General features: G+C 45.0%; 1 protein-coding gene across 1 annotated transcript; it reads left to right on the forward strand.

The window, feature by feature from the left end:
* Positions 1-20,716: 20,716 nt before the first annotated feature.
* Positions 20,717-51,685, forward strand: TMEM123 (transmembrane protein 123). The gene is made up of 5 exons (XM_044288511.1): positions 20,717-20,899; positions 30,659-30,901; positions 36,737-36,832; positions 39,993-40,140; positions 50,135-51,685. Exons 1-5 carry the CDS (start codon positions 20,812-20,814, stop codon positions 50,157-50,159), a joined length of 600 nt encoding a protein of 199 aa, XP_044144446.1. The 5' UTR covers positions 20,717-20,811; the 3' UTR covers positions 50,160-51,685.
* Positions 51,686-72,089: the final 20,404 nt, after the last annotated feature.

The raw sequence follows: 72,089 nt of genomic DNA on the forward strand, positions 1-72,089 counted from the left end.
ATTCACAGCCAAGTATTTCCTAATTGTGTGACACGCCTGATGGGTCAAAGTGCTCACTACACACCTTGAAATACTCCTTGAGGGGTCTAGTTTCCGGAATGGGGTCACTTTTTGGGGGTTTATACTGTAGCGGTACCTCAGGGTGTATTCAAATACAAAATGGTGCCTAAAAACCATTCTAGCAAAATCTGCCTCCAAAATCCATATGGCGTTGCTTTCCTTATGACCACTGGCACATGCCCATAGAGAATTTTACCGCCACATATGGGGTATTTCTGTAAACTGCAGAATCAGTGTAATGCATATTGAGGTTTATTTTGCTGTTAACCCTTGCTGTTTTGCAAGAAAAAATTGATTAACATAAAAAAATTACCAAAAACTTGAAATTTTTATATTTAACCTCCATTTTCACTTCATTCTTGTGGAACACACCATGGGTTAACAAAGTTTGTAACATCAGTTTTGAATAATTTGAGGGGTGTAGTTTCTAAAATGGGATCAATTATGGGAGGTTTCCATTACATAAGCCCCTCAAAATCACTTTATAACTGAATTGGTGCTTAAAAAAATAGTTTTGGAAATTTTGGTGAAAATTGGAAAAATTGCTTCTAAAATTTGAAGCCTTCTAACGTCCTAAAAAATAAAATGACATTTACAAAATGATGCCAACATAAAGTAGACATATGGGGAATGTTGATTGATAACTATTTTATAAGGTATTACTATCTGTCTTAAAAGTAGAGAATTTCAAATTTAGAATAATGTAAATTTCTGTAAAATATTGACTCAAATTTATGACTGTCATGAAGTACAATGTGTCACAAAAAAACAATCTCAGAACGGCTTGGATAAGTAAATGTGTACCAAAGTTATTAGCACATAAAGTGACACATGTCAGATTTGCAAAAATCGGCCTGGGATTTAAGGTGAAAAGTGGCTCGGTACTGAAAGGGTTAATAAGCCCATAAAAAGCTCTGGTGCAACCAATTACCTTTAGAAGTCCCATAATTTGTGAAATAATGTCCACCTGTGTGCAATCTAAGTGTCACATGATCTGTCATTACATATACACACTTTTTTTTAAAGGCCCCAGAGGCTGCAACACCTAAGCAAGAGGCATGACTAACCAAACACTGCCATGAAGACTAAGGAACTCTCCAAACAAGTAAGGGACAATGTTGTTAAGAAGTACAAGTCAGGGTTAGGTTATAAAAAATATATCCAAATCTTTGATGATCCCCAGGAGCACCATCAAATCTATCATAACCAAATGGAGAGAACATGGCACAACAGCAAACCTGCCAACAGACGGCCGCCCTCCAAAACCCACGCAAGGAGGGCATTAACCAGAGAGGCAGCACAGAGACCTACGGTAACCCTGGAGGAGCTGCAGAGTTCCACAGCAGAGACTGGAGTATCTGTACATAGGACGACAATAAGCCGTACGCTCCATAGAGTTGGGCTTTATGTCAGAGTGGCCAGAAGAAAGACATTACTTTCAGATAAAAACAAAAAGACACATTGTGAGTTTGCGAAAAGGCATGTGGGAGACTCCCAAAATGTATGGTCTGATGAGACTAAAATTGAACTTTTCGGCCATCAAAGAAAACGCTATGTCTGGCGCAAACTCAACACATCACAACACCCAAAGAACACCATCCCCACAGTGAGACATGGTGGTGGCAGCATCATGCTGGGGGGATGGGACTGGGAAACTGGTCAGAGTTGAGAGAAAGATGGATGGTGCTAAATACAGGGATATTCTTGAGCAAAACCTGGCCGACTCTGTGCGTGATTCGAGGCTAGGACAGAGGTTCACCTTCCAGCAGGACAATGACCCTGAACACACTGCTAAAGCAACACTTGACTGGTTTAAGGGGAAACATGTAAATGTGTTGGAATGGCCTAGTCAAAGCAAAGATCTCAATCCAATAGAAAATCTGTGGTCAGACTTGAAGATTGCTGGTCACAAGCGCAAACCATCCAACTTGAAGGAGCTGGAGCAGTTTTGCAAAGAGGAATGGGCAAAAATCCCAGTGGTAACATGTGGCAAGCTCATAGACACTTATCCAAAGCGACTTGGAGCTGTGATTGCCGCAAAAGGTGGCTCTACAAAGTATTGACTTTAGGGGGGTGAATAGTTATGCACATTGACTTTTTCTGTTATTTTGTCCTATTTGTTGTTTGCTTCACAATAAAAAAAACTAAAACATCTTCAAAGTTGTGGGCATGTTCTGTACATGAAATGATGCAAATGTTTAAAGAAGAAGAAAAAGAACATCTGGAACAGCTGTAGTGATCTTTGGCTCATCTGCAGCTGTTTCAGATCCCCATTCCCTGTCCCTGTCCCCCTGACACTTTACATACACCAATAAAAATAAAAATGTCCAATTCATCCCAGAGAATGTACTCCGCTGAAGAGGCATACACCATCCTTGCCTCTGAAACAGAGTCTGCAAGTGAGGGAGAAGAGGATGCCACATTCCTCTACTCCTCAACTCCTTCATCATCATCGTCATCCGGTGTTGAGGGACCCTGAAGGAGACGCCCCAGGAGAGATGAAGTAGCCCCCCCCAGATTGACTGCACGGGCTTCACAGAAATAGATTTTTTCAAAATCTATTTATCTGACGATCTCATAAATTTGATCGTGACCCAAACAAATTTGTACACCCAGCAGTTTATTTCTCAAAACCCAACATCCTCATATGCTAGACCCCTAGGTTGGACCCCTGTAAATGCAGCAGCAGCAGACATTATGAAGTTTTGGGGGCTGTTGCTGCATATGGGCATTGTAAAAAAAAACTGAAATGAGACAATATTGGAGTTCAGATGTCTTGTACAACACTCTGATTTACAATATGACCATGTCCTGCTCAAGATTTGAATCCATTTTGAAATCCCTACATTACAATGATAATGCACAGTGCCCACCCCCAAAATGACCCAAATTTTGACCATCTATTCAAAATAAGACCCCTTCTGGAGCACCTCAACTCAAAATTTACAGAGGTGTCCACCCCAGCAAAAGAAATTAGCATAGACGAGTCCCCCAGAAAGGGATATATTTTGCCAGTAGCTGCCCAGCAAGCAGGCACGGTACGGAATAAAAATGTACAAGCTGTGCGAGAGTACCTCTGAGTACACCTACAGGTTCCGGGTTTATGAGGGGAAAGATACAAACCCCTGAATGCCCCCCCCCCCCGTCCTAGGAGTTACTGGCAAGATTGTGTGGGACTTACTGCACCCACTGCTGGATAATGGTTATCACCTCTATGTAGATAACTATTACATCCAGCATACCCCTATTCATGTCCCTAAAAGCCTGAGGTACTGTGGCCTGCGGCACAGTGCGAAAAAATCAGAGAGGCCTCCCTAGATTCCTGGTAGGGCAACTACTCCGAAAAGGTGACAGCTCCTCCATGAGAACATGCTGTCGGTTCAGTACAAGGACAAGAGGGATGTCCTGACGACTTCCGGTTCCGGCGCTGAGATGGCAGGCGAGGAGTGAGTGAGCTCCGTCCGTCCCTCACCCATAGCAAGCTCCGGACGCTATACAACGGCACTGTGTGAGTCGGGATTGTGTCCCCGATCTCTCAAGCTGCCCAGCAAGCGACTCATGGACAGATACCTGCTCCGGAGCGGTAAAAAGCTTGTACGGAGCGGCGCTGCACAGACCGACAACAAGATGACAGGCAAGATGGAGGATCAAGTTCCCGCGTCTCCGTCGAGTGCGGTTGAAAGTGTAATTGATGCCTTACCTGACTCGCCACTTGGTGACACATCGGAGGGGGCCAGAATTAACTACAAATCGCTGGCAATAGAAGTAGCCAGGCACCTGGCACCCGATATAAAGGAGACGCTTTCCAAAACGCTGGCGGCATCTCTACAGCAGCTGCATGAGACTGTGGGGCAGCACGAGGTGTGCCTAGTGGATCTAGGTCAGCGCTGTACAACAATGGAGGAGGAAAACTCTAAATCCAATATGGCTATCCAGGAGCTACAAAAACACAATATCATATTGCGAGACCGTCTTGAGGACTTAGAGAACCGTTCCAGACGGAACAATTTGCGGCTCCTAGGCCTACATGAGGGGGTGAAAACTCAAGCCCTTAAAGAAATTTGTGAACTTGACCTCCCGCGGGCCCTGGGGCTGGATGGAAAGCACAAAGTTGAACGTGCACACAGGATCGGAACGCCACCGGACCAGATCAGTTCACCTGGCCGGAGCAATACTAACTCGGTGCAGAGACCCCGTCCAGTGATAATGAGGTACCTGGACTATTGCGATAAGGAGGCGATCCTCAGGGCATATAGAGCCAGGAGAGGCCCCTTGAGGATTAGAGGGCAGGTAATACTGCTATTTGCAGACTATTCTGCGCAAGTTGCGAAACAACGGAGGGAGTTTAGTGGTTTATGCTCAGCTTTGTTCCGATGCCAGATCAAGTTTCAGCTGCAATACCCGGCGACGCTGAGAGTAGCCATGCCAGATGGAACTTCTGCTGTATTTAGTGACCCCTGTGTGGCAACGGAATCTCTGCAAGATCTACTGACAGCTGAAGATGCAAGGGACTTGGCTGATCGGGATAGGGGTAAATACAAGAGCTGGGAGAGATCGAGCAGTCCGGAGGAGAAACGTCTTCCCCAAAGGGACCGGGGTCGTAGAAGTGGAGAGCAACCTCCTGGAAGGAGCCGCGCGCAGCGTGTCAGTTAAGGACGCTAGATGCACCTGATGTAGCTAATTGCAAAGTAGTGTTAACATTGGGGCTAATGTGACATGGACGTTAATTTATCATGGGGTCGGATGATGAGATGTTTAGTTCAGTGGGTTTAAAAGTGCTCCGATAGCCCCAAGGTGATATTATCTCGTAGGAATGTGTAGGGCGCCAATGCTGCATGATAGAAAATGTTTTCAATTATAAGAATAGGCAGATGCACAGTTGGTGAGGGGTGGTTGTGCCTCGGCAGCTCAGAAAAAAGGAAGTCCTAATAACAGAAAGTTTATACGGTGGGAGGAGGGTTAGGTTTAGCTGTTGGTATTGACGGTTATAGTTCAACAATTTTTCTTGAAAGGGGAGGGGAGATCCGACTTTATTTGTTGAAGATTCGTTGTTCTATCTCTCAGGGAAGAGTAATCTGATTAAATAGGAGACAAGGATCTCAAGCCGGTTTAGCACCCAGGAGTTTAGGAATATGAAAGTCATATCCTGGAACGTGAAGGGCCTAAGATCACCCCACAAGAGATGGATGGTGTTGCGTTACCTGAAAAAGGCTGACCCAGACATAGTACTTCTTCAGGAAACGCACCTCGCAGCAGCAGATTTCATGAGGATAAATAAATTGTGGGTAGGGAAAGTATATGGATCGGCCTCGGTGGGGAAAAGAGCTGGGGTACTAATCCTAGTTAACAGGAATCTAAACTGCCAGGTCCGTGATTCCTTTTCGGATGAGGAGGGACGTCTTGTCCAAATTCAGGTTGAAGTTCAAGGAATACTTTATAGCATCTATAATGTGTATGGCCCCAACAAGAATAATGGGAAATTTTTCAAGGATCTAGAATCCAAGCTATTGACGGATCCCTGCGAGAATAAAATAGTCGGGGGGGATTTCAATTCAGTGGCGAGAGAGGTGGAAGATAGGCAACGCAGTACTCCATCAAAGTCAGTTATCAGTCACCATGACAGAGCATTGGGCAGATTGATGGAGGGGGTGGTGCTGGTTGATCCATGGCGTCAATTGCATCCTGATGAAAGATCCTATTCATTTTATTCTCACTCTCAGGAATCCTGGTCGCGTATTGACTATATACTGACCAGCTTTGATCTGATGAGAAGGGTGGAAAAGGCGGCAATTGGCGACCTGGTGATATCAGACCATTCCCCGATTTGGATACAAGTGAGAGATACTTGACTAGGGGACTTGACTACTTGTGGAGATTTCCTTCAAATCTGATAACTAATGAGGATTTTACTAATAAGTTGATTGCATGGTGGGAGGAATACATGGGAGACAACCAGGTGCATACAGATTCACCTGAGTTGCTGTGGAACGCCTCTAAAGCAGTTATGCGGGGGAAAATAATGAGCTATGTCTTTGGGCTTCGTAGACAATCCCAGGCCAAATTTGAGCAAACCAGCAGGTTAGTGAGGGATACTTACCAGGAATACAGTAGGAACCCCACAGTCCTCAATAGACAAAAGTGGATGGATGCTAGGGGAGCTTTTGAAATTAATGAAAAAAGCAGGGAAATACTAAATAATTCCAAATTGGAGGCAACTTTACACAAATTTGGAAATAAATCCGGGCGACTTATGGCTAATCTTGCTAAGGGCAGACGAGCCCATCAATTCATAGCTGGCCTCAAGGAGCAAAAGGGACGAGTGGTCACTGACCCCTCTAAGATAAATTCAATGCTAGGCGAATATTATGAGAAACTATACCAGGACGGCACTAAACCTGATCTGAAAGGTTCTCTATTGGAAAAGGTCAAACTACCATGCCTTAGTGCGGAACAATTACAATCCCTTAACAGAGAGATTAGTCTTGAAGAACTTCAATCTGTTATTCGTAAGTTAGGCAATGCTAAGGCACCTGGCCCGGATGGTTACCCCGGGGAATACTATAAAGCATTGTTAGGTCAGGTATCGCCGATTCTACTGAAATGGTATAATAAAGTACTGCAGGGTGAAGCATCTCCGGACCAGGAAAACATCTCCTATATCAAGTTGCTTCCTAAACCGGGTAAAGACCCTTTATCACCAGGGTCCTACAGGCCGATCTCATTAATCAATGTGGATACCAAAATCCTATCAAAGATTATTGCGGATCGTCTGGCGGCCTTATTACCTTCGCTTATCGGTAAAGAACAGGTGGGATTTGTACAGGGTCGTTCGGCGGTAACGAATCTTCGTACGGTATTAACGGTTCTAGATAGAGTTTGCCATCAACCGCGGCCTGGGGAAGCTCCAGCCATGCTCACCTTGGATGCTGAAAAGGCTTTTGACAATGTGAGATGGGCATGGCTGGAGGCAGTGCTAGATAAAATGGGGTTCTCGGGGACGTTCAGGGTCTTTCTCACGCAACTATACAGATTACCGAGAGCACGGGTATACACTCCGGGCTTTTTTATCCAAGCCCTTCTGTCTCCAGAAAGGGACACGCCAGGGGTGCCCCCTATCACCCCTCCTGTTCAACCTTTCCATTGAACCATTAGCTAGGTTCTTAACCCATTCAGATCTATACGAAGGAATAAGGATTGGAGAAAGGCAAATTAAGGTCGCATTATTTGCAGATGACGTAATGTTATTTATAGCTAACCCTAGAAAACACATGGACAACATTTTTCAGGCTCTGACTCATTTTGGTTCCTACTCGGGGTATAGACTGAATGCGTCAAAATGTGAGCTGTTGGCCCTATCTCAGAAGGATGTGGGGAGCTATCAGATACCAAAGCATTTGAGTATAGCGAAAGCGCAAGGGAGCATTAAGTATCTGGGCATTCATATTGGCAGAGACCCGCATTCATTGTATACCCTGAATTTTCCCCCTCTCATAGCAAAGATAGTGCGAGAATTGGATAGGTGGCAGGGGTTACCGCTAAATCTGGTGGGCCGATGCCATCTCATCAAAATGATGAGTATGTCTAAGCTTTTATATCCACTCCAGACCATCCCACTCCTCATTCGCCATGCGGATATCCAATTACTGGAAAGCAGATTCATCCGTTTCTTATGGCAGGGAAAAAGACCTAGAATCTCACTGGCCAAACTAAAGCTAAGAAAGGAGGAAGGGGGGCTGAATTTTCCCGATATCAGGGGCTATAACTTAACGTGCTTATGTAGGCACATCTTAGACTGGGTCAACGGGACGAGTTATTATTCAAATTTGGCCTTAGAGCGGGAGCTGGTGCGACCCTGGGACCTGGTGGCTTTGCTGCATGCAAAAAGGCCTAATTTACCGGATTACATTAAGCCCTCTCTTATTGTAAGGGACACGACAATAGCTTGGAAAGCCCTTAGAACCCATTTTCGACTCCCATATCAGGTATCCAAGCATATTCCTTTACGGGGGAACCCATTATTCCGACCAGGTAACGAAAATGTATTCTTCAAAGAATGGGCTCTTAAGGGGTTGCGCAAAATAGGGGATTTGTTCCACGAGTCGGAGGGAAGATGGGCAACCTTGCAGGAACTAAAAAGCAAACTGGCATTGGGGAGCTCCTCGTTCATGCAGTATTCTCAGGTTACAAATTATTGCAGGACTTTATCGAGGGATCTGTCACTGGAATGGAAACCCAATGATTTTGATGCGTTTATTAGTGTCAGGACGAAGAGGTCATTGTCAATGTTGCACCATGTGCTGAGGGATAGGTGGAGAACCAAAGATCCCAAAGGAATTTTTAAAAAATGGGCTAAAGAGTTAGGGGTGGCGGAGATTCATGAAACAATTTGGTCAGGGATATCAGCACTGCGCAAGGCCGTAACGAATGAAAAATGGAGGGAAACGCATGTAAAAATTTTGCACCATGCTATATACGGATTTGATATCCCTAGTTCCCCGACTAGTCCAGGGAGACTTATAGCTTGCCCTAAGTGCGGCACCCCCAAGTCAGATCTGTATCACGGGTTGTGGAAGTGTTCGAAGTTAGGTGGATATTGGGAGGAAATCGGCCAGATGTTGGGGAAAATTAGCAAGTTACGGGCAGTTGTTACACCATCGGCGGCAATATTGCATTGTGAACCTAATGCTCAGCCAGATGCCCAAATATTGGGCGACAAAGGAGATGATCTTTCTAAAATACCATTGGTGGGTCACAAACTGTTTATGGTGGCGAAAAGGTGTTTGCTTCAGCTATGGATATCAATTGAGATTCCCACTATTGCAATGGTTGGGGTACAAATGGGCAAACTGTTTCATTTGGAGTGGTTAGAGGCGTTAAATTGCAAGGAAGCGCTTGGAAAGAGTTGGTTCCGGACCTGGAAACTGTTTATCCTATCGTATGTCCCAGACACAGAGTTCATGAAAATTATGAGCCCATTCAAATTGACAGAATGGTATCTGAAGGAAGATCTAAAGGGAGGCCTAGGTCCATTGCGAGTAGTCAGTTAAGGCTCAGGAGCCATTGTGAGTCTCAGTGGAGGCCAGATATTTGGGTGCTCTAAAAGGATAGTGAGGAGAGGGCTCTATTGGGATATTTACAGAACAACGGATCTTCATCGGGAAGGTTGGGGGGGGGGGGGGGAGGAAGGGGGTTATACCGGTTTACTGGGGGGGGGGGGAGGGAGGGGGAGAAAATTAAAAATGAGATTCTGAGTGTACTGTTTGACTTGATTTTACTGTACATTGATTGGCGCATTGTAACGATGAAAGGAGGACGATGTTATGCCTTCGAAAATTGTATGACATATGTACTTTGCTTGCTATTGAATGGAATCTCTAAAACTTAATAAAAAGATATTTAAAAAAAAAAAAAAGAGGGATGTCCTTGTACAAACCACCATTCACACAAACACCAGTTCTCCTGCCCCAGTGCGAGGTACCACTACCCCTGTCAACAAGCCTGACTGCATCCTTGATTACAACAGGCACATGGGAGGGGTTGATCTGTCCGATCAAGTTCTGAAGCCCTACAGTGCCATGCGTGAAACTAAGGTGTGGTACAAAAAGCTTGCCGTATACATTGTACAGATGGCAATGTACAATGCATACATTTTACATAGAACTGCAGGCCAGACAGGAACTTTCCTTCAGTTCCAAGAGGCGGTAATCAAGGCCCTAATTTTCCAAAGTCAGGAAGGGGAGGGCCCGAGTACTTCAGGAGGTCATGGTGCCCGTGTTGTACCAGGACAACATTTTCCTGGTGAAGTCCCACAAACAGCAAAGAGGGGAAAGACCCAAAAAAGATGTCGGGTTTGTTACAAAAGGGGAATATGAAAGGACACCATTTATCAGAGCGACACCTGCCCTGATAAACCTGGCCTCTGCATGAAAGAATGCCTCCGAACCTACCACTCATCCATGGATTTTTTATTTTATCCTTTATGCTCCCTGTAATATTTCCATATCTCTGATTTAGTCCACCTCACTTGCATAGCCACTTTCCAACAACCACTACATAATTTTTTCTGCGAGACACCTGTTTTGCAAAAAGTACCCTTTCCACCACTTAAAATGTCCATATGGGGGTGCTCTTTCCAAAATGGGGTCACTTCTTGGGGTTTTTCATTTCTGGGGACTTCTGGACATTTTTTAAATGCGACATGGCAGCTAAAATCCATGTCTGCCAATTCAGGCCTGCAAATTGTACTTTGCCTGTAGCGGCCTGCTGTGCGCCAATACAGCAGGCTACGAGCACATATGGGGTGTTTGCAAAATGGGGAGAAAATGGGGAACATATACTGTTAAAGTTAAAAATTAGGGTCTGCTAGTAATTTTTACAAATGTGTGCTATGAAATTCTTGTCTCAAGTAATTCTGCCTTCTGTGAGATACCTGTTTGGCAAAAAGTACCCTTTCCACCACTTAAAATGTTCGAACAGGGGTGCTCTTTCCGAAATGGGGTCACTTTTTGGGATTTTTCATTTCTGGGGACCTCTGGAAATTTTTTAAATGTGACATGGCAGCTAAAATCCATGTCTGCCAATTCAGGTCTGCAAAATCCATATTTAGCTGTTTGACTCTAGAACCCTGCCATGCGTCCATACATCATATTTTGAGCACATATTGGGTGTTGGCGTATTCAGGGGGAAATAAGGAACAAAATGTGGGGTGCATTTTGTCCTGCTACCCCTTGTGAAAGTGAAAAAAGTGGGTGTAAAGCAACTTTTTATGGAAAAAATTGTCATTTTTTATTTTCACAGCCAAGCGTTTCCTAATTCTGTGAAACGCCCGATGGGTCAAAGTGCTCACTACACACCTTGAAATATTCCTTGAGGGGTGTCGTTTCGGCAATGGGGTCACTTTTTGGGGATTTACACTCTAGGGGTACCTCAGGGTGTCTTTATATGCGACATAGTTCCCAAAAGTCAATCCTGCTAAATCTGTCCTACAAAAGCCCTATGGCGCTACTTCCCTTTTGGACCCTGCCATGCACCCATACATCATTTTATGAGCACATATTGGGTGTTGGCATATTCGGGGGGAAATGGGGAACAAAATGTGGGGTGCATTTTGTCATGTTACCCCTTGTGAAATTGAAAAATGTGGGTGTAAAGCAACTTTTTTAGGAAGAAATTGTAATTTTTCATTTTCACAGCCAAGCGTTTCCTAATTCTGTGAAACGGTCGATGGGTCAAAGTGCTCACTACACACCTTGAAATACTCCTTGAGGGGTGTAGTTTCCAGAATGGGGTGACTTTTTGGGGGTTTCCACTGTAGGGCCACCTCAGAGTGTCTTCACATGCGACATAGCTCCCAATTACCATTCCAGCTTAATCCGCTCTCCAAAAGCCATATGATGCTCCTTCCACTATGAAGCCTGCTGTGCGCCCATACATCAGTTTTCGAGCACACATGGGGTGTTTCTGTAAACCCCAGATTCAGGGTAATAGATTTAGAGTTTTGTTTGGCTGTTAACCCTTGCTTTGCTACTGGAACAAATGGATTAAAATGAAAAAATCTGCCAAAAAAGTGAAATTCTGAAATTTAGTCTCCATTTGCCATTCACTCTTGTGGAACCCCTAAAGGGTTAACAAAGTTTGTCAAATCAGTTTTGAATACCTTGAGGGGTGTAGTTTCTAAAATGGGGTGATTTATGGGTGGTTTCTAATATGTAAGCCCCAGAAAGTGACTTCATAACTGAACTGATCCTGAAAAATTTTGGTTTTGGAAATATTGTTAAAAATGTTAAGATTTGCTTCTAAACTTCTAAGCCTTCTAACGTCCCAAAAATATAAAATGTCATTTTCAAAATGATCCAAACATGAAGTAGACATATGGGGAATGTAAAGTAATTACTATTTTTGGAGGTATTACTATCTATTATAAAAGTAGAGAAATAGAAATTTGCTAATTTTTCAAAATTTTTGGTAAATTTGGTATTTTTTTTATAAATAATAAATTTTTTTTTACTCTATTTCACCAGTGTCATGAAGTATGATATGTGACAAGAAAACAATCTCAGAACGGCCTGTATAAGTAAAAGCGTTTTAAAGTTATTACCACATAAAGTCACACAGGTGAAAACAGAACCGGGGTTGAAGGGGTTAAAACACAAGAAAAACTATACAAATGTGTCATCGCTGTAATTATTCTGACCCGGAGAATATTGGGCACGGGGTCAGTTTACCCAAACAGGAAACACTGTAAAAACAAAACCCATAAAGCTATGGTGGAATTGCATTTTGTTTTCCAAATTCCTCCTCGTTTGGAATATTACAGGGGAGCTGTCATCAGAAAATGACCTGCTGTTTAAATAATTCTTATGTTTAACACTTTTTTAAATAATTTTTGATGATGTTATTTTTTATTTTCCATGCCACGTTTTATATTTAAACTAAAACTAGAAATCCGGCAGTTTTCGCACTGACCACTAAGCCCAATAGGCGCCACTTCTTGGTCTGTACAGATCACTTTACTGCATATCTGCTTATGGCCTCATGCACACGAGCGTTCAATTTTTTGTGTTCCGCAAAATGTGGATCCGCAAAAAACGGAAGCCGCCCGTTTGCCTTCCGCAATTTGCAGAACGGGTGGCCCATTGTAGAAATGCCTATTCTTGTCCGCAAAACAGACAAGAATAGGACATGTTATATTTTTTTTGCAGGGCTACGGAACGGAGCAGCGGATGCGGACAGCACACGGAGTGCTGTCAGCATCTCTTGCGGCCCCATTGAAATGAATGGGTCCGCACCCGAGCCGCAAAAAACAGCGGTTCGGATACGGATCAAAACATAACGTGTGCATAAGGCCTATCTGTCATTCTTAGGCCTCTTTCACACGAACGTATTTTCTTTCCGTGTCTGTTCCGTATACGGAACCATTCATTTCAATGGGTCTGCAAAAAACGAAAGGTACTTCATGTGCATTCCGTTTCCGTATGTCCGTATTTCCGTTTCGCAAAAAAATAGAACGTGTCCTATTATTGTCCGCGTTACAGACAAGGAAAGGACTGTTCTATTAAGGGCCTGCTGTTCCGTTCCGCAAAATACAGAATGCACACGGATGTCATCTGTATATTTTGCGGATCCGTTTTTGCGTTTTAATACTGAAAAAAAATTGAAACCTTTTGAGGGAAAAAATTTATTTTTTCATAACCATATTTTGACCCCTATAGCTTTTTTGTAGCTACAGACGTGGACAAAATTGTTGGTACCCTTTGGTCAATGAAAGAAAAAGTCACAATGGTCACAGAAATAACTTTAATCTGACAAAAGTAATAATAAATTAAAATTCTATAAATGTTAACCAATGAAAGTCAGACATTGTTTTTCAACCATGCTTCAACAGAATTATGTAAAAAAATAAACTCATGAAACAGGCATGGACAAAAATGATGGTACCCCTAACTTAATATTTTGTTGCGCAACCTTTTGAGGCAATCACTGCAATCAAACGCTTCCTGTAACTGTCAATGAGACATCTGCACCTCTCAGCAGGTATTTTGGCCCACTCCTCATGAGCAAACTGCTCCAGTTGTGTCCGGTTTGAAGGGTGCCTTTTCCAGACTGCATGTTTCAGCTCCTTCCAAAGATGCTCAATAGGATTGAGGTCAGGGCTCATAGAAGGCCACTTTAGAATAGTCAAATTTTTTCCTCTTAGCCATTCTTGGGTGTTTTTAGCGGTGTGTTTTGGGTCATTGTCCTGTTGCAAGACCCATGACCTGCGACTGAGACCAAGCTTTCTGACACTGGCTAGTACATTTCTCTCTAGAATTCCTTGATAGTCTTGAGATTTCATTGTACCCTGCACAGATTCAAGACACCCTGTGCCAGACGCAGCAAAGCAGCCCCAGAACATAACAGAGCCTCCTCCATGTTTCACAGTAGGGACAGTGTTCTTTTCTTGATATGCTTCATTTTTTCGTCTGTGAACATACAGCTGATGTGCCTTGGCAAAAACTTCGATTTTTGTCTCATCTGTCCACAGGACATTCTCCCAGAAGCTTTGTGGCTTGTCAACATGTAGTTTGGCATATTCCAGTCTTGCTTTTTTATGATTCGTTTTCAACAATGGTGTCCTCCTTGGTCGTCTCCCATGTAGTCCACTTTGGCTCAAACAACGACGGATGGTGCGATCTGACACTGATGTTCCTTGAGCATGAAGTTCACCTTGAATCTCTTTAGAAGTCTTTCTAGGCTCTTTTGTTACCATTCGGATTATCCGTCTCTTAGATTTGTCATCAATTTTCCTCCTGCGGCCACGTCCAGGGAGGTTGGCTACAGTCCCATGGATCTTAAACTTATGAATAATATGTGCAACTGTACTCACAGGAACATCTAGTTGCTTGGAGATGGTCTTATAGCCTTTACCTTTAACATGCTTGTCTATAATTTTCTTTCTGATCTCTTGAGACAGCTCTTTCCTTTGCTTCCTCTGGTCCATGTCGAGTGTGGTACACACCATATCACCAAACAACACAGTGATTACCTGGAGCCATATATATAGGCCCAATGGCTGATTACAAGGTTGTAGACACCTGTGATGCTAATTAGTGGACACACCTTGAATTAACATGTCCCTTTGGTCACATTATGTTCTGTGTTTTCTAGGGGTACCATCATTTTTGTCCATGCCTGTTTCATGAGTTTATTTTTTTACATAATTCTGTTGAAGCATGGTTGAAAAACAATGTCTGACTTTCATTGGTTAACATTTATAGAATTTTAATTTATTATTACTTTTGTCAGATTAAAGTTATTTCTGTGACCATTGTGACTTTTTCTTTCATTGACCAAAGGGTACCAACAATTTTGTCCACGTCTGTATGTGTACGGGGCTGTGTTCTTTTTAGTGATACCAATTTTAAGTGTGTGAGACTTTTTGATCACTTTTTATTAAAAAATTATTGGGTAGTTGAAGTGACAAAAAATGGCAAATTGGCTGTTTTCATTTTTTTTCCTGCTACGCCATTTGTCGTATGCCATTAATATTGTTATATTTTAATAGTATGGGCATTTTCGCACGCGGCGATGCCCATGATGTTTATTTTTATATTGGTTAAATATTTTTATTTTAAGGAAAGGATGGTGATTTGAACTTTTAGGTTTTTTCTATTTATTTTTTCTATTTGTAAAAACTTTTTTTTTTTTTACTTTTTTTTAACCCCTTAAGGACACATGACGTACCGGTACGGCATGTTTCCCGAGTCCTTAAGGACACATGACGTACCGGTACGTCATGGCTTTAAATAGCGATGCCGGCGCCGCGGGGGTTAATCGGAACGGGATGCCGGCTGAAATCATTCAGCCGGCATCCTGTAACAATGCAGGGGGGGGTCATTTGACCCCCCCGCATCGACGATCGCAGAAAACCGCAGGTCAATTCAGACCTGCGGTTTTCTGCGTTTCCGGTCCATTCGGGTGTCCTGTGACCCGATGAACCGGAAAAAGACTGCGATCGGTGGCGTAATTTTACACCACCAATCGCAGTCCGAGGATTTGCAGAAGCGGAGCTGGCCCTGGTGCTGAACGCCGCTGTCCAGGGTGCTGATTGGTGCAGGGGAGAGAGGCGCGAGATTCAAACTTCCTGCGCTCCTCTCTCCCCTCCTCTTCCTGTCCAGCACCCTGACCGTGCAGCATCGTCCAGCACCAGCTCCTGTGTCCCCCTAATCGGCATCCATCACCCTCCTGCACCCATCGCCACCCAGGTAGGTTAGGGTCAGTGAGGGAGAGGCACCTTTAGGCAGGGATAGAAGGGAAAAGTTAGAAAAAAAAAAAAAAAAAAAAAAAAAGCACATTTATTCCAAACTTTTTTGTTTCAGCTACCAGACCCCAGACCCCCCCTGCCACTTGCCCCCCCCCCCCCCGCATCCCCACTGTACAGTATGGTCATGACACGCTCCCGGTTTGAGGCCATCCGGAAATGTCTGCATTATTCCGATAATGCAGCATGTCCCCCCCGAAGTGATCCTGCCTATGACCGGCTGTACAAGATACGGCCGGTCATCGATCACTTTGGGGCCACATTTCAGCAGGCCTACGTACCTGGAAGGGAGGTCGCGGTTGATGAGTCTCTCGTTGCGTTCAAGGGGAGACTCAGTTTCCGCCAATACATTCCCACAAAGCGGGCGAGGTATGGCGTGAAGCTATACAAAATTTGTGAGAGTACCTCAGGGTACACTTACAAATTTCGTGTGTACGAGGGGCGAGATTCCCGGATTCAACCACCAGAATGTCCCCCCACTCTGGGTGTTACCGGGAAACTCGTGTGGGACCTTATGTACCCACTGCTGGATAAGGGTTACCACTTGTACGTGGACAACTTTTATACCAGCATTCCCTTGTTCAGGTCCCTTGCCGCCAGATCCACGTTCGCTTGTGGGACCGTGCGGAAAAATCAACGCGGCCTCCCTGCCCACCCCCTCCAGGTACCTATCCCCAGGGGTGAGACCCGTGCCCTTACCAGTGGAAGCCTGTTGCTGGTCAGGTATAAGGACAAGAGGGATGTCCTTATGCTGTCCACAATCCACGGTAACAGCACCACCCCAGTCTCTGTGCGAGGTACCACGGCAACGGTCCTCAAGCCCGATTGTATCGTCGACTACAATCGGTATATGGGAGGAGTTGATCTCTCTGATCAAGTCCTCAAGCCATATAATGCCATGCGCAAAACCCGGGCATGGTACAAAAAAGTTGCGGTCTACATGGTGCAGGTTGCCATGTACAACTCTTTTGTACTATCCCGAAGCGCTGGCAGCACAGGGACATTCCTCCAATTCTATGAGGCAGTCCTCAAAGACCTGATCTTTTCGGACCGGGAAAGAGCAGGCCGGAGTACCTCGGGAACTGGAGGCGCCCGGATCGTCCCTGGCCAACACTTTCCAGGTGTGGTCCCCCATACTGGAAAGAAGGGACGAACCCAAAAAAGATGCAGAGTGTGTCACAAGAGGGGGATACGGAAGGACACCACTACTCAGTGTGACACTTGCCCCGATCATCCGGGCCTCTGCGTTATCGATTGCTTCAGGGAGTATCACACTTCCATGGAGTACTAAATTTTTATAATCTCCAACAGTCCCCTAGAGAACATAAAACACTATGTCTCTCAGACTTTGGAGACACAGAAACAATTTTTTTTCCCCAAAAAAATATTAGTTTTAGTGCAGGCTTCCTCAAACTGCGGCCCTCCAGATGTTGTAAAACTATAACTCCCAGCATGCCCAGACAACCTACAGCCATCAGCAGGGCATGGTGGGAATTGTAGTTTTACAACATCTGGAGGGCCGCAGTTTTAGGATGCCTGCTTAGTGTCTCCAAAGTCTGAGAGCCATACATATTGGGCATCGTCGCGTGCGTAAAAGTCGTCGCTATAAAAATAACATTTGACCAAACCCCTCGGATGAACGGTGTTAAAAATATAAAATAAAAACGGTGCCAAAACACCCATTTTTGGGCAAAATTTCCATTTGAATCCTTTTTTTCCAGTAATAAAGCAAGGGTTAACAGCCAAAAAAAACTCTATTTATGGCCCTGATTCTGTAGTTTGCAGAAACACCCCATATGTGGTCGTAAATGGCTATATAGCCGCACGGCAGGGCATAGAACGAAGGGAACTCCATATGGTTTCTGGAAGGCAGATTTTGATGGACAGTTTTTTTTTTTGACACCATGTCCCATTAGAAGCCCCCCCTGATGTAGCCTAGACTAGAAACTCCAAAAAAGTGACCCCATCTAAGAAACTACACCCCTCAAGGTATTCAAAAGTTACTTTATAAACTTTGTTAACCCTTTAGGTGTTCCACAAAACTAAATAGCAAATGTAGAAAAATTTTAGAATTTTATTTTTTGTTACCTTGCCTCAAAAAAGTGTAATATAGAGCAACCAAAAATCATATTTACCCCTAAAATAGTACCAAAACAACAACCACCTTATCCCATAGTTTCCTAGATGGGGTCACTTTTATGGAGTTTCTACTCTAGGGGTGCATCAGGGGGCTTGAAAAGGGTACATGGTGTAAATAAACCAGTCCAGCAAAATCTGCCTTCCAAAAACCGTATGGCGTTCCCCTTCTTCTATGTCCTGCCGTTTAGCCAAATAGTAGTTTACGACCACATTTGGGGTGTTTCTGCAAACTACAGAATCAGGGCAACCCATTTTGAGTTTTGTTTGGCAGTTAACCCTTGTTTTACTCCTGGAAAAAATTTATTATATTGGAAAATTTTCCAAAAAATAGAAATTTCTAAATTGTTTCTCCATCTGCCAATAACTCTTGTGGAACACCTAAAGGGTTAACAAAGTTTGTAAACCCAGTTTTGAATACCTTGAGGGGTGTACTTTCTTAGATGGAGTCACTTTTTTGAAATTTCTATTCTAGGGGTGCAACAGGGGGCTTCAAATGGGACATGGTATAAACAAAACCAGTCCTGCAAAATCTGCCTTCCAAAACCCATATGGCGTTCCCCTCTTTCTACGTGCTCCCGTTTGGCCAAACAGTAGTTTACGACCACATATGGGGTGTTTTTGCAAACTACAGAATCAGGGCAACCCATATTGAGTTTTGTTTGGCTGTTAACCCTTATTTTATTGCTGGAAAAAATGGGTTAAAATGGAAAATTTTCCAAAAAATAGAAATTTCTAAATTGTTTCTCCATCTGCCAATAACTCTTGTGGAACACCTAAAGGGTTAACAAAGTTTGTAAACCCAGTTTTGAATACCTTGAGGGGTGTACTTTCTTAGATGGAGTCACTTTTTTGAAATTTCTATTCTAGGGGTGCAACAGGGGGCTTCAAATGGGACATGGTATAAACAAAACCAGTCCTGCAAAATCTGCCTTCCAAAACCCATATGGCGTTCCCCTCTTTCTACGTGCTCCCGTTTGGCCAAACAGTAGTTTACGACCACATATGGGGTGTTTCTGCAAACTACAGAATCAGGGCAACCCATTTTGAGTTTTGTTTGGCAGTTAACCCTTGTTTTTTTCCTGGAAAAAATTTATTATATTGGAAAATTTTCCAAAAAATCTAAATTCTAAAAATGTATGTCCATTTGCCATGAAGTGTTGTGGAAGACCTAAAGGGTTAACAAAGTTTGTAAAAACAGTTTTGAATACCTTGAGGGGTGTAGTTTCTAGAATGGGGTCATTTTTGGGTGGTTTCTATTATGTAAGCCTCACAAAGTGACTTCAAACCTGAACTGGTCCATAAAAAGTGGGATTTTGAAGATTTCTGAAAATTTCAAAATTTGCTTCTAAACTTCTAAGCCTTGTAACATCCCCAAAAAATAAAATATCATTCCCAAAATGCTACAAACATGAAGTAGACATATGGGGAATGTAAAGTCATCACAATTTTGGGGGGTATTACTATGTATTACAGAAGTAGAGAAACTGAAACTTTGAAATTTGCTAATTTTTCAAAAGTTTTGGTAAATATGGTATTTTTTTATGCAAAAAAATTAACTTTTTTGACCCAATTTTAGCAGTGTCGTGAAGTACAATATGCGACGAAAAAACAATCTCAGAACGGCCTGGGTAAGTCAAAGCGTTTTAAAGTTATCAGCACTTAAAGTGACAGTGGTCAGATTTGCAAAAAATGGCCTGGTCCTTAAGGTGAAATAGGGCTGTGTCCTTAAGGGGTTAAGTCACCTTGGGTGACAATAACTGGCAATCATTCGATTGTCCATAGTATTCAGTGATGGCTAAATAGCCATCATTGAAGACTTCAATTGCACTATATCAATACAAGGCTGCCACCTAGTGGCCTGTATTGATACATACATCTACTTGACTTTGAGGCTTCGGTCAATTAGATCAAGGTAACGGATTCCCTGATCTCAGCCGGGGAACGCTGTTACCGGAACGGAATACTGCAACTTCCAGTTCCGGTCTGCGCAGATGCCTTAGTCACATTTGACCACGGCATATGAAAGGTAAGATGCATGTGATCAGCCTTATGGCTGATCGCATACATGTGCCACGGGTCTCTGCTATTTAAAATAGCAGAGACCCCGCGGCTAAGGCGCCTGCTGCAGGCGCCATGTTTAGGGATTGGACCCATGACGTACAGCTACAGGCGTTAAGTGGTCTTGTTCCGCAAAAAACAAGCCCTCATACAGCTATGTGAACAGGAAAAACAAAAATGTTATGGCTCCAGGAAGGTGGGGAGTAAAAAACGAAAAAAGAAAAACTATAAAATGACTGCCGCCCACGCAGGTGTTTATGCAGCCTGACTACTGCGACAAACAGTAATAATAATAATAGGACAGGTTTATGAAAAGGTGTAAAAGAAAGCAACCAACGCAACCAATCACAGCACTGCTTTCATTTGGTGTCTGCTCTTGAAATATGAAAGCTGCTCTGTGATTGGTTGCTCTCTCTTTCTACAGTGTTAAATTGACGTTCCTTTGCTCAAATGCTAGCGTTTATATATTAATAGGCTGTAACGGATGTGTCGCCCATCTTTTATAATGTACAGCCAAGGTACTGTCACCATCTCCCTTAGAAAATCGTACAAACAAGCCACTAATGACGTCACGACGCCTTCTCTGGAACGCACACGTTCCACGCCCAGTCGTTTGCGTTCCTCGGCTTGCGCGCTTTAGACACGCCCACCCGTGCACAGCGCGCGGCCCCGGCAGGCAGAGGGCGGTGTTAGATGCGCAGCGGCGGCGGCGGTGGTGCTTGTGTTCTCCTGGGTGACGCGGCTGCCGGTACAAGATGAAGTTATCGGTGGATTCCCGGGGCTGGGTGTGGACAGGATTGCTGCTCCTGGCCGCTTGCTGCACGGTTAAAGCTGCAGAAGATTGTAAGTACGGGGGGGACACTGGGCTGGTGGGAGCTGCGCACATGTCAGTGGAGTTTAGGAGTGCGCGCTCCTTCATGTGCTGTGTTACTGGGAGGAGATGCTGCAGGTGAAGCAGTTCTGATGTCCCTCAAGGTAGTGTGGGCGGAGTAGTCAGAGGTAGCAGTGGCGACTAGGAGTAGTTGAGTGAAGCAGTGGTTGGCTGCACAGGTGCCCTAAAGTGGTGGGAGATGAGGCCTCCTGGAAAGACAGCTGCAGTGGCACAGGCGTAGCCCCCCCTGGAGAGTCACCGGGGCAGGTGTAGCAAATCCAGCCCCCACAGGCATAGCCTGACCCCGTTACTGGGGCAGGTGTAGTAGCACCCTGGAGCGTCACTGGCGCATGGTAACACACGACCCACCCCCTAGAGCGTCACTGGGGCCGGTATAGCCCTCCCCTGTTACCGGACCAGGCCGACCCCCAACATCTATCTACCCTCCTGCTGACCCCCCCCCCCAGGTGTAGCCCCCTGGAGTGTCACCAGGGCAGGCGTAACACACGACCCACCCCCAGAGTGTCACTGGGGCCGGTGTAGCCCCCCCCCCCCCCCCCCCCGAGCCCTCCCAGGCATAGCCCTCCCCTGTTACCGGACCAGGCCGACCCCCCAACATCTATCTACCCTCCTGCTGACCCCCCCCCCCCCCCAGGTGTAGCCCCCTGGAGTGTCACCAGGGCAGGCGTAACACATGACCCACCCCCTAGAGTGTAGCCACCCCCCGAGCCCTCCCAGGCATAGCCCTCCCCTGTTACCGGATCAGGCGTAGCCACGACCCCCCAACATCTATCTACCCTCCTGCTGCCACCCCCCCTAACAGGAGTGTCACCAGGGCAGGCGGAGCACCGAACACAGGTAAAAAAAAATCAATTGTCGCTGTCATTCTGGAGACTGAGCCCTGCACTCTGATCACTGCGCAGCCGCTCCAGATTTCCTGTGTGTATAATGTGGCACGCGGGTCACTGACCCTCCGGACGGTGGGGTCCACTGCTAATTATCAGGGAGGACGTCTTGTACCCTCGCAGATCCAGAGGCGTCTGCAGCCCCACAAGGAATTTGGAATTTCTGTATCTCTTGTCACTTCCTGAGCCGCCTCTGAGTTTTCAGATGAGAGAGGCCCGAGGTGAAAATGTGGAAAGGAAGTGCCCCCCCCCCCCCCCTCGCTCTGTAAGGAACTGCGAAACCTGCAGTAAATTCCCCTTCTTTGTAAGGTGGTGTGATATTAAGGAGGACCTCTCGCCTCTCCTGACAGGTCTGTGTTAGTAACTACTTGCATTCTCCGTGTAATAACAATTCTGGAACATCTGGTCTTGTAAGGCTATTTTCACACTCGCGTTTTGGGCGGATCCGTCATGGATCTGCAAAAACGCTTCCATTACAATAATACAACCGCCTGCATCCGTCATGAGCGGATCCGGTTGTATTATGTCTTCTATAGTCATGACGGATCCTTCTTGAACACCATTGAAAGTCAATGGGGGACGGATCCGTTTTCTATTGTCAGGACAAATCCGTTTGGCTCCGTTTCGTCAAGCGGACAGCAAAGCGTTTCTCCAGAATTATTACATGGGGAATCCAAGTAATTACTAAAACTGACATGTCAGGAGAGGGAACGGGGCTTCTCATCTTAGTCTTTTTACCTGGGGCTGCGTGTTTGACTGGAACCCTGTAAAATCACACGCTCTCACATCCACAGTGATGCCTTAAAGGGGTGCTCCAGTAACAACAAGACATCACGATCCATGAGACAGCTGTTGGATCTGTGGGGGTCCCAGCAGTTGTTCCCCCACTGATCTAACAGTTAAAGGGGGTCCTCCAAGACCAGGAACTAGTTTTCATCTGGACAGACAGGATGCAGGGGTTAAAAAATAAATGTGCCCCTATGTCTCTATTTTGGGAAAGTGCATAGTCTGGCAGCATTGTGGCTTGTGGTATGCAGGAAGTAAAGACGTCGTGATCACTGCTTGTGTTTCTCATGCAAATCCGTGACGGGAGGATTAAACCTCACACACACACACTTTCGGTGCCGCAGAGGTGACTTGTGTACTGAATATTAGGCCCGATTCACGTGAGTGGAAGCAGAGGGCTCCGCTTAGTTTCTGGCGCAGGTGTATCGCAGCACCTCTGCTATTCTGTTGAACAGGAGTTGAGTTGCAGTACCCAGACACAGTCACTACATCATGTACTGAAGCAGTATGGTGTCCAGCGCCGCAGAAGCAGCTGATCTCTGGGGGTGTCAGGTGTTGGACCCCCCACCAATATATTGATGACCTATCTTGAGGATAGGTCATCAATATCTGTAAGCCGGACAACCCCTTTAAGGTAACCTGACAGCCACCCCTACCAACTCGCACATACACATTCAGTTCACCCATGGTTTCAATGGGGAGAAAAGAGCACAGTGCTGCCGGACACCTCTGAAGGATTGGGCGTTGAAATTCAATGCGTCCGATCCTTCTCTTCCCGTCACAAATGTTGGAAAAAGTGGGTTCGGCTGACAGTAGTGAGGTGTTTGATCCAAGAATCGCCCAATAAATTTCCTGGTTCGATTAGAATTGGTATTTAAACAGTCCTCCTCATCATGCTGTTCACATCTTGACATCATGAGACCAAGATGACATCTAACAATTGATTAACAGTACCTCGCAATTTGGAGGCTTCAAGCAGGATGTTCTCAGACAGAAGTGGCCGCTTAGCTTAGGTGTCATCACCAGGTTGTATCAGAGGTACAGAGACTGGAAGAGTCACACTACTGGTATTGGCTTTTGCGTCCATAAATTGTTTAAAATGAGAAAATCACCATTGCATGCTTCTACTTAAATGCCTGACTTTCAAGATATAATATATCACTGGAGCGGGAACTTTTTAAGTTTTCCATAGATTTCACCCGGAAGCCAAATATCCCAACTTTTTGGAGTAGTGTATACTATAATTTTATTTTTATTTTTCTGGATTTCTGTTAAGCATCAAAAGTCAAAGACTCTTCTTTGTAAATAGCCTAATGTTTTTTGGCCAGCAGCTCCTAGACAGAGCTATGTACCCCTCTGGATACAGACAGCAAACACAGCCCGCGTGGTCGGATCCTGCAGTCATACTCTACTCCACCTATTGGAAATTTGAACATGACCTTTATGGGTATTTTTGTTGTCCTGTTTGGGTTCTGTTCGTTTCTATTGAGCTGACGTTTTACGGCTGACCCTTTTTGTGGGTGGCGCAGTTTTCTCCACTTCAGTGCTGAGGCCTCGTGTGTCTGCACCACTGATTCCTTCTCCCATGGCTTTTATTTGTGATAATCTAAAATCGGCTAAACACGGCGAATGGAGTTATCTTGTAGACATTACGCAAGGCTTGGTAAATAACGGTCACACAGGGCGCTCTCGTTCCCACAGATATTGGATCGGTTTGTACATATTTATCCATCTAGGCTGTAAGGTGGAGATTAATGCAGCGAGGTAAAGCTCTACAGCCAACACTGATTGCACAAGATGTCACGTACGCAGGTGATTTATAGAGATATGGTCGTCCTCGTGACTGTCCTTACATTCCTGGTTAAGTATTAACTGGAAACTTCATTTCAGGGGGAATCGGGTTCACCTATGTCCAGCACCTGCATGTGATTTCAAGTTTTGCGCAGCTCTATATAAAATTTTCATCTCTATGATCACCAACAAGGTCACCATTGCACCATCAAAAGTGTTTTTTTCCGCTCTTGGGCTACTTTCTCACTTGCGTTGTTAATTCCTGTATTGAGATCCAACAGAGGATCTCTGTACCGGAATTAAAAGGATCCGTTTAGATTATGAACATCAGGATGCATCCATTCTGTTAGGATGTAGTGTTTCTGGATTTTGCGAAGGCTTTTGATACTGTCCCTCATAGACGCTTAATAGGTAAAGTAAGGTCTATAGGCTTGGAAAGTATAGTCTGTAATTGGATAGAAAACGGGCTGAAGAACCGTGTCCAGAGAGTTGTGGTCAATGATTCCTATTCAGAATGGTCCCAGGTTATAAGTGGTGACCCCAAGGTTCAGTGCTGGGCCCTATCTATTTTTGCAGATGACACTAAGCTGTGTAGAACTGTGCAGTCTATAGAAGATGTCCATGTACTACAGGGTGACTTGAACACTGAGTGATTGGGCATCAACTTGGCAAATGAGGTTCAATGTGGACAAATGTAAAGTTCTGCATCTTGGTAGTAATAATCTCTGTGCTTCATATGTCCTAGGTGATGTAGCACTGGGAGAGTCACTTATAGAGAAGGATTTGGGTGTCCTTGTAGATGGTAGATACACAGCATACAATGTCAATCAGCTGCTTCTATGGCCACCAGGATATTGTCATGCATTAAACGAGGCATGGACTTGCGGGGCAGGGATGTGATATTACCACTTTACAAAGCGCTGGTGCGGCCTTATCTGGAATACGCCGTTCAGTTCTGGGCACCAGTCCATAGAAAGGACGCACTGCAGCTGGAAAAAGTACAGAGGAGAGACTAAACTGATAAGGCGCCTGGAGGGTTTAAGGTTATGAGGAAATATTTAAAAGAATTGAATCTATTAAGTCTTGAGAAGAGATGTCTAAGGGGGGGGGGGGGACTTGATTCACCTGTACAAATATTTAAATGGGCCATACAATAAATACGATGAAAAGCTGTTTCATGTAAAATGCGCTCAAAAGACGATGGGCCACTGCCTCCGACTGGAGAAGAAAAAGTTCAGTCTCCAGAAGCGTCAAAGCTTCTTTACTGTAAGAACTGTGAAGCTGTGGAATAGACTTCCTCAGGACGTGGTCACAGCAGGAACAGTGGACAGATTTAAAAAGGGTTTAGATGAATTCTTAAAAGTAAACAACATTAATGCTTATGAAAACGTGTAGAAATCTGAGTCTCACTTCCTTCTGGGATTCGCGTCCCCACCTATTCCATGGTTGAACTTGATGGACTTATGTCTTTTTTCAACCGTATCAACTATGTGGCTGTATGAAATCAGAATAGAAAAAAATGGATCCGGCACTAAGTACATTGAAAGTCAATGGTGACGGATCGTGTTTTTTTTAATTTTTTTTAATTATTTTTTTTAGGCTCTTTAAAAAATGCATCCATCACCATTGACTTACATTATTTTCAGTGGCGGATCAGGTTTATTTATTTATTTTTATTTTTTTTTAGGTTTTTATGACCAGACACACAATCGCAATCACAAAAGAAAATGCTGCCAGATCGTGATGCATCCTGAATGGATTACTCTCCATACAGAGTATGGAAGAGTAAAAATACTCCTCTGAATATTTTGGAGGAGTATTTTTAGCCGAGGAGGAGTAAAAATTGTAGTTCATATATATAATACGTAGGCTTATATAACATTAAAGGGGTTGTCCGGGTTCAACCCGGACATAACTCCATTTTCACCCATGCAGCCCCCCTGACATGAGCATCGGAGCAGTTCATGCTCCGATGCTCTCCTTTGCCCTGCGCTAAATCGCGCAGGGCAAAGGCATTTTCAGGAGTTCCGGCGACTTACCGGGGCTCTCCATGGGGCTGCCAGGAATTCCGGTGACGTCACTGGCACTGATGGGCAGGATTTAGCGCTGCCCTCGCCAGTAAGACGGCTAGGGCAGCGCTAAAGCCCGACCATCAGAGCCGGTGACGTCACCGAACACACTGCCGGGCAGAAGTTTCTGCCTGGCCGCGTGTTATTGAAAACAAGAGCCTGCGCACTTTAGCGCAGGGAAAGGGAGCACATCGGAGCATGAGATGCTCCGATGCTAGCCTCAGGGGGGCTGCCTGGTTGAAAATAAGGGTACGTCCAGGTTCAGCTCTGAACCCAGACAACCCCTTTTAAGGGGTTGCTATTTATGCAGGGAAACAATTTCCAGTCTCCTCTATAATGTCCTCCATGCAAAAATGGCAAATTTTGACTATTTTAAATGTATCTCTCAGAAGACTGAATCCCTACCTTTCTTGAAGCACCAAATCTGTCACGTAGGGATCGGAGCTGTAGACTCTGCAAAACTCAATGCAAAAAGAATTGAACAGGGATGTCTGGTGGTTGTGGCTGGGAGCAGTGGTGGTCTGGTGGCACTGGGTGGGGTCTGGGACAGTCTTATACGCAATATATCGGACTGTAGCCAGTATAATGTACCCTATAGTCCTCTCTGTGATCTCTGAATAGTGTGCTCCATACGGGGAAATAGACCTCTGGTCCAGGGTACTTACATAGAGAGACTAATAGCCAAGAGGCTAAAGAAAACCCTGCTTCTGACCCTTATGTTAAATCAGAACTTTCATTTGATTGCTCTGATACCTAAACGCCAAAAGCAAGACAAGAATTTTAGAAACCTGCTGTTTCTCTAGATAACCTTATGTTGATAGTAGTGTTAATAGAGTCTCAAGGATCTATAAAAGCAGGTACCCTACTTTTATAAACCTTTGAGACTCTATTAACACTACTATTAACATAACACTACTACTTTAAAAGCCTGCTGTTTCTCTGGATGAACTTATGTTGATAGTGGTGTTAATAGAGTCTCAAAGGTTTTATAACAGTAGGGTACCTGCTTTTATAGACCCTTGAGACTCTATTAACACTACTATCAACATAAGGTCATCTAGAGACACAGCAGGTTTCTAAAATTCTTTTTTTCCTTTTGGTGTTTAGGTATCAGAGCAATCAAATGAAAGTTCTGAGTAACCTAAGAAGCAGGGTTTTGTTTAGCTATTAGTTTTCCATTGATAAACCTCCACGCGGAGCTCCCAGCAGCAGATAGAAGCCTGCAGGGCACTTCTGGTGTGACATCACCTGGGCACAAGCCTGACACTTCTCTCGATCTCTTTGCTCAGCAGAGGCTCCATTCCCGCCATGCTTTCCTTTAATCAGCAGCCGGCAATGGTTCGGGCGGCGGCGCGCACACTGCCCTTATTGATAATTAATGAAATGGATGCTGCTGCTGTGTGTTCAGCGCGCGGGAGAAGGGGCGTGTGAGAGGATCGGCCAATGGCACGGCAGCCCGTTGATACTGACAAATCAGCAGCCTCCTCTCTAATTGCAAAGCTTTGTGATTGGATGTCTGTGCCTCTCATGAATGGCAGTGAAATAATTGTGCGTATTTATACGCATCAGACGTTTTTTAGGGAGTAAAACTGCCTGTACAGCCGTTATTGCGATCTAACCATTGTTTTGATTAGTTGCTGCGCTGGAAACTGTACAGTATACAGATCGGAAGCGGAAGACTCCGTACACCGTGTAGTGGCCATGTCTGGGTACTGCAGCACAGCCTCCATGGCGACAGTCAATAAACTGAAATTTCTTTTCTAACTAATGAAAATCTGTTCCATCTATCAGAAATATCAGATTCCTCTCTAGTGATAATGGTAATCACTGTGACTAGTGTGCAGCAGGTATCCCCAGAGAAGCAGTCCATATGTTATACGCCAGGAAAGCTCAATCGGCAGCCCTCCAGCTGTTGCAAAACTATAACTCCCAGCATGTCCTAATAGCTGTGCAGGCATGCTGGGAATTGTAGTTTTGCAACAGCTGGAGGGCCACGGGTTGGGCATCCCTGTTATACGCTACAGATCCAGTATGCACAGGAGAGGGACAGTGTAAAATGTTTGATGCTGTGATCAGGACGCTGGTAAACGTCTGGATCATAGCGTCAATAAATTGTCTGATAAGGAGCAGGGGTGGGGGATTAAATGACCAAATAATAATCTTCTCACTCCCCCTATATGTGACAATCAGAATGCAAGTATGCCGTCTGAGGGGGATTGATAACATGAACTCCCTCTGCTCCTCCATGCTGGCTGAGATGGCAGCTGGCTAAAGGAGGGGGCCTGCTTTGACCTGGTATCAGGCTGACATACAGCCAGAGATACATCCTTTAGATATCGGTTTGGAAGTGAGAGATGCAGGTACATGAAGTGCCATCCCACCATAATGTATGAGATATGTCCTTGGCCAGGAATGGGTTAGGGGGTACCTGAACTTTTGTTGAGAACATGATTTAGGTAACCCTTTAAAGGGGTTTTCTGGGGCGTGTCAGAAGCTGTACTTGCCAAAGAATGGGCCAGTGATCTCTGCAGCCCCTGCAATTAACTGATAGATATGTGGGGTTCCGACAGCGAACAGGATAGGCTAACAGTTTAGTAGTCTTGGATAACTGTAATGGAAAGCGCCACGTACATGGATGGTAAGCTGTCCATTGTCTAAATCGATGGAGGCCCACTGGTGATACCTATGTGACGGTTATTAGAAATCCTATGTCGTTAGAATACTCCTTTAACACGTGGTATATATTACATACACATACTCGTCAGTGGAGGAGTCCAGTAAGACCAGTTTTAGGTGCTCCAATTATTTGTGACCATTTCAAATCGTCAGATTCTGGAATTTTTTTCTTTTTCTTTTTTGCCCTTCCTTATGATATATAAAGGGTTATTCCCAGGCGACCTGTCTGCATATTGTATGTTGAGGATTTATGGGACATTTATGGGGTCAGCAGTAAAGCACCTTTGTATGGCTGTCAACATACTTTCCCCCTGGTAAAAAATGATATTTTTCAGCATCTTGTGACAGCTTTGTTTGCACGAGGCTTGCCATAATTTAAAAAAATTTTCTTGCTACACAATCCATTTTTTCTTTATTGCATTTGCAATCATATGGCGCCGTGTGATTTTGATTTGTTTTTATGACACAAGATAGGAAGTAGAGAGATTGTTTTGAAGGATGTACTGAACCGGTTGTGCTAAAGCAACCCACCCATAGACCCATCCGTCCAGCGTTTGCATGTCTTTCCTCTCCTCTGGTTTGAAGGTGCTTTCCAGCCTGAAAAACTATAAAGCTTCACATCTGGGCAACTTCTGGCAATCTTATAGCATGCCTCTGCCTTTCAGTCCTGGTGGACTCAATGTGCCTGATGTCGGCAGAGTTGAGCATTTCATTTACATACAGCAATCCTCTCCTCCTAATGGGGCGAGCGATCATTGCTGCGATCTGTCATCTCCGTAGAGAACCACTGGTTCTGGAGAGCAGGTCACTGTTTAGTCAGGACAATTTGCTGGCCAGAAACTATGACTTAGGCTTTATTCACCTGTCAGTTTCTGTGATTCATCTGCCAGATCCGGCCGAATAACCCGTATTTATGACAGAAATCTGGCGGATCACAGCCGGTCCCATTTGGAATCAATGCGGATCCGGAGGTGAAGTAGAGATCTGGCAGGCTGCTGGATCTCAAGAGAGATGTGAACGAGGCCTTAGGTGACCCAATGAACGAGCGTTTGCTTGTTCATCAGGTGATTGGCGACACACGGCAATTATCGGGAATGTGCCTGCCTGATAATTCCCCTGTAAAGGTGCCTTTAGTTACTCTCCAGCCAGAAGCTGGAAAGTCTTATATAATTAAAGGATTTGTTAAAGATTTTTTTTTTTTTTTTTTTTAATTGGCGCCGCTCCATTCATTTTGGGGACTTTGGGTTGCCCTGTTCTTGTGATCAGTAAAGGCCCCAATGATCAGCCCCCCCTCCAATGAAGTACTTTATCCCCTGTCCTTTGGACTGCTCGTTTACAAAATCAGCAATTAAGGTGGGGATTAACTTTCTGTACAGCCCCCAGTTTCCCTGTAGTTCTCCTCATTCACGGGGAGGGGGGGGGGGGGGGGATAAAACATGAATATCAAGGTTTTGCAATACAAGAAATGTTTTTGAATACTCATTATCTTTGCTCTCATTTACAGCATCTGTGGTGTCCACTGTTCCGAGTACAACTAAGGGGGCTCAATCACTCGTCAATACCACATCAACTTCACCTACAGTGCAAGAAAACGCCACCACAACTTCAGTGCCCGTGGGCTCCAACTCCTCCACTAGTCCTACGCCAGCAGCGGCTTCTACTTCCACAACGGTGGCTTCTACTTCCACAACGGTGGCTTCTACTTCCACAACGGTGGCTTCTACCTCCTCAACTGCAAAAACACAAGGTAATTCTCCTCGACGGAACGCTGGAAGATATTATCCTGGTCTCGGTTCTGCATTGTGTATTCATGTTGATACTTTATAGAGATCGGCGAAGAAAAAGGTGCAGAAAGGTCCCATCTCTTGTATCGTGAGTCTGATTTCCATCTATGACCACTGAAGGACCTAGGCTGAGCTGCATATGTAGTGCCAAAGGGGAGCTCAGTCCCCATCCTGTCTGATCCTGGTCAGAGGCTTTCCTGAACTCCCAGGACAGGGCTCAATCTCATCCTTGGCACTAAATATAAAGATCATAAGGCTGCCTCAGCCGCTACAATCAATCTGGTAAAATTGTACTACTCCTGAGCCCACAGTCGGTATACGTCTGTCAAACCGTATTGCTCTTCTAGATTTATATCAAGCTGGCAGCTCAAGGGGAGTGTCCTTTCTGCTGCAGCTCAGGGGGCGTGTCTTTTCTGCTGCAGCTCTCTCCCTATAACAGCTCAGGAGGCAGTTGAAGATGAAACTGAGCATGTGTGACCTCAGTGAGCCGGACAAAGAAATAAGAAAAAGAACAAACAGCAGGTGGCGCTATACAGATAATTTTTTTTGAATAGCTCAGTGGCTATGCTAAATTCTTAATTACAGCTTTCCCGATGTGAGCAGTTGGTGCGTCGGCCATAGACATGATTATTATTATTTTTTTTTTAGCATATCCCGTCATAATCTCATCTCTTTAGTGACTGCAGAACATCTCCTGATGTCTACCGTTGGGTGATTGCCCCAAACTAAGGAGAATTAGTCTAAGTTCACACGGCATGATCCACAGCAGGAAAATTAGTCGTAGATCGCTAGCTGAAAGCAGGTCTGTTTTGGTGGCAGATTTCTAATTTGATGGTGGCTATAGAGGAGTATCACGAGTGTTTTAGAAGAGGTTTTGCCAGACCTTAGTTGGGATATATTTCTGAAGTGTTTTTGGTGGTTGAAATGCCACTAAAAACGCTTCTAAAACCTCTAGTTTTTTTTCCCCATTGATGCAACATCAACTAACAATCCGTTCCTAAGAAGTAACATAGAACTTCAGAAGAGGGGAAGAAGCACCACAATGTGCACATGGCAATGTTTTTTCCATTGAGGTCCATGAAAAGCTATCTACGGTGGAAAACGTCTGTATTACGCAATTAAATCTGTGGTGGAATTTTATTTGTGGGAACATAGGTGGCTCCTGCTGGACCAGCCTGGTAAGGTCATGGAAGATGCCTCCATCTCATGGCACCCCCACGTGTTTCCTATCTGCTCTGTTGTTTTCCCCTTTGTACGTTGTTCTTCTGTCTGCGCTGTGTATCCTGAGCCCTCATGTCTCTTGTCTTTGTGATGTTTCGGCTATGTGTGTGTGTTTTGTGCATTACACCAGCAGATACATTTCCTGTTTGTACCTACAACATGGTGCTTTATACTTGTACGGGGCCCTGCGGGGGCTGGGGCCGGCAGCGTTCAGTTGTAGCTGGTTCCTCCTGGACTGTTTATGATACGGTGACCTCCTGTAAAGATTCCTGCTCGTTCAGGCAGTGACGTCTTTGCTTTATGGAACAGCTTCATGTTACTTTTATTTCTTAAATCTTCTTCCGTGACAGCAGCACGGGGGAATAACTCATTTCGTAGAAATCTGAGTCAATTTTCCATAAATCCTAGCCTCATAGAGGAATTTGCAAGTCAAAGTAGTGTTGGCCAAGTTGCACCCTATGGTCAGTATTCAAATTAGTCTAAATAAATGCAGCACCAAACGAGTCTTATGGATTATAGGGTTAACCTTGAAGGCTGTGGACAGCTTGGAAGCAGTTTACTTAAAGGGGTTATGCAACATCTCCAACAGCCCCCCCATGTGCCGGTCCCCTCACAGGTAATATACTTGGCGTGCTCTTGGTCCCCGCACTGCAGCTGCTGCTTGTCCCTGTACACTGATGAAAACATTTGGTGTCGGGGGGGAGGAGCAGCCAATGGCAGACGGGGACAAGCCTCCTTAGCATCGCGGGTGACGCTAGTGAGGCTCATCTCCGCCTACCCCCCCCCCCCCAACACCGGCTGTTTTCATCCGTGTATAGGGAGAAGCGGCGGAGCGATATAAGTATATTACCTGTGATGGGCCCGGCACATGGGGGGCCGTTGGAGACGTTGGATAACACCTTTAGGCTACGTCTACACAATGACATTTGTCGCACGACAGATAGGGCACAACTACACTGCAACATTTGTAGCGCAACATTTTGTTATAATGGCAGTCTATGGTGTCGCACTGCGACGCTACAGTCGCAGAAAAGTCCATCTCGAATGGATCTTCTGCGACTGTTGCATCGCAGTCGCAGCATGTTGCAGTGCGACACCATAGACTGCCATTATAAAAATTGTCGCGCGACATATGTCGTCGTGTAGACGTAGCCTTAAGTCTATGTATTTTTGCTTGCAAAGCATTTTTTTTAAATTGTGTTTTATTCAAAATTAGCTCTGGCTTCTGCAGCTTCTATGTGTCACAGTGTTTAGCAGACTGCAGAATGCTGTTCACAGTGAAATCTGACGGCTGAGGCTAGTTTTTATTTCTGCGGCACGTAGATCCGGCCGCCTGATGCTGCAGACAATGCTGGCAATCAGCTGGACAAAAAACTGCAGCGGTTTGTGTCCGGCCGATTCTCCACATTTTTGCCGGAATGCGGCTGGAGCTCCGCCAGACCCCATTATATTTGAGGCTGGCGTGCAATACGTTTGTATCCGGCAATGCCGAATTCGAAGAATGTGTAACTAATAATACACACGCCGCAGGTGTGAAACTAGCCTGAGTATCTGGTCTCTCTTCTCCTAAACAATGACCAGATCAGCTGGTGTGAATTCCGGCAGAGAACAGCCTGCTGGAATTAAACGCCTGCCCTATTAAAGTGTAATGGGGTCTGGCGGAGATCTGTACGCATTCCGGCAGACAAGCGGAAAATCGGCCGAACACAAACCCCTGCATGTTGCAGTTTGTGTCCGGCTGATTCTCCGCTTGTCTGCCGGAACAGCCATGCCTTAGAAGATCCGTCAGGAGAGGAGAGAGGAGGACTGAAGACTGCGCTGTACTGTGATACATAGATGTGAAGCCAAGCAATGCTCTTTGTTAGTGTGCCATACACGGATTCTCTAATGCAGGGATCCGCAACCTTCGGCACTCCAGCTGCTGTAAAACTATAACTCCCAGCATGCATACTTACTCTGCTATTCTTGTAAGTCCCATAGAAGTGAAAGGAGGATTCTGGGAGTTGTAGTCTCAGAACAGCTGGAGTGCGGGAAGTTGCTGATCCCTGCTCTAATGGAACAGAAAGAAGATAAACCCAACTTTGATGTGAAATCGGCCTAATCTTGTGCAGCTCCTTTGAGCGGCTTTAGAGGCCTGCAGCTATAAGGGCATGATGAGAGTTGTAGTTTTGAAACAGCTGGAGAGTCGCAGATTGACGATCACTGGCCTATGTGATCCACATTGAGATTTCAGCACGTAGTAGGTTACAGACTTAGAGAATATTCAGCGCTCGTCACCTATTTTTAAGTTTATGCCGTAGCGGACTTCAAACAGGAAAATTGCCCCTATAGGGAGCCTTCAGTGGACTGGATGCACACATTACACCTATATAGCCAGAAGTCTTTGAACCAAATAGTTTTATCTCCATAAGCTACATTCCTGAGGATTGCATGATGTCGGGTTTCAAGGTGTGTGTTTATTTTGCATTATGTGGTGTTTTTCTTTACATGTGATTACATGTTCTGTGTTCTACACATGCTTCATGAAGGACCTGACCACCCAGTCATTACAGAGGTAAGTACAGGCACAGCAAACCTCTCCCATTCATATCCATTCCATGAACAACCAAGATTTGATGCACAGGGTTTTTATTTTAACAGGAACCGGTCCCCTGGTTTGAGGCCCCTAAACCACCAGCATGCCATTATGCAGCCGGAATTTAGGGTCCTAAATCTGCCCACTAGCAAACCCATCCATCTCAGCAAAAGAATGGTAAATGAAGATCGTCTTGCTAGAAGAGTCCAGGACTCTCCTCCAGCGGCATCGGGTGCAGGCACGCTGCAGTGGTTGAGCGCGGTGTACCGTCAGTGTGTTTATCAGCACAGTGCGCATGTGCCTGATGCCGCTGCAGAAGAGTCCTGGACGCTTATCCCAGTAAATTCAGTTTTCATTTACTATCCTTTGCAGGGATGGATAATTTTGCTAGGAGTACATTTGGGACCATAAACCTCAGCTGGTGGTTTAGTGGCCCCAAGCTACATGACCGACAAATCCGGGACCATGCCTATGTGGATGCAGCAGAGCTGAGGGCATTTTATACAACCCGGTATCATCAGAACGAACAATCATAGGTAAGAGTTCCTTTGATCATTGCCCCGTGTAAAATGCCTGCTGATCAGTTGACAAACCAGATCATTCGTCGATTGATCAGATGTTTTATGTGGGTGTAAAAATAATCTTTTGTCGCCTCGTGTGTTCTGCCGAAAATATGAAGTAGCCAGCAATCGTTTAGTGTGGCAGTTATCTGCCTGGGTGAAAGGTCTTTAGATCATTGATCGATGTTCGTTACGGGCAGAAATCTGCAGGTGTAAAATGTAAAAACCCTAAAGTAGCCAACCAAAGTATCTCCTCACAAGGCCAATCCTGGCCGTTTAGGTATTAGACGGTGACCAAAGGGTCTGAACATTTCATGCGTTTGCGTATGTGATGGCTAACCTCCAGCACTCCAGTTATGGTAAAACTACGACTCCCAAGATGTACACTTGCTTGGCTGCTCTCAGGACTCCACATAAATGAGTGGAGCATTCTGGTAGAAGTTTGAGGAGCATCTGAGCTTCATGCACATGGCTGTGTCATGGCTCCACGCAGAAGCCACTTATGTAGAGGCAAATAAAGGCATAAATCCTGTCCTGTGAGATCACAAAAGCCTTTTCCGACGCCACTGGGCTGGATAAAATCCCGTTTATCTTTATTTATACATTTTCAGTAGAAACACCCGATGGTTACCACAGCTGGAGTGCCGGAGGTTAGCCATCACAGGCCTAGGCTGCGGCTTATCGCCGTTATGTAAAAGTATATAAGAACTCCTAGAGGACACGCGCAAATAGGAAGCCATCATGAAATCTGCTGCTGTCTTCATTGCCTTGGTCAGAAGTCTCCTCATTTGTTATGTTGTCTGCTTTTGGTCTTGTGACTGTCATTATTCATCTGATCGAGGACTGGAGTACTGTATAAACGTTAAGGCTTCCCATGACCCATGGTCTCACACGGCTGTAGATTTTTCCATTCAGATCTACATATTATCTGTGTGATTTCAGGGCATGGTTCAGCCAAGAGTGTAAATACCATACAAGCAGATTCTGCGACCTTTGGCTCGAGCGGGACCAGTCCTGGTTGGTCCCATCCTCTTTGTTCTTGGATGTGCAGGACGCCCCTTCTTTCCAGGAACCGCATTGGTAGCAGACGCTCTGGTGGGCACTGGCCCTGTGATCATTAAAAAGAGTATTGAGGGATAACTAGCACCAGCTTCTTTAGTCCTGGGTAACCAGAGCTTACACAGTAATATTGGGCCTCATTTAGATTTTTACAGTGGAGACCCTCTCTGCTATGGACAACAACTCTTGGAGCTTACTTGTCATGTTTGGGGTGTGATATAAGGGATCACTGGTCCCTTCACACCAGAAATGGGATACGGTCGTAATTTATAATAGTGCCCTGCATCCTAGTACCAGGATGGGGTACAAGTTTGTAGCACTAATTCCCTATTGTATTTTATAGGATCAATTGATTTTTCTTTTTTTTCTTTCTTTACACTTAGGACCTGCTGTGATCAATGCTTCCACCACAGTCGTGACCAGTAAAGCAGCGGTGAAAACCACAGCTGTGACCACCGCCTCCACCAGTCCTGTGACCAGTACGTATTTCTCAAATAAAATATAAGACATAGGGGTGGGCGATATGGCCTAAAATCTATATTGCAATATAATTTTAAGCATGTGCGTTATATATCGTGATATATTCTATATTTCGAGGGGGTTAAATTTCTATTTATTTTTTTTTACTTAATAATTACGCCACCAATGACTATAGTTAATATGCCTGAATACAAACGTAGCCTGCATGTGCCAGCCATATCCCATACCTGGCCTCTTACTGCGCGCCATGATCCGCTGCAATTAACCCATCAGGACCTGAGGGGTTAATTGCGGTGGATCACAGCGTGCAGTCAGAGGCCTGGTATGGGATATGGCCGGCACATGCAGGCTATGTTTGTATTCAGGCATATTAAAGGGGTTCTGCACTTTCATTTAACTGATGATCTATCCTCTGGATAGATCATCAGCTTCTAATCGGCGGTGGTCGGACACCTGGGACCCCCGCCGATCAGCTGTTTGAGAAGGCAGCGGCGCTCCAGCAGCGCCGCGGCCTTCTCACTGTTTACCGCCAGGCCGCCCGCCCACTGACGTCACAACTTGTATCAACTAGAGTGGGCGCGGCTAAGCTCTGTTCACTTGAATGGAGCTTAGCCGCGCCCACTCTAGTTGATACAAGTCGTGACGTCAGTGGGCGGGCGGCCCGGCGGTAAACAGTGAGAAGGCCACGGCGCTGCTGGAGCGCCACTGCCTTCTCAAACAGCTGATCGGCGGGGGTCCCGGGTGTCGGACCCCGACCGATTAGAAGCTGATCTATCCAGAGGATAGATCATCAGTTAAATGAAAGTGCAGACCCCCTTTAACTATATTCATTGGTGGCGCAGTGGCCACAGCCCCTCCCCCTCCTCTCTGTTCTCATTGGTGGCGCAGTGGCCACAGCCCCTCCCTCCTCCTCCTCTCTGTTCTCATTGGTGGTCAGCGGCAGCCGCACACAGTGGGGAGGGAGGGGCTCCCTCCTTCTCCATTGTGCCGGCTCAGGAGAACATGGTGCGTGCCGTTGTTGGCCAAATTTATATTATTTATATCGCATATCGTCTATATCGCCCACCCCTAAGACAGACTTTATATTAACCTGTATGATCGCTACTACTTTCCCTGACTTACAGTGACATTTTCATCCTTGTGTGGGGCCCAGTGGTGAGACCCCCACTTATTACATAAATGAAGGGGTCCTCTGCCCCTCATTTGAGTTGTAGACTGTTCAGTTGTCTCTCTGAGGAGAAAAATGAAGGGAAAAAAAGCTCAGCTGAGGTTTTGTCCCTTTTATTTCAGGAATCTTTGGGGTCTTGGCACCCAAACCGGAACTGATCAAAATGACTGACTTATGATCGGTGGAGGTCCCAGTGGTAGAGCTCCCCCCTAACCTGTGGATAGGGCATACCTTAGTATAACCAGAATGCTGCTTTAACAGCACGTCTGACTGTGGATCGGATTTGCCAGTCTCCACAGATCATCTACTGCAGTGTCTGCTGCAAAGCCTCAGCAAACACGGTACATAATATATAATGAAAGGCCCTTTAGTGCATGTAAAGAACATATTTTACTGCTTATTTTACAGGATTTAAAGGGATTCTGTCACCAGGATTAACGATATGTAGATATTTATATGTGCCCATTAGTCTCCATGCAGTGTTTACAAGGATCCCCCTGTTTATGGTCTGTGTGCCTTATATTCTTATAAAAAGCGATCTTATTCATATGTAAATCACCTCTGCCAGGAGCCCAAGGGGTTGTCCCACGATCTCCTGGAGCCCAGCACCGCCTACCACTTTATATTCACTGCACTATCCTGACGTCATGTAATCTCTGCTCCGTAGTCTCGCGCGTGCTGCCAGAAGATTCCTCCGCCTAAGACTGCATTGCACAGAGTCTTTTCCGGTCTGATCGGGGTGCGCAAGGAGCCAGCGCCTGCGCGAGACTACGGAGCAGAGATTACATGACGTCAGGATAGTGCAGTGAAAAAAATTTAGTGGGCGGCGCTGGGCTCCGGATCGATGGGCGGCGCTGGGCTCCGGGCAGAGGTGATTTACATATGAATAAGATCGCTTTTTATAAGAATATAAGGCACACAGAGCATAAACAGAGGGATCATTGTAAACACTGCATGAAGACTAATGGGCACATATAAATATCTACAGATCGTTAATCCTGGTGACAGAATCCCTTTAAGGCTGTGGACACCTTTGGGGTAAATTTTCTTATTGCATTCTTCGGGGCAATTTTTTTTATTGTATTCTACTCATTTTGGGCTAAATCTTTTTTTGGTCTGTATTAAAATTTCCCAGCAGTTTTGTACTATAGAGGTTAATTGATTATCTGAGCTTGGCAGCTCATAAATACTCAGTTCTGTCACACTGATAAGAATGTGACTTAAATAAGTGAGCTTCAGGAAATCGCAGATAAAGGTTTCACATGAGCCTTCAGATGACAGGATTCAATGTAAACACAGAACCTGCAGAGACCGGTATACTGGAAACATGGCTGAAAATTTGTAATGAAAGCCAAGTGATAAAAGGATTTTTAGCCCAAAATACTGGTAAGTAGAATGCCATAATAAAAAATAAAGATATTGCCCCCAAGTGTCCATAAGCTTTAAAGCATATGTTACTGCTAGAAGATCACAGCAGCGATGCAGACATGCGCAGTTTTTGCTGCCCTATTTAAAATGAATAGTTCAGCATCCGGCTGTGTGCATGGGGGCCTAATTTGGACAACATCTTAAAAATCTCCAACACACATGATGGCGAACGTGCTCACAACATACAGAAACTGAGAGGAAAGGAGAATCCGTTTTATAATAAGCAATGCAAGAAAACTCATAATTGTCAAGTCATAAAGAAAAGACCGTTCCTGCAGGTAAACCACGGTTCGGTCGGTGGGGTCCAGTAGTTGGACCTCCACTTATCCTTCCAAACTCTATGGGCTTATGGCCCCTGGACAGGTGAAAGTAATTGCACGTAGTTATAATGGGCTCATCTCATATCCCCACGTATTCACACAGCTGGCGGTATTCAGCCTCAGATGTGCGCTCTGATGTGGATGGTGATTCGGACCCGCTCTGAACCCCCGGAGTAAGTGCCTCAGGTCACTGGTGCCTGGTTTTCTTTTAATTTATTAAATTTCTTTATTGTATTTCTCCAGGTTCTATGTCCTCCTCTTTACAGAAGACTTCTGGATTTGATCTGGGCAGCTTCATAGGAGGTATCGTGCTGACAGTTGGCCTCTTGGCAGCGGCCTATTTCGGGTGCAGATTTTATAATTCCAAAAGAGGCGTCCGCTACCGCACCATGTAAGTAATAAAACAATACTGCATGAGCCTAGAGTAATTTTTGCTTAGCAATGCAGGTTACAGAAGAGCTGTCCCCTCCCCTGACATGTCTGCTTTAGTAACTGCTTACATCCCCCATGTAATATCTATTCTTTTGTCTCTGTTGTGCCATTCCTCTATTATTGCTACTAGAAGTTGCTAGCGGTTTGCCATAAAGGTCCAGATGAGTGTTACGAGGGGGGGTCCCTGCACAGTCTACTACCATCCAATCAGTGACTGTGCAGGGAAACCCCCTCCCCCTCAACTGATAGCGCCCAGCCGGACCTCCAGTGTAAACTGCTAGTAATTCATGCATAGCTTCTATCCGGAATAATAGAGCAATGGCACAACACAGTTATAAGAAGGGAAGCTCCAGGGGGGATGCAAGTTGTTACTAAAACAGACATGTCAGGAGAGGTGAGAGGTCCTCTTTAAGATATTAAAAGGACTGTATGGGTTTGGAGAGAGAGACTGCTTTATTCCTGGTATTGCAGTTTGGTCTCGGCCACAGAGGAGAGTGGCGCTGTTACTGGGGAAGAATAAAGCAGACTTATCGTGGATAAACCATTTAACGCTGGCTTCTGTTTTTTTGGGGAGGGAACGTTCATTCGGGTTCTCTTTATGTAGAACATAACGACCTACTTTTTCTGTAAGCGGATGTGAGGCTGGAGCAGATATGGTCTACAACCACATGAAAGCAGGCGGCGGAGAAGACAAGCCTGCTCACTGATTTCTTACTGCTGCCTGCAGCAGAGGGAAAGGCCGGAGCGGCTGGAGTAGTAGAGGCTTGTGTCTGGACTGTCGCAGGGACTGTGCATGGCCGAGAGAAGCGAGGTCTACCTCCCGCAGTTCATTGCCTCCTGGTTGAGCTTAGTGCGGCTGGCCAATTGATTGGTTGGACATCTGGCACCGGGAATTGGGTTATGAAGTTGCTCGTCTAAGTCCATTTGATTGGTAGCTGGCTCAACTGAGGTTCTAAAAATTTAGAGGTGCTGCATTTGGCCACATACCTTTTTTCTTTTCCGTTATTGAGTTCTGTCCTAGGGGCTCAATACTGGGGAAAACTGATCCGTTTTATCCTAATGCATTCTGAATGGAGAGCAATGTGTTCAGGATGCATCAGGATGTCTGCAGTTCAGTCACTGTACGGTTCTTGGACGGAGAAAATACAGCAGCATGTTGCGGTATTTTCTCCATCCAAAATTCCGCAACACATGCCGGATCCGGTATTATTTTACATTGAAATGCATTAATGCCGGATCCGGCCCAAAGTGTCTCGGAAAAACGGATCCTGTTTTGAACGCGCAGACCTTTTAAAAATGTGAAAAAGATAAATACCGGATCCGTTTTTCCGGATGACAACCGGAGAGAGACGGATCCTGTATTGCAATACATTTGTGAGACAGATCCGCATCCAGATCAGTCTACAAATGGTATCTGTTTGCATACAGATTGCTGGATCCGGCAGGCAGTTCCGACGACGAAACTGCCTGCCGGTCTCCAGCAATGCTAGTGTGAAAGCACCCTTAGATGAAGCACCTTTTGGCAGTGATTACAGCCTCCAGGCTTCTTGGGGATGAAGCCACAAGGTTTACACACCTGGATTTGGGGATTTTCTGCCATTCTTCTCTGCAGATCCTCTCATGCTCTGTCAGGATGGATGAGCACCATGGTGGACATACATTTTCAGGTCTCTAGATATGTTCTATTGGGTTCAAGTCAGGGCTCTGACTGGGCTACTCAAGGACATTCACAGAGTTCTCCCTAAACCACAGTTTTGTTTTGGCTGTGTGATTAGGGCCTTTGTCTTGTGGCTTTAGCCCATAGCACTCTGGGTCAGGTTTTCATAAAGAATGTCTCTGTACTTTGCTCCATTCGGCTTTCCCTCTGATCAGTCTCCCTGTCCCCACAGCATGATGCTGCCACCACCATTCTTCACTGTAGGGATGGTATTGGGCAGGTGATGAGCAGTGCCGAGTTTATTCCAAACATGACGTTGGAGACCAGAGAATCTTGTTTCTTACAGTCGGGTGGAGTGCTGCAGTGGCGGTTGTCTGCCTGGAAGTTTCCTCTATCTGCACACAGGATCTTTGGAGCTCAGCCAGTGTGACCCAATGACTTAGTTTGGTGGGGCGGACAGCTCTAGGAAGAGTCCTGGTTGTTACAAACTTTTTCCATTTAAGAATTGTGGAGACCACTATACTCCTGGGAAGTTTCAGTGAAGCAGAAATTCTTTTGTCCCCCTTCTCCAGGTCACTGCCTCCACACAACCCTGTCTCTGAGCTCTACAGGCAGCTCTTTCCTCCTCATGGCTTGGTTTTTGCTCTGATATGCTTCGTCAGATGTGAGACCTTATAGACACAGGGCTGTGTCTTTCCAAATCATGTCCAATCACCTGAATTTACCACAGGTGGACTCCAAGGGAGTTGTAGAAACATCTCAAAGATAATCAAGAGATATGGGAGGCCCCAGAGCTAAATTTCAAGTCTCACAGAAAAGGGTCTGAATACTAATGCCCTTGTGAAATTTTAGTTATTCCTTTGCAAATTTCTAAAATTCTGTTTTCACTCTGCCATTATGGGTTAAACACAGAATGATGGGCAAAACTTTATATTTCTATATTTTAGCCCATGGCCGGAACATAACAAAATGTAAAAAAAAATAAAAATAATGAAGAGTCTGAAGACTTTCTGAATGCACTGTAATTCTGCAGCATCATATTGGTGACTGGTTAAAGGGAGTCTTTCACGCAGATTCACCCTATTATCCTAATAACAGTGTTTTGTCCACGGCATCCCCCCTATTAAAACAGTGCTTACCGTTTGTTCCTTGCTAGCATCGTTATGGAGAAAAACACTTAATCCGCATGCAAATGAGTCTGTGAAGGTGCCCAGGGGCGGCGTTACAACGGCCGATGCCCAGGCCCCTGGGTCATTTTCGTACGAAGGCACCCCCCCTCCGCCGCGTCTGCCTGCCCTTAGTCTCTGTTCTAACCTCCCGCCCGTAATCATGCGCACGCTAAACTGCGATGCCCCGGCCCGACAGTGCTCATTTAATGCGCATGCGCCGATATCGCGTTCATCGGCGCATGTGCGGGATTACGGACAAAGGAGGGAGGTTAGAACAGAGATTAAGGGCAGGCAGACGCAGCAGAGGGGGAGTGCCTTCGTATGAAAATGACCCAGGGGCCTGGGCACCGGCCGTTGTAACGCCGCCCCTGGGCACCTTCAGACTCGCATGCGGATTAAGTGTTTGTTTTTCTCCACAATGATGCTAGCAAGGAACAAACAGTAAGCACCGTTTTAATAGGGGGGACGCAGTGGACATAACACTGTTAATAAAGTGAATCTGCGTGAAAGACTCCCTTTAATCACCGCGTAAACCCTGGCGATTCTCTGTCTGCCATGAAGGAACTTGGGCGTATTCTGACCTGTATGGCATCTGCTCCCTCCTCACACCCGGGTGCAAAAACAAGGTGTGAAGTAAAACGAGAACCATTAGAGCCCCTGTTTGTGGCATAAACTGCTGCATGTGGATTTTATTATGCTGTTTTTGCTATGCATTTGTCCCTGATTTCACCCTCAGCAGAATTCCGTAATTGACATGCTGCAGACTTAAATTTTACACAGATTTTTACACCGCTTTTGGGTGCTTTTGTTGGGTCATCCACTTTGCTGCTGCTGGAAAATGCACAAAAAATCCACAGCATTTCCTAGAGGTGTGGACATATCCTATATGGTATTGCACTGGTAGACTTGCCTGCAAATTCACCTGGGTACGAGCAGTATGCTCCTCCACCAGCAGATGTCGCCCAAGTCATTAAGGACAACATGCTGCTTTAAACTATGGAGCTGTAGGGCCTGACGGAAAGTCTTGATGGCATCCAAACCCATCCGTACACCAGAACCTGGAATCGCACGTGCAATTTTTTGAGCCAAGGGGAAACCTCAGGTGCGACTATTTTAGAGCAGTGTTTTGGCTGTGACAACTAAGTCACATGTGACTTGTACTGAAGTCAGAAAAGTGAACGCCGCGGACGACTTGCAGCACAAAATTCAGCATGTCTGGATTTTTTGCCACTGTCGCAATGCATTGTAGCATGTGGCATTGTGACACCATAGAGATACATTACATGAAATGTTGCACCACACGTCGCCCTAAATAGGTGCCTGTATAACGCCTATGGAGTTTAACCTCCTAAGGGCTTATTCAGATGGCCGTATGCTGTCTGCAAAAATGCGGATCCATTTTTTTTTTGCGGATTAGATGCTGTCCCATTCACTTCTATGGGGCCCCTTTCTTCCATTGCGCGGCTCAGCAAAAAAAATAAACATGTCCTATACTTGTCAGTGAAAATCAGGACATGGCCCTATTGAAGTCTATGAATCAGCAAAAAAAAATGCAATCCGTTTTTTTGAAGACATGCCGAACGGTCTGCCAAAAAAAGATCACATTTTTACGGACAGCATACGTCCGTCTGAATGAGCCCTAATAGTCACATTAAAATTGGAAAAACCCTCCCGAGAATGTTACCTTTTTTTTTTTTTTTTTTTTCATTGTAGATTTTTGAATTTGTCTAAAGTAAATATTATTGGCGCACACTGCTGGGGACGTACGTGCATTTTTTGTAACCCCTTAGTGACATGACTAATTTCCCCCCCCCCCCCTCTCTGTTCCAGCAGTCATAATTTATTTTTATTTTTTAACTTTTTTTTTTTTTCTTCTAAATATTTTTCTTGATTTTTGAGGGATAAGTTGTAAAAAATTTAACTATTTTAGGGTACATGTATTAACTTTTTTTATAATTTTATTTTTGGGAAAAGATAAAAAAAACGGCAGTTTTAACATTTATTTTGTGGAATTTATTTACAATGTTCGCTGTGTGGCATTGAGATTATTTATATATTGAGAGAGAAGAAAAAAAAAATTTAAATTGGGGTTACTCAGAACATCCCAGTGCTCACGTCACGCCACGGCTGAAAGCAAACACAATGCAAGATTACTCTGCAAACACAAGTAATAAAGTAAATACAATGGTGCCATACTCACTATAGAAAATGTGCTAATGCTGCGTTGTAAGGGTTCTTTTACACTAGCGTTGTTAGAACGGAACTGCCTGCCGGATGCGGCAAACTGTATACAAACGGATATCCTTGTTTTCCGGATCCGTTAGACTGATCCGGTGATATAACGGATCTGGTATTTTAATTTGTTTTCAAAGATCAAATGCGAAAATCGCTCCTCCTATATCCCGGCACATGCGCAGACCGGAAAACCGGATCCGGCGATGCGGCAATTTCCCGAACACTTAGTACTGGATCCGGCAATAATACATCTCTATGGAAATGAATGCTGGATCCGGCAAGTGCGCTATTGTTCCGGGTTTTTGTCCAGAAAAAATACTGCAGCGTGCCAGTGGCACGGAACCTATACAGTGGACAGAGCCAAAAGCAAAAGTTCCACCCACTGTGCAGTGGCCGTGCTGGGGTATTGAAGCTCAACTTCTATTCGACTGAATAGGAGCTAAGCTTCAGTACGCCAGGGCTGGAAACTACAGACGGGGGGAGATTTTCCATGACCGGCTTTTTTTGCGGCTTTCTTGATATCCCCTGCGCTGCCAGAGGATGCGCCTAATTTATGACTAGGTGTACCTAATCAGAAATCTATGACGGCTCAGAGCTGCCGTAGACCTCCGACTTAGTTTACGCCAGAAAACTAGCCTAAATGAAGATAAATTTGTTGGGGCGACTGATCACATCCTCTTATCTGCCATTGCCGCACCCCTTTTCAGAAAATTGGCGAGGATGACGAAAAGTGGGACATATGACAAGTTTTTAAAAGGTCCCACATGTGACTTTTTTTAATGCCACTTTTCAGCTGCAAAGGAGGTGATAAATCTCCCCTAGTGGACGGAGCCTTTGTGTGCTGTATAGTTTCCCGTGCCGAAAGCTGCCAAAACCACTGATCGGAGGATAGGTGATTAATATCAAAGTACCTGAATTTTTATTTTATTTTTTATAATGACTTGGGCAGATATAGGATATGTTCCCAAAAAGGAATTTGGGCATGGATTCCATGCCTAAAATCTGCACCAAAAATGTATGCAGAATTTCCCCCTTGATTTCAATGGGGAATCTGCTTGTTAAATTTTACAGCTTGTTTTTCTACATGTAGTTTTATAACTGCACCACGATAAAGTGACCTGTCCATTCTTGAGGTGGATTCCATCCAGAATTCTTATTGAAAATGGGCAGGATGAAAAACCACATTTATTGTGAAAAACAATTCTGCATCAGGTTATTTTTAAAAAAATTTCAGCATAGAAAATACTCTGTATGAACTTACCCATAAATTTCCAGTAGCTATCTTTACTAGCAGAAGGACCTCCACAGCAGCCCACCCCCTTAACTTTGACTTTCACAGCAGCCTGCCCCTTTAGTAGCGAGTTCCACAGCACTCCACTCCCTTAACGGTGACCTCTACAGCACCCGCCCCTTAACACTGACCTCCACCATTCCCAGCCCCCTTAAAAGAGACCTCCACAGCGACTGCTTCCTTAAGTGACCTCCACTGTACCCTGCTCCCTTAACATTGACCTCACATTACCCCGCCGCCCTTTTAATAGTGGCCTCCACAGTCCCCTCCTCAGGTGACCTCCACAGCGGCCGGCCCTTTATTAGTGACCTCCACAGTACCCAGTCTCCTTAACGGTGATTTCCACAATAACCCTCCCCCTTAACGGTGACCTCCTCAGAGCTCGTTACCTTAAAATGTGACCTCCACAACACCCCACCCCCTTGACAGTGACCTCCATAGCAGACCGTCCCCTTAGCTGTGGCTTCCACTGTTCCCTGCCCCATTAAGAGACCTCCACAGCGTCCCAACCCTTAATTAGTGACCTCCACAGTACCCCATCTCCTTAAGAGTTATTTCCACAACACTGCGTCCCCTTAACAGTGGCCTCTACTCTACAGCAATCTGCCCCTTAACACTGACCTCCATAGCAGATCGTCCCCTTAACTGTGACCTCCACTGCAGCCTGCCCCTTAAGGCTCCATTCACACGTCTGCATTTTGCGGAACGGAATTGCGGACCCATTCATTTTTATGTGCGGGCCGGATCCGGAAATGCGGACCCACATTTCCGGGTCTGCACTTTCGATCCCGAAAAAATAAATAGAACATGTCCTATTCTTGTCCACAATTGCGAACAAGAATAGGCATTTTCTATTAAGTGCTGGCGATGTGCGGTCTGCCTGCAAGCTTCTATTGGCTGATAACGGTCATGTGACCAGACTTCTACTGGCTAATGCATTTTTTGGGAATATCTCAGGAACAATACTTCCTAGAGAACTAAGACCTGGTCTAAAACCTCCCCGGACACCTACACACACACCTACACCTACACACCTACACCTACACCTACACCTACACCTACACCTACACACCTACACCTACACACCTACACCTACACCTACACCTACACACACCTACACCTACACACACCTACACCTACACACACACCTACACCTACACACACACCTACACCTACACACACCTACACCTACACCTACACCTACACCTACACCTACACCTACACCTACACCTACACACACCTACACCTACACACACACCTACACCTACACACACACACACCTACACACACACACACACACTTATATATTAGATTCAGAGATTTAGATCTGCTGCATCAGGAGGGGATGAGACTTCATTTGTCACAGTCCTAAGAGTATGACCACCAAGATCCACAGGTCAAGCATCCGTAATCTTTAGGGAGGGTCATGGGCTTGTTGCAAGCAGCTTCATGGGAAAGTTTCTGATATCTGATCCGAGCTTCTGAGTAACATTACAAATATGCAGATAAAGAAAGATATAGATTGACTGATAGAACAACCACACGGCTCTGGTTACTTGCCGTGGGTTCTGTGCACATCAGCGTCGTGGCTTCCTGTTATCACACAAGCCTTTTTAGATACGTTGCACGCCACCACTGATCCCGTCCATATATTACAGGGGCAGCAATTTAGTCATGTTCTTAAAATTTTGAGATCTCCCAGATCTGCTTGTAGACCATTGAATGTGACCAGAGCAGAACGATCCTCGTGTCCCCTGGAGGCCGTGGCTCGCTGTATTGTGCTGCTCTGCATGTAAATATTCATTACAGGGTCTGACAAATGTTTGGTAACTTATAGAACTATGACGACAAGTCTCTAACCTTGCAATTGATCTCTATGGCAATGGAGAGTTGATGGACTGTGGTGATCAGAGGCGCCTGCTCCCAGCTATAGAGATGTAAACGTACACATCACATGGAGATATATATATATATACACATACATAAGTCTCGTTATGGCGGTTGAACCTGTTTTAGCTGCTCCGCCGGCCGCACCGCCTCCTAGCTACTTTTTGCACGTCTCTTGTGCTCTATAACTGAAGTTCATGCAACACGTCTAGAAATGTGATGCAAGCGTTGGTGAAATAACGATGTTTACACTGCCTGGCCCTGTCAATTAAAGTGGAGGCACAAATGAACATGGGAACAACACCGACGCCTTCAGCTGCCAAGTGCACATGTAACAGGTCAGCCAGTGTCATAGGTACAAAACTGCTGACAGATGCCTTTTAAACTGAATGTATCATCAGAAAATCACATTGTATTGATAGCAATATTTAATTATAAATGAAAAATTAGTTTATTTTTTACTTCTAATTGGCCGGTAGAGCCCACACGATGAGCTGATATTTTCAGTTTTCTGCAGCTGGCTGTTCAGCTTTGCTGTGTTGACTGGGACGGTGATCAGCAGAAGGCAGGGAATGTAGTGGTGGCTCTGTACTGCTGCATGCCCATGCATACATTTTGTCTGTAAAATTGGCTAAGGGTACTTTCGCACTAGCGGCAGGACGGATCCGACAGGCTGTTTGCTCTGTCGGATCCGTCCGGCCGCTATTTCACCAGACCACCGCTCCGTCCCCATTAACTATAATGGGGACGGGGGCAGTGCTCCGGCGCAGTTCGCGGTGAGAGGTCAGCCGGACTATAGTTTGACATACAGTACTTTTTAGTCCGGCGGCCTTTCGCCATGCACTGCCGTGCTGCGCCAGAGCTCCTACCCCGTCCCCATTATAGTCAATGGGGACGGAGCAGCCGTCCGGTGGCACGACGAAATAGCGGCAGGACGGATCCAACAGGGTGAACAGCCTGTCGGGTCCACCCTGTCGGATCCATCCTGCTGCTAGTGTGAAAGTAGCCTAACACATATGGGGGAGGGCGGCTTCTGCGTGTTATTTATGCAATGTGTCCATTAACTTCGGTCAATGAACTCCCATTTATCGCAACCGCCATAAAGTTTACAGCTGCAGTGTCATAAAAAAAATAAATAAAAAACATAATGGAGGCCATTTATTATGACTCCCTGTACTAGTTTGTGGCATACAAAAATTTGCCCAGTCTAGTTTTGCGACTTTTTAAGCCCTTTTGCGCCTAAATTTAAATGCGCCTCTGAGTGTTTGTTTTTTCGCTGCGCTCAACACTGGGAAGCGCTGGATTCGGGGCCATGTGCCCCAGCAAATGACAATTGACGTCTACTCTGGTCAGGGGCTGGAGTAGACTTCAGAGCAGGCGCACGGACTGGTGGAGGATACGCCTGATTTATGACTCTGCCTGTGCCTAAAAATTAAGCGTATCCTCCAGCAGCGCAGGGGACTTTCAAAGATGGCATAAAATGCAGGTGTTTGATAGATGACCCCTAATATCTTTTTGAACATATTTTTATTTTCTGCAGACCTACGTATCTTCAGAATTACGGTTAATTAGCAGATGACCGCTTGCATTCCTGCAGTGTTTAGCCTCATTGCTCCTGACATTGCATGAGTAGGCCATTGCGGGACTCCAGAATCAGAACCTCGGCCACCGTATCTCCAGACTAACGTATTTTTGTTTTACCTCCCAGTTACAGAGATGAACACGAGGCCATCATTTAACGCTTCCGCTTACTAATCCTCATCGATCTGGAATCATCTTGCTTCTTTGGAAGACGCTTCAGGTAAACTCTGCGCTCGGATCACGTTGTACATTACGTAACAGGATAACATTACATGGAACGAGACCTTCTGCTCCATCCAGACCTGCATTGTCCCTCCCGCTGACCTCTGTTCTTCAGGACTGCACCGACGGCCTATGTTTCATTGGTTGTCATTGGGTGTTACTTCTGGCACCAGCGTCTTTTGCCCTGCAACCTACCGTCAGCTTTAAACTTCAGGCACCAGCGTCTTCATAAGTGGCGCCAAACATTAAAGCCTACCTGTTACTGAAGCCAACACAGCAGCTTTTTTTTTTTAAACATATTCCTTCAAGGCTTTAAAATGAGATTTCGGCTCTTTTATGTGTTTACTCTGTCTGCACTGACTGGGAGAGCACTAGAGAAGAAGCTGCGGATGCCAAACTGCAGTTTTCAGGGTATGATCTTTTGTAAAAGCTGCAAAAAACAATTCTATTTACGTGAACCTTTTGCTGTGGACTGTCTCCATTCCGTTACACCCCCCCCCCCCCCCATCTGAATTGATTCCTAAGAAGCTAAAGAAAAATAGAAGGTCCCAGTTTCTCTTTAAAGGGAACCTGTCATATTGGACATGCAGTCTGCAGCATGTTATAGAGCAGCAGTTTGAGTCCAGTGGGCGGTCCTGGCCATGCGGTCACAGCTGTAAGTCATGGTGTAGGACCGCCCACGTGACTCCAAAAGGGGGCGTGACAATGGTGGGGAAATGGGTGTGGTCAATACCCGAGACCAGATACTTAGATTGTGATCCCCATTGGGGACCGATTTATGCGAATGTCTGCAAAGCGCTGCAGAATATAGTAGCGCTATATAAGTGCATAATATAAATAACTACATTTACACTAGTTTGGTTTGCTCAGAGCTAGCGCAGGTTTCTGTTTTCAGTGCCCAGGTCTGCCGACCTGCGTCTCGTCATAAATTGGGCAGCGCAGGGGATATTAAAGGGGTTATCCAGTACCATAAACTGCCCCCCCATGTGCTGGGCCCCTCACTGTGAATATACTTACTCCGCTCCTGGTCCCTGCACCGCCACTGCTGCTGTTCCCTGTGCGCTAATGAAAACATCCAGTGTCTCCCGCGATGCCGGGACCAGGAGCGGCCCGGGGTAAGTATATGGGGGTTTATAGTATTGGATAATTCCTTTAAGGCCGGTCTTGCTAAATCTCAGCTCCTTCTGCTCTATCACATGCTGCCTGCAGATTACACTGCATTTCATGCTGACAGGCTCCCTTTAAGGAATTTGTCGTAGTCTTATGAATATACTTATTTTGTATAGAAGATTAGACAAGAATATATTGACTCACCCCGGACTGTATGTTACATCATTGTTACTGGGTATTGGCCAGGAAGCTGCTTCTGAGAAATGTGCACATTTCTCAGAAGAGCAATGGACATTATGTACCCAAAAAAATGCAGCTCAGCCGCATTCAGACAGCTGCGTATCAGTATCTCTCAATTCTTATATACTGTTTCTAGAAAAGCTGGGTGACGGATAACATGGCTGCCATTACAGCTCCCGCAGCAGTACAGGTATAGGGAATTGCTTCTCTAGGCAGACTTGTCATTCTTGCCTCCAGGAAAGCTGGGTGACATCCGCCTAGCCTTCCCAGACATCAATATAAATGCCTTATATTTACGGGCGTTTTGTTTTTCTACGTTTTATTTTGCTGGTAAATCTTTGTATCACTAGATTTCACAATTACATTATTAAAGGGGTTATCCAGTAGAACAGCTGCCCCTCCTATAGACGATACTCGGCACCCGTGTCCCTCCGGATTGCTGCATGGCCGCCGCTGCATTTCTCCGTCGTGCGGATCAAAATATCCGGCAGCGGGGGGAGGAGCCAATAGCAGGCCGTGAGGGTGACCAGCCTCCATAGCATCGCGGCTGGTCACCGTCGCGGCCTGGTATTGGCTGCAAAGCCATTAGTGTGGATGGGACTGAGCTGCTCAAAGGACGCGGGACCAATGGATGTGACTTCACTGGACTAGGCAGAGGCCCCTGTGCTGAATGGGGCACCACAGCCTCTTCAATCAGCTGAGCGGTGGGGGGGCTGGTAGTCTTGAGCAGGGATGCTCAAACTGCGGCCCTCCAGCTGTTGTAAAACTACAACTCCCACCATGCCCTGCTGTAGGCTGATCGGGCATACTGGGAGTTGTAGTTTTGCAACAGCTGGAGGGCCGGAGGTGGAGCATGACTGGTCTTGAGGATAGGTCATCAGTATTTTACTCCCGGAAAACCCCTTTAAAAATGTCTACCGTTTGTATTGTGAAATCTGGTTTTGGCAGACCCATACATAGTTTCCATTGTCCGTACCTACACGGAGGTTGCTCAGTCATCATCCGAGGTATTATCCTATGTGCTTTATGATGCCTATTACATTTATTTTGTTGTACTTTTGTGCATCACAGCAACAATTCACGGACATGTCTGTACATGTACAGAGCGCGCACACGTGGAGCAGCACTCTGGCCAGTGTATCTAGGTACAGAGTGCAGCAGGGTTGCTAAGCTTTGGTTTCTGTTTCTTGTGTTATACTTTATACTGTCTTCTGTGCTTTGGTAACGAGATGCACTCGTTTGCATTACTACATGCTTCAAAGATTTCCTGCACCAGATACAGATATGGCAGAACACATTAAAGGAGCACGAACTCAATGTGGTGTGACCACAACTTGCTCCACTTTCGATCTTCTTAGAAGATACTCATTTTGTGCTGATCTTGAATTTGGGCTCCACGGAGTAGCATCTTATCTTACTCCAGTTGTAGTAATGCTGCATTCAGAATATCGCTCTGGTTTTGCTGTGGTCCGCTTTGGGTCAGTCACACTAACAGAACAGACAGCTTAGGTTCTGTTCACACCAGAGCCTGGGTAATAGTGAAAGCTGAGGGACCCTGTTGACTTTAATGGGACCCATCAGGTTTTTTGTGGGGGCTCTGGAATTTTTCACAGCAGTTACAGTACTCCAAAATCCTGAAGGACTCCCTTACTTCTAGTGTGAACTGAACCTTTAAGACTATGGACACCTTTGGGGACTTTTGTTTTCATTGAATTTTACTTATTCTGAGGAAAGTTTTTCAGGTAGTCTATATTCAAGTTATCAGTTTCGGTGCATCTACAAGACTATTATGGCAGGTTTATACGGCCCGATAGACGTGCAGATTTTACGGGACAAACCTTCCTGTCTAAAGATTCAGCTGATCACCCCATGAACAAGCGAAACGTTCATTCATGGTGGTGAAATTGTCATTTGTGCAGGCAAGTATGGAGGTGATTGCTGCATGTAAATGCAGAGCTGCTCCCCGACCTGTGTAAACCCACCATTATTCTCTGCTTAACACCAAATCCGTCAGGGAGCTGCACTGACGGCTGGGTCTGTAGCGCTTAGCTGTACTTTACTGACAACTCACACACACTCATTATAGCTAAATAATAAGAACTTTCCTATAATGAGTGTTTATGAGCAGTCAGGAGATCAGTGATGAGGACTACAGGTCCAGCCATCAGAGCAGCTTCCTGACAGGTTCAGTGTGAACCAGAATGCAATGGTCTGTATGTAGATGCTCTTCTCTGAAACTGCTAGCTGTAGAAGAAAAACTTAATTTTTTTTGGAATTTTAGAGCATCCCCCCCAAAATGAGTAAAACACAATGATGGAATAAAATGTCCACAAAGATGTCATAACCTTTAGACATGTGTCATGCAATGGTGCGATGCATTGTGGGGGAATGTAGTTTATCCTCCTTGAGTTCACTGCAGTTTAGCTCGTTCTTCACAACCACTGAACCAGCAGGCATTACAGTCAAAAATCACACCATACAGTCTCATGCACCCCACCAGCAACTGTACAGTGGCACATGGATTCCGCTGTGGGCCCATATTACTGTACAGTGGTCCTTCGGATGCCATATGTTGGAGACAGTCTCCCCTGGAGGCTATACGTCATACAACTGCTCCACATGCCTGCATTTGTGAAATTGAAGAAATCCAGATGGTACTGTAAGGACCTATGCACATCTGTGGGTGCTCTATTACTCCTCCGTACAACACAGAGCCATAATATAGTTGCATGAATGAAACCGAGCAGGAGATCAGAAAATTCTGAATGCAGCTCCAGTTGTGAATAGAGTACATAATACATAGTGTGTAGACTGCACAGGGGACAATGTGCAATGTGGGTTGGTGAACGGTTTTCCTCGGTTGTTGTGAAACTACAACTCCCAGCAGGGCACCCGTGTGTAGTTTTACAGCAGCCCGGAAGCCTCGGATGGGCTTCCACTCATATATTCCGCATTTGCTTGATATCCGAGGTTCTGAATTTGACCACTGAGGAGTTTTTTGAAATGTCCTTTTTCTCTTAAAGCCTTTGACCTGATGCAGAAATGTCAGTAAAAGCTTCCGGGGAAAGGCTTTTATTTTATTGGACTGTATATTTTTACTTTTAAATACTTGATTTTGTTTTCTTTTGTTACGTTCATCATTAAACTAAAGAATTTTGGTCATGTACAGAGTCATGAATGTTACTTTAAAGAAGATTTCTATTTTTAATGTGCCTTTTTCGTCTGGCTTGAAGAAAAGCTTTTGATTATATTGTTAATCTGAATGTTCTGTACGGAAAATAAAATTAATGATTTGCACTATTCTCAGGACTTTTGTGTTTTTTGTTTTTTTATACGTTTTCATGAGCGTTACATCCGTCAGTGATGACGTCCTTAGGACTTATGCATTGCTAGAAACAATACTGTATATGTATGGGATGTTCCATCACCTGCACAGGGGTAGAAGACACTGCTGTTAATCAGATGTGTGCAGCAGAAGAGGAGTATGTTAAACTTACTGGGGGCAGTGACTGTATTAAAGGGGTTTTCCAAGATTTTTTTTTTTTTTAATCCATACGATAGGTTACCAGTATGTGATCGGTGGGGGTTGGACACCTTGGACCCCCGCCAGTCAGCTGTTTGAGAAGGCATTGTCACTCGCAGTAACGCCACAGCCTTTTCTCTGCTCACCAAGCACAGCGCCGTCCATTGTATAGTGGCTGTGTTTGGTATTGCAGCAAAGCCTCATTCACTTCAGTGGGGCTGGGCTGAGCTGCGCCTAGGCAATGTGACTGATGAACGTAACTTTTATATTCCGCATTAGAGTTTAATTTATTTATTAATGATATCGAGGACGGGATTAATAGCACCATTTCTATTTTTGCAGATGACACTAAGCTATGTAGTACTGTGCAGTCTATGGAAGATGTCCACACACTACAAGCTGACTTGGACATTCTGAGGGATTGGGCATCAACTTGGCAAATGTGGATAAATGTAAAGTTCTGCATCTTGGTAGTAATAATCTCTGTGCTTCATATGTCCTTGGTGATGTAACACTGGGAGAATCACTTATAGAGAAGGATTTGGGTGTCCTTGTAGATGGTAGATTAAATGACAGCACACAAGGTCAATCAGCTGATTAACCTGTACAAGTATATAAATGGGCCATAGGGGGGCACTGCCTCCGACTGGAGAAGAAAAAGTTCAGTCTCCGGAAGCGTCAAAGCTTCTTTACTGCAAGAACGGTGAAGCTGTGGAATAGACGTCCTCAGGACGTGGTCACAGCAGGAACAGGGGACAGTTTTAAAAGTGGTTTTAATGAATTCTTAAAAGTAAACAACATTAATACTTATGAAAACGTGTGGAAATCTGAGTCTCACTTCCTTCTGGGATTCGTGTCCCCACCTATTCCATGGTTGAACTTACAGTATGTCTTTTTTTTTTTTTTTTTTTCTTTTAAACCATATTAACTATGTAACTATGACATCAGATGGCCTAGGCAAAGCTGTGAGAAGGCCGCGAGTGCCAGTGCCTTCTCAAACAGCTGATCAGCGGGGTTTCCAGGTGTTGGACTCCCACCGATCAGATACTGATGACCTATCTGGAGGATACTTCATCAGTTGAAAAAATCTCAGAAGACTCCTTTAAAGATAAACGTAGTGTATATGAAGTGAGTGAAAATACAACAGCAGTTAGATAAAATATAATGATGAGAATGACGACAATAGCGGGGGAGGAGTGTGCTCATGTTGCTGCAGGCAGTGACCGGTCTACTTGTGCTTATATTGGGAAAAAGGACAGCGTGTGAAGAGGGAGGTATATACAGTCCTGATAAAAAGTTTAAGACCACTTAAAAAAATGGCAAAAAATCATATTTAGCATGGCTGGATCTTAACAAGGTTCCACGTAGAGCTTCAACAAGAAATGGGATTGAGACAAAACATTTTCTGAGCATTCAATTCAATGAAAACAACAAATAAACTGAAACAGGCTGTTTTTCAGCTAATCAAAAGTTTAGGACCACAACTCAAAAAATAAATAACCCCCCCCCAAAAAAAAAAACTGAAATCCAACTTCCAAACATGAGCTCAGTAATGAGTAGCTCCGCCGTTATTGTTTATCACTTCAAAAATTTGTTTCGCCATGCTTGATGCAAGCGTTTCCATGAGGTGAGTGGGAACATTTCTCCAAGTGGTGAAGACTGACGCACGAAGGCCATCTACTGTCTGGAACTGTTGTTCATTTTTGTAAACTTCCCTTGCCATCCATCCCCAAAGGTTCTCAATTGGATTTAGATCAGGGGAACACGCAGGATGGGCCAAAAGAGTGATGTTATTCTTCTGGAAGAAGTCCCTTGTCCTGCGGGAATTGTGTACTGTAGCGTTGTCCTGTTGAAAAACCCAGTTGTTACCACACAGACGAGGGCCCTCAGTCATGAGGAATGCTCTCTGCAACATCTGGACATAGCCAGCGGCCGTTTAACGCCCCTGCACTTCCTGAAGCTCCATTGTTCCACTGAAGGAAAAAGCACCCCAGACCATTATGGCGCCGCCTCCACTGTGGCGCGTAGAAAACATCTCAGATGGGATCTGCTTGTCATGCCAGTAATGTTGGAAACCATCAGGACCATCGAGGTAAAAAAATATCTCATCAGAGAATAAAACTTTATTCCACCTTTTGAATGTCCCATGTTTGGTGCTCTCTTGCAAAGTCCAAACGAGCAGTTATGTGGCGTTCAAGGAGACGAGGTCTTTGAAGAAGTTTTTTGTTTTTGAAGCCCTTCAGTCTCAGATGCCGTCTGATGGTTATGGGGCTGCAGTCAGCACCAGTAAGGGCCTTAATTTGGGTCGAGAATCATCCAATGTCTTGATGACGGACAGCCAATTGGATCCTCCGGCTCAGTGCTGGTGAAATTATTTGGGGTCTTTCACTTGACTTTTTTGTTCCATAACCCTCAGGATTATTTAAGAAATTCCAAATGACTGTCTTACTGCGTCCCACCTCAGCAGCGATGGCGCGCTGTCGGAGACCCTGCTTATGCAGTTCAACAACCCGACCACGTTCAAAAAGGGAGAGTGTTTTTTTTGCCTTTGCCATCACGACGTGTGACTATCTGACAGAAAATGACAATGAATCCACATCTTTGCACAGATTTGGCCTTATAAAGGCATGTGGTCCTAAATCGTTATTTTCAATTAATTGAATGCTCAAAAAATGTTTTGTCTCACTCCCATTTCTTCTTGTTGCATGTTGAAGCTCTACTTGGAACCTTGTTAAGATCCAGCCATGCTAAATATGATTTTTTGCCATTTTTCAAGTGGTCTTAAACCTTTTATCAGGACTGTACTAGTATATATCCAGTTAGAGCAATGGAATGATGACAGCAGGAGGAGAGGAATGTACTGATGTTGCAGGAGGCAGTGACCTCTCCACTTTGGGATTGCTGTTTGAACTGGTTTCTTCCAACCTAGATCTGTTCCCACTAAGACGCATAGCAGGAGTCATCCAGCATACACTGGATTTTGCGTGCTTTTGTAATATTGTATGTGGCAACCTTGGGGTCAGTGTTCAAGGAGCTTTCATTCTGTTGTCACGGATTGCATGAAGGGAAATACCCAGGATTGCAGTAGTCAGCCAAATAATTTTATCAATATCAACAATATCAAACTCAATTTAAATGAATGTGTAATGTAGAATGTCTTCCAGAGTAAGTGATGCTTTTCACAAAGCTAGAACCAGCCCTGTACCTCACATGGATCCAGCGATCTTCCTATTCAGTCCCCTTTAATTGCTCTGCTAGATTTATATCACGCTAACAGTTTGGGGGTGGGTGTATGTCCTTTCTGCTGCAGCTCAGGGGGCGTGTCCATTCTGCTGCAGCTCTCTCCCTATCACCGCTCTGGGGGCGTGTCCATTCTGCTGCAGCTCTCTCCCTATCACAGCTCAGGGGGCGTGTCCATTCTGCTGCAGCTCTCCCTATCACAGCTCAGGGGGCGTGTCCATTCTGCTGCAGCTCTCTCCCTATCGCAGCTCAGGAGGCAGTTGATGGATGAAACTGAGCATGTGCGACCTTCTCATTGAGCAGGACAAAGAAATAAGGAAAAGAACAAACAGCAGGTGGCGTTATACAGATACATTATATTGAATAACTCAGTGGTCATACAACATTTTTTATTACATGCAATTACTAAAGTATTCAGAGGCAGATTCTGGTTTGAAAACTAGAATATTTTTGTGGGACAACACATTTAAAATTGCTTTGTATTTGTTTCTTCAAATGCAACTTTTGTTATATTTGAGATGGGAGGGCTGTCTTACAGAGACTGGCTGCCAGGGAGAGTTGTCAGAGGAACTATGATACAGATGCATGATTGTATACCTTCTGAGACTAAGGGACCCTGATATTTGCCCATTGAAAGCACACATGACTGACTGGAAGTAGTTTCTACATAGATCAGAACCTGAAAGCAGGCAAATTGTTGGATGAGGATGGAGAATAGTGGAGATGCTTTCAAGTGTGGGAAGAAGCAGCTGTAATCCCAGACTAATCCAGTGCAGATTCCCAGTGCTGCATAGTAATGGTGTGATTCACTGGCCTCCCCCATTTGAGGTTTCCATTAGTCAACTGCAAACCTGAGCACACTGAAAAATGCTCAAATTTGTATGGGGGATTTTCCCAGTTGGCACAGAAGATGAATTGATTTAACTGTGAGGTTATAAAAGGCATTGTGCATGGAAAACATCCGGCTGTAGCACAATGCTGATCTGTTCTCTATAGTGACCGTGGCAGCAATATAAAAATAATAAATTGAACCCCTTTTTTTGGTAACATTAATCTACTGTTTAACAATAGAAAAATAAAAAAAATAGATACGTAGTATTGTGTCAATTATAATGACCCATAGAATGTAAATCCCCAAAAGTCCCCAAAAACAATGGCAAAGTTGCTGTTTTTCCCTATTTTTAAGGCCCCTCCTTTTTTTTCTTTTCTTATTATTTTCTAAATTTTACCCCAAAATAGTGCTAATTAAAAAAAACTTCCCCCCCCCCCCCCCCAAGAAAAGCGCTCATACAGTAAGGCGGACCCTTTAATACAGTTATGGCTTTTCGAATGCAAAAATGATTTAGCTTTTATTTTGCAGAGGTACTAAAACACAGAAATATAGAATAAACAAAGTAATTGCTTTTTTTTTTTCCACTGCCCCCCCCCTAAAAAAATGAATAAAAGTTAATTCAATGATATGTACCCCAAAATGTGAAGACACTCCTCTCACAATTACCAGGCCATCATACAGCTACTTCAGCAGGAACATTAGACAAGTGATGGCGCTTGAAATATTGAGATAAAAAAATAATGTCCTAAAATAAGCCAGTTCCCTTAAAGGGGTTGTCCAATCCCATATCAATTTTTAGATCCCCACTCCCACCCTGCTGGACCTGTTGATTGACAAATACTTATGTGATCCCCGACGTTCTGTTCTGGCTCCAGGAGTCCACCGCTGTCTTCTCTGGACTTCCTAGCTCTGCAAGTAGACATCAGGCACAGATGGGGTCACATGTGCCACTGCAACCAATGACTGCCCCCAAAAAGTGATATGTCACCAGGTCACGTGCAACTTGAGGGACATGTCTATAGTGATTGCAGCATCTGAGCAGTTGGAGGGAAGGGATTGGGGGTGCTGAGCTGAGTACTTGGCATGGCAGCCGGGAGGCGATCTGAAGCCCCCAGGCATGCCGTGTCCTATCCGCTATTACATCCTGAGTAAACATCCCTATAAACTATTGCACTGTACTCACATCATCCATCCGTGATCAGATAGGAACTGACTGTATTATAAATCACCATGATGCTGTCAGTTTGGGTTAGGGAAGCTGGGGTCGGCTCGGGGTGTTTCCCTGACCGAGCACGACGCTTGTGTAAATCAGGCCTAAGGAGACTAAAGAAAAAACACAGAGCATTAAGTACCAAAATAGATTGCATCCTTAAATGGGTTTTCCAGTAATGGATAATGATGACCTATCCTATGGCTAGGTCATCATTATCACATCAACTGGGGTCCAAGTCCCCAACACCAATGAGGTGTTTCAGGGAGCCACTGTGCTCACTGGAGCTCTGGTCAGCGCATCTGGCTCCCGCCATCTCGCCAAGCACAGCGCCGTACATTGTATAGTGGCTGTGCTTGGAATTGCAGCTCAGCCCATTCACTTCAATGGGGCTGACCTGCCACTAGGACATGTGACTGATTTACGGTGATGTCACTTGCCAGAGGAAGAGGCCACAGCGTGCCCGGCCTCTTCTAACCGCTGATTTAGGAGGGGTCCTGGGTGTCGGTCCTCCGCTGATCTGCTATATCAATAATAATTACCAGGTAGTAGCCCCTTTAAGGGGTCTCAACTTTACTTAAAGGGCTTCTGTCACCCCACTAAAGTCATTTTTTTGGGCTAGTTACATTCCTTATAGTGCGATATATGAGAATATAATGGTGTTACTTTCATTCAGCCGTTTCTTATAAAAACAAAGTTTTATAATATGCAAATCAGGTCTCTACCAGCAAGTAGGGCGTCTACTTGCTGGTAGCCGCCGCAAAAAACCGCCCCCTCGTCGTGTTGATTGACAGGGCCAGCCGCTATCTCCTACGGCCGGCCCTGTCAGCATTTTAAAAATCGCACGCCTCTGTTCATTCGGCGCAGGCGCTCTGAGATGAGGAGGCTCGTCTCCTCAGAACTCCCTCAGTGCGCCTGCGCCGATGACGTCTTCTCTTTCGGTGATGTCATCGGCGCAGGCATCCTCTATTGGCAAGCACGGCCACCAATGCTGGATTACAGGGTGGTTGTAACTATGGAAACGAGCAGTGTATAATGTGATGAAAAATGAATCCAGCCAGCAAAGGAAGCAATATGGACAATCACAATACATTAGTAAGTGCCTTGTATTAACTTTCTCTACATGATAAATGTCACTTACTGAAGTGACGCAACCCTTTTAAGGCTAGGTCTACACGACGACATTTGTCGCGCGACATTTTGTTGCACCAATGTCGCGCGACAATTTTTATAATGGCAGTCTATGGTGTCGCACTGCGACATGTTGCGACTGCGACAGTCGCAGAAAAATCCATCTTGAATGGATTTTTTGCGACTGTCGTGTCGCAGTCGCAGCATGTCGCATGTTGCAGTGCGACACCATAGACTGCCATTATAAAAATTGTCGCGCGACATTGGTGCAACAAAATGTTGCGCGACAAATGTCGTCGTGTAGACCTAGCCTAAGTCTCAGTGGTGTATTGCGCCTGCCAGTTTTTCTCCACTTCTCTTACAGTGCCTTGAAAAAGTATTCGTACCCCTTTGAACTTTCCCACATTATTTCACGTTACAACTGCAAACTTAAATGTGTTTTATTGGGATTTTAAGTGATAGACCAACACAAAGTAAAAAGAAAATGATACATAGTTTTCTAAATTTTTATTAAATAAAAATCTGGAAAGTGCGGCGTGCATTTGTATTCAGCCCCCCTGAGTCAATACTTTGTAGGACCACCTTTCACTGCAATTACAGCTGGAAGCCTTTTGGGGTATGTCTCTACCAGCTTTTCCCATTATTTTTTGTAAAATAGCTGAAGCGCAGTCAGATTGGATGGAGAGCGTATGTCTTCTCAATGGGATTTAGGTCTGGGCTGTGACGGGGCCATTCTAACACATGAATATGCTTTCATCTAAACAATTTGATTGTAGCTTTGGCTGGATGTTTAGGGTCGTTGTCCTGCTGGAAGGTGAACCTCCACCCCAGTCTCAAGTCTTTTGCAGCCTCTATCAGGTTTTCCTCCAGGATTGCCCTGTTATTAGCTCCATCCATCTTCCCATTAACTCTCGCCAGCTTTCCTGTCCCTGCTGAAGAAAAGCATCCCCACAACATGATGCTGCCACCACCTTGTTTCACGGTGGGGGTGGTGTGTTCAGGGTAATGTGCAATGTTTCACCACACATAGTGTTTGGAATTTAGGGCAAAAAAGTTGGTCTCATCTGACCAGAGCACCTTCTTCCACGTTTACTGTGTCCCATACATGGCTTGTAGCAAACTGCAAATGGGATTTATGGCTTTCTTCTTGCCACTCTTCCATAAAGGTCAGATTTGTGGAGTGCACAAATAATATTTGTCCTGTGGAGAGATTCTCCCGCAGTTCCTCCAGAGTGAACATGGGCCTCTTGGCTGTTTCTTCATTTAGTGCTCTCCTTGCCTGAACTGTCAGTTTAGGTGGACGGCCGTGTCTTGGTAGATTTGCAGTTGTGCCATACTCAGATGATGGATTAAACAGTGCTCCGAGAGATGTTCAGAGCTTGGGATATATTTTTATAACCTAACCCTGCTTTACACTTTTCCAAAACTTTACCCCTGACCTGTCTGGTGTGTTCCTTGGTTTTCATGATGCTGTTTGGTCATTAATGTTCTCTAACAAACCTCTGAGACCTTCACAGAACAACTGTAGGTATACTGAGAAGAAATTACACACAGGTGGACTCAGTTTACTACTTAGTTGTCTTCTGAAGGCAATGGCTCACACAGGATTTTATTTAGGGGTATCAGAGTACCGGGGGCTGAATACAAAACGCACGCCACACTTTCCAGATTTTCATTTATTAAAAAATGTTGAAATTCATGTATCATTTTCTTTTCACTTCACACATATTTGCCACTTTGTGGGGGACTATATAAAATCCCAATAAGGCCAGGTTCACATTTCAGTTACTTGGTCAGTTATTTCCATCCATTAACGTGAGCCCAAACCAGTAGCATACTCAGAAATGAGGTGTAATGTAAAGATTTGGACCTATCCTGTGTTTTTAACCCACATCTGGTTTTGGGTGACAATAATTGATCAAAATAACTGACCAATTCACTGAAGTGTGAACTCCTCATACAGTTAGGTTTGTGGGTGTAATGTGACAAAACGTGGAAGAGTGGGGTATGAATACTTTTTCAATGCACTGTAATAAGTGCCAGAATTTTTTTTAAATATGAATGAATCCCGCAGGATGCCGCCCTGATCCGGTCCAGAAGTATTTCAGGTGCTACTTTATTATAACGTTCAATCCAACTGGCATAGTTTTCAATTTACTTACACCACAAAGATTGGACAAATACATTGATTAATCTGCTTGATTATAGTGAGCGCTCTATACATGTCTTGCAGCCCCATTAGTATTGGGCATGTTCGATATCAATATGCCCAATCCTAATATGATCAATAGAAGCTGTTGCTGAGAAATCTGCCTTTGGGCTCATGCACATGAGCGTAAGGGCCGCAATATACAGCACTGACCGTGTGCACTCCGTGGTGCGGATGAGAAACCATTAACTTGAATGGGTCCGCAATCCGCAAGATACGACCGAAAATAGGACTTCAACACAAAAAGATAGAACATGTTCTATCTATGGCAGTATCTTGCGGATCACAGACCCATTTAAGTCAATCTGTCTGCACCGCAATACGGAGTGCACATGGCCAGTACCTGTGCATTGTGGACCGCTATTTGCAGTCCGCAGCACAGGTTTTGAGCCAGTTTGGTCATGTGCATGAGCCCTTTCTGTATTAAGCCTCATTCACACGTCAGTGTTTCGGTCAGTGATTTCCATCAGTGACTGTGAGCCAAAACCAGGACTGGAGCCTCCACAGACATGAGGTATAAGGCCTCTTGCACACGACCGTATGTATTTTGCGGTCCGCAAAAAATACGGATGACATCCGTGTGCATTCTGTATTTTGCTGGACGGAACTGCTGGCCCATAATAGAACAGGGCCAGCTGACGTGTGAATGAGGCATTACTCAGAGTCAGCGAATTCACAGGAATCAATAACAGCCGTCTGCTCAGTTCAGGAACCGGATTCATATTTCCTGTCACTGCCGAGTGTTTTGTGTCAGCACCAAGTGCAAATTTGATGTAATCCTGCAGCGAGCAGTTAGAGAGTGAACCACAGTGTTCTTGTTATGACGGCTGTTGATCGGCCATTCCATGCACTGGGGGCCGCAATCTGCCGTCCTCAATGCACAAGCAACATCCGTGCGGATTCCGCAAACGGATCCAGTCCTATTCAACTTGAATGGGTCCGTGGTCTGTCCGCACTGCAAAAAAGTAGTGCATGCACAATATTTTTGTGGTGAAGAAGCACGGACAGAAACCCCACGGAAGCACTACGGGGTGCTTCTGTGGGGTTCCGTACCTCCGTTCCGCACCAGGCCTTCCGGATTGCGGACACATTCAAGTGTGGGCCGCGGCCCTGGCAATGGCCGTGTGCATGAGCCCTTAGATGAGGTGCTGGCTTATTTAATATCCAAGTCATGTCTCAAGGCTTATTTTAAGAGCTGAACACTGACTTATAGGATAGCTGCCTTATATCTGGTGGCATTAGAGGCAGAGCTTGTTAGGGGCTCATTTGCATCCTTCCCTCCCAGAATTCCAGAGGAGCATGTACGGCCTATAAGTCTCCTCACACTGATTAAAGGGGTTATCCCACTTTGCGTTTTTAAACTTACCTGCTGCCACCGCGCGTTCACTTCCTGGATTCTGGCTGGGGGCGGGCTTCATCTTGATTGAAGTCTTCTCCCGGCCGTGCCGCACGCTGGACTGAACGCGCACGCAGCTCTGTACTATTCTGGCCGGGAAGAAGTCACCATCGCGCATGCGCGGCAGTGTGCGCGTTCAGAACAGCGAGCGGACCGACCGGGAGAAAAAAAAGAGTCTTCTGGGCAAGCGCGACCATTCGGGATTTTGGAGAAGAGCGGTGGTCGTAACCAGGGGAGACCGAGTCACAACAATAAGGTAAGTAGGGGTGAATTTTATCCTAATTGGTGGGAATTTGTTAATAAAGTATATTTACAAAAATGATCACTGTCAAATCATTAACAGATTTAACAGTGATCATTATGATGGGATAACCCCTTTAAGGTGCTCTCTCCCTAAGGAGAGTTAGTTCCCCCCTTGCTTGAGCCCTTGCTCAAATGCTAAGTGACCTGCATAGACCAAGAGGCACTTGTGAGTCTTTCTGCAGCGCAGAAACTTTAAGGCCCCTTTCACACGGGCGAGTTTTCCGCGCGGGTGCGATGCGTGAGTTGAACGCATTGCACCCGCACTGAATCCGGACCCATTCATTTCTATGGGGCTGTTCACATGAGCAGTGATTTTCACGCATCACTTGTGCGTTGCGTGAAAATCGCAGCATGCTCTAAATTCTGCGTTTTTCACGTAACGCAGGCCCTATAGAAGTGAATAGGGTTGCGTGAAAATCGCAAGCATCCGCAAGCAAGTGCGAATGCGGTGCGATATTCACGCGCGGTTGCTAGGAGACGATTGGGATGGAGACCCGATCATTATTATTTTCCCTTATAACATGGTTATAAGGGAAAATAATAGCATTCTGAATACAGAATGCATAGTACAATAGTGCTGGAGGGGTTCAATTTTATTTTTAACTCACCTTAGTCGAGTTGATCGCACAGCCCGGCTTCTCGTCTGTCTCCTTTGCTAAACAGGACCTGTGGTGACGTCACTCCGGTCATCACATGATCTTTTACCATGGTGATGGATCATGTGATGACCAGAGTGACGTCACCACAGGTCCTGTTCCTGCAATGAATGCTCACCACAGGTCCTGTTCAGCAAAGGAGACAGACGAGAAGCCGGGCTGCGCGATCAACTGAACTAAGGTGAGTTAAATTATTTTATTTAATTTTTTTTAACCCCTCCAGAGCTATTGTACTATGCATTCTGTATTCAGAATGCTATTATTTTCCCTTATAACCATGTTATAAGGGAAAATAATACAATCTACAGAACATCCCCTATGCCCGCTCCATTACCCTGCCGTACACATATGGCCCTTTGATGCAACTCCTTGCCTGCAAGGCTGTACATGTATGGTGGATGTCAGGAAAGGGTTCACTTTTGACATCCTGAAACAAAGACCAGAGTTGTGCACTGTTGTGTCCTAAGAAGCAGGACCAGCTCCAGGAAAATGTGGGCTCGTAGGCAACCTCACCCGGGATTTACCCAGAGCAGACGGAGCATTGGGAAACAGACCATGAAGTTTCTGGACGTAGAAAAAGTGAAATAGAAAAGACGATTCCGGCACCTATTTTTCGTCCCATAAAATCTTCCTCTGTTCCGCTGTTTACGCGTTTCGGAGACCTTCTCCTTAGTCGTAACCATTACGACTAAGGAGAAGGTCTCCGAAACGCGTAAACAGCTTGTTTGTGATACTGTCCTGCATATGATGTCATTTAATAAAGAGGAAGATTTTATGGGAAGAAAAATAGGTGCCGGAATCGTCTTTTCTATTTCACGTAGTTAAAGTTCCTTCATCCCATTGACTTGAATTGGAAGGAGCAATTGTAGTTACAAGTCATCCCAATCAAGTCAGTGGGATGGAGGAGCGGTAATCACACCTGCTCACAGCTATTATGTTGACCACGAGAAAGTAGCAGATCGGCGGGGGTGTCGGGAGTCATCCGTCTGAGGATAGGTTATCAATATGGGAAACCGGACAACCTCTTTTTACTACTGCTCCTTTCGAACCCTATAGGACTAATGGAAACAGTGATGCAGATGTGAAATAGGGGACCTGAAACCCCTATTTTTGTGATCACTGGGGCTCCCCGCAATCATATATTTATCCTGTAAATCTACAAAAAGTTATTTCTGTACTGTACAATACATTTGTGAATTCCAGAAGTCGGCAAAATTGTCCAAACTCCCATTTCTTTTTATTTAAGAGCTAAATATATAAAACTCCACTCATGTACAAAAAAAAGTGACAGCAAAATAAAAAACAGCAATTATTTAAACAGTCTTGATAAATAAATCTGTTTGTCTGAAGTTCCTATGCAGACCTTTGTGTCTCTATGGTTACAGACTACAAACAAACTGTGCGTAGTCTGACCCTGCCATCACTTTCCCTTCCTTTTTTTTCCATTACGTTTTTATTCACTTTTTTTTGCAGGCATAAAGGAGTACAAATAAGCAATAGACATAATTACATACTGCTGTCAAGTTCTAAAAGGGTCATACGGACCCCTAGAACATCTCAGGTACACAAGGAAAGCAGACAGACAAGGCAAGGAACCAAACAAACAGACTTGATAGAAAGCTGGACTAGTTTGTAAGAGTATAGTGGCAGGTATTACCACTGGACCAAGTGCACCGGTTTGACTTGGGGTCAAACCCAGAGGGCAAAGACTAAGTGAGCCTTGTTCTTCACAAAGCCCCTGGTGGTGGAGATGAACTTAGCCAAGGGCTCACCAGGTTGCACCTCCAATATTGTCCCGGTGCACTTGGCCTTTTACCTACAGAAACTGACAGTGCAAGCACCAGCGGTCCAGACAAACACGAAACAGACTGGAATCCAGGCACATAATAAGGAACCCAGAAATATCGGAACACAGGACACAACGGAAACCAGAAACCAAGACTTGGAACCAGACAAGCAGGCAAACTAAACAAGGAAGCAATAGACAACAGATAGATGCTGCTAAAACAAGACAGAACAGGCAGATGACTAGACCTTGATGTTTCACTGGGTGACCACACAGACAGGGCAGATGGGATAACCCCAGGTCAGGTGCATAGATACTGCACCCAGCCAGGCTGGAGAGACTGCCACAAGGTCCACAGCTAACAGGATTATATAGCACCTAGTAACCACACCCAGACCAAGACTTTAAAGGGCTTCTGTCACCACCCAAAAGTCATTTTTCATTTTTGGGCTAATTAAAATCCTTATAGTGCGATTTTGCAATATATAGTGCTCTTACCCTTTTCTGTTGTCTAGTTTCTTTAAAAACTGCACTTTTATAATATGTTAATTACCTGGCTACCAGCAAGTAGGGCGGTTACTTGCTGGTAGCCGCCTCCTCCTGTTGATTGACAGGGCCAGCGAGCGCTCTCCTCCTCTGACTGGCCCTGTCTGCATTCTAAATCTCGCGCCTCCGCCGCACCGGTCTTCAGTCGGCGCAGGCGCACTGGGAGGAGGACGCTCGCTCGGCCACTCCTTCCTCAGTGCGCCTGCGCCGGGTGTAGATGTGACGTCATCGACGCAGGCGCACTGAGGAAGGAGCGGCCGAGCGAGGTCCTCCTCTCAGTGCGCCTGCGCCGACTGAAGACTGGTACGGCGCAGGCGCTAGATTTAGAACGCAGACAGGGCCAGCCAGAGGAGGAGAGCGCTCGCTGGCCCTGTCAATCAACAGGAGGAGGGGGCGTTTTTTTGAAAGGAGGATGCAGCGGCTACCAGCAAGTAACCGCCACATTTTTTCCCACCACATTTCTTCCTCAAATACTATCCTTTCAGTTTTTAATCATGTGTTCAGTTTCTTAACCCAATTTTAGTAGTTTCTGCAATCTCCTTAGATGTTTTCTCTGCTTGATGCATGCCGATGATTTGACCCTTCTCAAACAGACTAACATCTTTTCCACGACCACGAGATGTGTCTTTCGACATGGCTGTTTAAGAAATGAGAAGCAACTCATTGCACCAGTTGGGGTTAAATAACTTGTTGCCAGCTGAAAGATAATCGCCCATGCAGTAATTATCCAATAGGAGGCTTATAACTATTTGCTTAGTTAAATCCAGGTGGCGACTTTTTTTTGGGACAGGCAGTGTATTATACTCATACAGAGCCTTTAATAAAAAAAATATTAGGAAAACATGGTTTCAGGTCACACAAGAAATGTACAAAGTCTTAGGGAGTACACCTTAGGCTACTTTCACACTACTGTTTTGGCTTTCCGTTTGTGAGATCCGTTCAGGGCTCTCACCAGCGGTCCAAAATGGATCAGTTTTACCCTAATGCATTCTGAATGGAAAAGGATCCGCTCAGAATTTATAAGTTTGCCTCCGTTCAGTCACCATTCCGCTCTGGAGGCGGGCACCCTGCAGCGTTTTGCTGTCCGCCTGACGAAGCGGAGTCAAACGGATCCGTCCTGGCACACAATGTAAGTCAATGGGGACGGATCCGTTTTCTCTGACACAATCTGGCACAATAGAAAACGGATCCGTCCCCCATTGACTTTCATGGCTATAGAAGACATAATACAACCTGATCCGTTCATGACGGATGCATGCTGTTGTTTTATTGTAACGGAAGCGTTTTTGCAGATCCATGAAGGATCTGCAAAAAAACACTAGCGTGAAAGTAGCCTAAAGCAATCAATAAAACTTGTCTACTCTAGGTATGGAGTAGGAATAAGTATTCAAACCACCTTTCTCCCATGTCAGTGGGTCTCCTAGACGTAAGCTGCATAATGGTGTGTCCAATAACCAGAGGCGGATGAAGAGATCCTCATTTAGACCAGTGATGATGGAAGGATCTCGACTTTTGATAAGCTAAAGTGCGTTCAAATTCATAAGTTCAATAGTATCAAATGAATCTCCCCTATTGTGGGTACTACCGCACCTTTCCAGGTTCTTGCTATTAGAAGACGAGCTGCATGGTGAACATGACATACACTGACGAGCAAAAGGGTAATAATAATTTGAACTTTCAGGCTCCATATCTCACCATCCACTACAGCTTCGAACGTGAGACTACCATCATTTTATAGACAATCATCTTGGCTATCTCATACATAAATTGGACTTGCAACAATTTAGCATATGATTAGTTATACAGATTCTTGTTACTGTTTTGCCCCTAAAATCTAAACGTTAATTTTTATTATTTTGTTAGTATTTTGTAAATCCACCTTTGGCTTTCAACACTGCCTGAATCTTTCTGCGCATGCTCTCGATTAGATTCAAGCATGTCTCAACCAAAATCTCTTCTACACGTTCCCAAGGCCTCCTCTACACATTCCCAATGTTGGCGCATACTGTTCAACTCCCTTAGGTGCGAATGCAGCTTTTTCTTCAACTCTACCCACAAGTGTTCGATTGGGTTGAGGTGTGGGGGCCAATCCAGCAACTCTACTTCATTGTCACTAAACCATTTCTTCGCCAATCTCAACGTATGCTTCGGGTCGTTGTGCTGCTGGAACACTATGTCATCTTTTACATACCCATAGTACTCGAGTGTACGAAGTGACTCGTCTCTTAGGATACTCACATATAGTTCAGCATTGAGACCACCATTGATCCTGGTCAAGTATCCAACGCCTTTGGCTGTGAAAGAACCCCATATCATCAGGCTTCCTCCACCGAAAGTTCCTTCAATTTCTTGATCCGTTAGCCCCCTTTTTCCTTGTTTATTCCAGACCCATTTGCACCCATCAGAGCCCAGTCCACTGACTTTCGTCTCATCGCTCCAAATCACCCGTTTCCAATCTTCTACTGTCCATTGTTCATACTTTTTTTAAAACTCAAGCCGACGCTTCTTATGACAATATTGAAGTTGAGGCTTCTTCACCTTTTTTCAGGCCACTATTGCAGACTTGTGTAATGCATGTTGCACGGTGCTTGCATGGACGTCTGTGATCTCACTATTACGAAGCATACGAGTCACCTCCACTGCCCTGTTTGTCAGGCCAGAACTGATAGACCTTGTGATGAGCCAACTTGTTGACTCCGATATTTTGCCTGGACGTCCACCTCTTGGCTTCGGAAAGGATGGACAGACTTCATTCCATATTCTTCCAACTATCCTGGCACTCAGATGATGCAGTTTGGCAATTTTCTTGTCCGAGATACCGCTATCAATAAGCTGGATGATGCTGTTTCTCTTTTCTTGGGAAAACTTCTTCATGGCTGTTCGTGGATCCAAACCAGTGACCTTTAGCTTGGGAATCAACTTAATAACACACTGAGCTATTAGGGATTGTGCAAACAGGTTGTAATTTGTAGTATACAAGAAGTAAAAGATTGTTCCACCACCAGGAGCAAAGCAGTAATAATGCAGTTACATGACAAGAATTTGCATAACTAATCATATGCAAAATAGTTGCAAGTCCAATTTATGTATGAGATAGCCAAGATTATTTTCTATAAAATGATGGCAGTCTCACGTTCGATGCTGTAGTGGATGGTGAGATATGGAGCCTGAAAGTCAAAAGTTTAAAACATTGTTACCCTTTTGCTCGTCAGTCAATAATAACCCTACATGTAAGTGGGAATTCGGCAATACAGATAAGTAGTAGTGCTTGCTCTGAAGTTAGATTGGTCTGAGAGATATGGAGGTCACCAATTAAAGCCGATACTGCATCCCAAAAAGGGCTTAGTTTAGGACATGTCCAGAAGATGTGGAATATGGAGCCTACACCTCCAAACCCTCTCCAGCAGTTAGGCGATGAAGTAGGGTACATTCTAGAGGCGCAGCAGTGTATAATACCACCGGAGAAGCAATTTAGTGTATTGTTCCCAATGTGATGCGCAACCTGTGGCTCTGCAAAGCATGCCCAATTAATTGCTACTATCCAGTCTATCTGGGTGAATGATTTAGAGAAGTTTTGCTCCCACTGCAGCAACTGTGGGCTTTTGCAGAACATCATGTTCTGTGTGAGCAGCAAGTATAGTGGTCTAACACTTTTCTTTCTTTGCAGTAAAGAGCTTTGGACCA

The sequence above is a fragment of the Bufo gargarizans genome, chromosome 3 (genome assembly GCF_014858855.1).
Source record: "Bufo gargarizans isolate SCDJY-AF-19 chromosome 3, ASM1485885v1, whole genome shotgun sequence".
In the NCBI taxonomy this organism is placed as follows: domain Eukaryota; kingdom Metazoa; phylum Chordata; class Amphibia; order Anura; family Bufonidae; genus Bufo; species Bufo gargarizans.

Coding starts and splice junctions, on each gene's coding strand:
- TMEM123 (XM_044288511.1), top strand. CDS start 20,812: ATGAAGTTATCGGTGGATTCCCGGGGCTGGGTGTGGACAGGATTGCTG. Junction 30,902..36,736: donor CTCAACTGCAAAAACACAAG/GTAATTCTCCTC, acceptor CTTTACACTTAG/GACCTGCTGTGATCAATGCT. Junction 40,141..50,134: donor GGCGTCCGCTACCGCACCAT/GTAAGTAATAAA, acceptor TCCCAGTTACAG/AGATGAACACGAGGCCATCA.